The 54,821-nt window shown below is 50.5% G+C and overlaps 3 protein-coding genes across 5 annotated transcripts; 1 reads left to right on the top strand and 2 right to left on the bottom strand.

Annotated features, from left to right (window-relative positions):
• Positions 1-353: 353 nt before the first annotated feature.
• Positions 354-12,506, bottom strand: F2 (coagulation factor II, thrombin). Its single transcript, XM_006261389.3, has 14 exons — positions 12,357-12,506; positions 10,793-10,956; positions 7,695-7,719; positions 7,267-7,317; positions 6,675-6,780; positions 6,411-6,547; positions 4,019-4,324; positions 3,448-3,558; positions 2,849-2,975; positions 2,280-2,447; positions 1,769-1,942; positions 1,379-1,557; positions 1,080-1,150; positions 354-658 (listed from the first exon to the last, which is right to left on the bottom strand). Exons 1-14 carry the CDS (start codon positions 12,433-12,435, stop codon positions 518-520), a joined length of 1,839 nt encoding a protein of 612 aa, XP_006261451.1. The 5' UTR covers positions 12,436-12,506; the 3' UTR covers positions 354-517.
• Positions 12,507-20,164: 7,658 nt separating this feature from the next.
• ZNF408 (zinc finger protein 408) lies at positions 20,165-25,826 on the bottom strand. The gene is made up of 4 exons (XM_059722822.1): positions 25,412-25,826; positions 25,251-25,300; positions 23,327-23,652; positions 20,165-22,227 (listed from the first exon to the last, which is right to left on the bottom strand). Exons 1-4 carry the CDS (start codon positions 25,721-25,723, stop codon positions 20,261-20,263), a joined length of 2,655 nt encoding a protein of 884 aa, XP_059578805.1. The 5' UTR covers positions 25,724-25,826; the 3' UTR covers positions 20,165-20,260.
• A 69-nt stretch (positions 25,827-25,895) lies between these two features.
• On the top strand, positions 25,896-54,569 carry ARHGAP1 (Rho GTPase activating protein 1). Of its 3 annotated transcripts, none has more exons than XM_006261388.4 (13): positions 25,911-26,001; positions 31,599-31,781; positions 32,967-33,059; positions 44,450-44,537; positions 44,831-44,962; positions 45,525-45,611; positions 46,228-46,326; positions 47,063-47,170; positions 48,691-48,767; positions 49,334-49,411; positions 49,948-50,076; positions 50,374-50,477; positions 50,767-54,569. In XM_006261388.4, the coding sequence occupies exons 2-13, from the start codon at positions 31,643-31,645 to the stop codon at positions 50,944-50,946; spliced, it is 1,314 nt and encodes a 437-aa protein (XP_006261450.1). In that variant the 5' UTR covers positions 25,911-26,001; positions 31,599-31,642; the 3' UTR covers positions 50,947-54,569. The 3 variants fall into 3 exon arrangements, with proteins under 3 accessions (XP_059578806.1, XP_006261450.1, XP_014457732.1); XM_014602246.3 differs by lacking the exon at positions 25,911-26,001 and adding an exon at positions 30,246-31,330; XM_059722823.1 differs by lacking the exon at positions 31,599-31,781 and having other exon boundaries at positions 25,896-26,001.
• The last annotated feature ends 252 nt before the right edge of the window (positions 54,570-54,821 follow it).

Raw genomic sequence — 54,821 nt, 5'->3', positions numbered from 1 at the left:
TTCCTCAGGCTAATACAGAAAACATCCTGATCACCGAGAGGAGTTTTATGTTCACAATAGTGTTTTTCTGGATCAGCTGGAGCATAGTCTGGGGTAGGAACAAGAGTCTGTGCTGGACAAACAACATCAGCTGCTTAGTTTGTGACTACAATTCCCACAACCTTATGTTTGTGCATTTTAGAAACTGAATGGGTAAGGAGGTTTGAGGATTGATTTAGTTAGCTTGCTACCTGCATGTAGAGTGCTCCTCATAATGTTGCTAATGCTCAAATCCATACTTGTGGGTGCATGAGTTAACCAGGTAGTTTAAAATTGTGTTCCTTCAGGACTTCCTACCCAGAAAGAAGACAGGATTGTTAATATTAACACTTTATTGGTAAATTTATTTCCAGAGATGATTTTTTTTCCTTTTTGTACATCTCAAGCCATCTTAAGCAAAAAACCTTAACTGTATTTCTAAAGATTGAAGCAGAGAGAAGCTGAGCTGGGAACAGTGGAGAAATGACAAGATCTCCCTCTACCGCCCATGTTTGTCAATGGTTTTTTGTATCCATCTCTTCAGGCGAAATACATGGGTATAAAATCCATATTTACCATCACGGTCACATCCTTCTCCCCATGAAACAATTCCCACCTGATACCAGCGGTCATCAGGATTCTAAAGGAAGAGGAAAACAAATTTTACTATTCTCCACAGAGACAAGATTTCATGGGAGTTTCATAAACCAGGACTTTAAATTTGCTGGGTTTGTGGGTAGTGCTCAGGAGTTAGCCTGCCAGAGGGCTTAGGCAGAGGCTCACTGCAAACAATTTAACTGATTTCACAGGGAGCACATCACTCAGTAATCTCTTTAAGAGCTGGACCTCAATGTGCACTGCTGTCTCTAGGAACTGGGTGGGATTGGCTTAAATGTGTTTTAGGAATAAGATAAGGATTTGCTGTGTTAGGGTAACTGCAGTACCAGCCATCTGGGGCTTTCCATTGTCACTACTGCCATGTAAGAACATAAGGCTTCAGCTGGGAGACCTTGCCACGTGTCTCAGGAGCAGAGCACTGCTTTGGTGCTTGTTGTACATACCTTCATGACAAAAGGGCCTCCACTATCCCCCTCGCAGGCATCCCCTCTCTTGGCATCTTCAGGACTGTAGCCTGTAGGCAAAGAAAAGAAGGTCAAAAGGCATCTGATCAGAGAGGAAAGGACTAGTCTTTCCTCTACCACCTTTTGGGCATCTTCCATTTCTGTCCTTAGCTGCTGCACAGCCATTGAGACTAGCCATGTGGCCTAACCAACAGCTTCCAGCCTACCACTCCTCTCATCTTCTCAAACAGAAGCAAGAGAACAGTCTTCTCCAGGCACACCCATCCACCCACACCTACCTGCGCAGAACATGTTGTCAGTGACTTTGATCTTGGTGGATGCCCTGCAGTTCTGCTGATCAACAAGGGGGAGGTTCACTTGCTGCAAAACTGAAGGCAGGGAAGCAGGAGTAGAGCTCCAGGTCTCGAAGAGGTTTCCCCAGCCAGAAACCCGCCCTTTGTATCCCTCTAACATCAGGCTGCAAAAAAGAAAAAAGGGTATGAGGTTATAGCCACACAGTGACATGATGCATTCCCTCTCTACTGGCTTGATCCTCAATCCTGTGGCAAGGGCACCTTACCAGTTGGCTCTGTTGTACCAAGCCTGCTTCTTATAGCTGCCCCCTTCCACTTCTTTACTATGACCCAAAGATACCCCCCATCCCTGACTTTAGACTGTAGCCTTGTTACCGCTGCACAATCTCTTTGGTAGGCAGGCAGATGGGGTGGATGAAGTTACTGAAGGCAACGGGTTTCTTCAAGTGCATCAGTGCAATATCTCGGTCCAGGTTCTCTTTCCAGTTGTATTTGGGGTGGATGATGATTTTATCCAGCAAGACTATCTTCTCTTGGTTCCGTTCATACCTGCACAGTTCCCAGAGGAAGGAGAAAAGTGACGCTCCTGGGGTTGCTCAAGATGACTTGTGCCCTCCACCAAGAAACCCTCTCTCTCCATACAATGGGAAAAGGATCCCAGGGAGGACTGCAAAGAGGCAGCCTGATCTCCCTTTGATTAGGAGCTTGGGGAACAGCAGAGCAGCAGCAAGCAGCATTGGAGCACACTTGCAAAGGAAAGCACATGACACTAGTCAGATCCTCAGGGGTTTTTCTGGGTACTAGGTGGCATCCTTCCCAGGCCCTAGCCTCATTTTCTCTCTGTCTGGGGAACTCCAATGATGACCCCCACCATCCAAGCTCTTACTTTGCCCTGTAGTGCTTGCCAATGCGCACCAAGAGGTCATCTGTGGTGAAATTCTTGTCCCAGGGTGGGTAAAAAAGACAATGAGCAGCAGTCAGGATCCAGCGGTCACTGATGAGACTGGCCCCACACAGCAGCTCTTGTGGATTCTTCCTGAAGAGCATCACCTGCCTAGGAGGGATAGGGAAGAAGAGAGCTTCTCTCAGGACCACTAGCTCAACTGGCTGAATGTTCCTGTGTGCTTCACAGCAGTGGCAGAGTTTGTGCCAAGCCAGGACCATGTCCAGTCATGAGAACCCAGAACTGAGGAGTATTTTAGTCCCTGTTGTGGCTACCAGTAGAGGCACCTGCCTCCTGGGCTGGAACCAGTGGGGGACACAGTCTGCAGACTACTGTGGACTTCACTCCATAGGGCAGAGAGTCTCTCCCCCAACTGTAGCAGTACTACCAAATCAGCCCCTAGGCAGGCTACAAGCAGAGGTGATGCTGGCTCCATGCCCCATGCCAGCTGACTGTCCTGGCTTGAGCTGAAGAGAGAGTCACAGGAAGCAACATGAAGAAATAGCACTTACCAGGGAGCACTGCCAACTTCTGCTTCCTCCCCCTTCACAACCCGGGCTTCTATGTAGGACTCCAGCAGCTCCTTCTCTGTTTTATCAGCAATCTTCTGCTTCTCAAATAGAGGGCGGATGCCACACTCTGGGGAGACAGGCAGCCTGGCTCTTATTCTGTCCAATTCACAATAGAGGGGACCTGTCTACAGCCAGTATACTAAGCTGGAAAAGCCTGAAACTACAGCATTTAGTAGCTCCCTGCTCAGTTATGGCTCATGCCCCGCTCTCTCCTGTGCTTCTTGCTGGGAGAAACTTGGACTGGACTATCTGGAAGCCCTCCACAGCCAGCATGTTTGCACCATCTATAGTGCTCTGCTGTGAACAAAGCCTAAGTGCAGGGAGCTCCCCTCCAGCAGCTCCTGCAGGGGAAAGCTAGGGCTTTCTGCAGTAATTGGAGGTTCAACTTTGGGTAAGGTATTAGACAAAGCCTAACATAGTTCCTGCTTTCAGCACAGCATTCAACAGGCTTGGTGTTCTGAGGACCACTGCATTGTGGGAAGAAGCTGCCCCTTTCCAGTGTTGGTGCTGTGGCTGGGTCTCCAGGGTCTTCTGCTCACCTGCTTCACCTGAACCAAAAGTCTGAGGATCAAAGAAGGGTTTGTACTCTGGGACGCTCGTCCGTCCTATGGATACAGCCACCTCATCCCCAACATCATCCAGAGGGCTGTCTGAGAGATAGAGAGAGACATGGTAAAAGGCAAGGCTGCAATGGGCTGCACCCTTCCCATGCTCAGTGGGGCTAGTACAAGTTTTTTATTTTAAAGCAAGACCCAATTTGTCACATTCTGTCCACACTTCTGGGCCAGTGCAAGAGCAAACAAGAAGCATCTTGGTGGCTGGCAAAGTGGAAGGCAAGTGGGGGAGGTTGTTCTCCAGTAAAGGGCTCCTGCTAACCTCGTGTAACCCTTCATCAACTTCCGCCCAAGGGTGACATATCCATATGGTTTCCCACAAGCCCTTGGACTACCCAACGCCCTCCTCACCACAAGCTCCTTGAGTTCCCTCCCTCAGACCTAGGCCTTTCATTGTAGTGCCATATTGCACTGGCTAGTGTAGCTTGCCTCTAACCAGCCAGCCCAACATCCTTGCTGTAGTAGCACCACCTCCCACCCTTCCACAGCTCCTCACCACAGTAGTCCAGGTCACAGTAATTGAAGTTATGTGGCTCTTCATGTGTCACACACCAGACACCCTCCTCATCACCATCCGGGTTCCGGCAGTAATTCTCCACTAGTACCACTTCTGGGATGACCGTTTTTCCTTGGAGTATTTCCTTTGCCTTCTCTGAGTTCCATGGCAGACACTTGGTCCCAGACTTAGTCACAGAGAGGTTACCAGTATAATACAGCCCCCTTTTCTCCTCACATGGCTGCTTTGTTCTCGGGCTTGGTGGGTGGGACCGTGGATTAAATGGGACTGTAGTCGCATCCTGCCCTAAAAAAGAAAGCACGGAGCAGCTGTGATCAGACTCTTGGACCTGCAGTGGGAAGGGTGGCTACTGGCATCTGACTACAGCCTGGCTTCCACCTGGCTTCAGAGCCACCTCAGTACATCCCATTTCTCCATAGGACGCTCGTGCTTGACAGCACTTCATCTTGAATCCCATCCAGGCATGGGAGACTCTACAGTGAGCAGCAATGTGAGGTGTTAATGAAGCTGTCCCTCCTCCCACTTTCCTAGTGCTCTGGACTGTCATACAGGTGCCACTGGGGAAGCAGAGGCAGAAATCCAGAGCAGTGGGATGTCTGCACTTGTGCTGCAACCTGGCAGCTCAGAAGCATCTGGTAACAAGCTTTATAGGAAGTTACCCAGGAAACTGTCTCTAATCTACAGCCACCACAGCTGTCTAGTCAGCAAGGAAGGTAGGGTTGCCAACCCCGCAGGATTGCCCTGGAGTCTCCCGGAATTAGATACAAATCTCCAGGAGAGTCACCTGGGAGATAAATGATAGAGCATTCATAAAATAAATATTAAATATTGAATCTGATTTGTACAGTAGGCTGGTGGGTTTTTAAAATGCAATAGTAGTGTGCATTTGCCTCCCTGACATCAAGTCTAAGCACTGTAATCGGTGACAGATGTATGCAAGTTCACATTGTATGTCATGAGCATGTTGGCGTTCCAAAAACCTCCTGGAATAGATTCAAACAGGGTTGGCAACCCTAGAGGAAGGGTAGTTTGTGTTTGAGAGCTTGTCTAACATCTCTCCCAGTTATGCTGTTGGTCTAGTAGCAGACATACTCCAGCTCAGCTCTACTTCTTTGCCACTATGGGAACCCAGTGCTGGGGTGTTGCTGGTAAGGGCTCTATTTCTACCACCAGCCATGGTAGTAGAACTGGTACACTTGTGTCATGGCACCCACTGCTGCAAGCAGCAGCTGGCTCAGTCCCAGTTTCAGAGAGCCTGCCCTTCCCTAGGGGAGCTGATGCCTGGTAGCACAGGCATCCTGCTATGGCTCACTGTGTGTGAAAGGCTTCCAGTCAGCTGGGAAGCCAGCATATGACATGATGGGTAAAAGCTAGTAAAAGTGTCTGTGATGGGTCAAACAAAGCTGACGGAGGAGGAAGCTGATGGAGGAGGGATAGATGGCCATGCCTTGTCAAGGGAAAGGGAAGCAGTGGTGCTTCCTAATTACCTTAACTGTCCGGGGAGGGGGAGATCAAATGATCTTTGTCTCAGCCTAGATACTTCCCTTATTCAAAATAGCTGCTGTGCTGTTTCCTTGCAACCTCTGCATGTGAAAATGCTGCTGCTACCAGTCATATAGCTACAAACTCCCACTGCTTTTAGTGAACCTGAGGTCACTGTGGCAGATGGCTGCCACTTTGCAGGGAGGACCCTGCAGGAAGAGGGGATCTAACAGGAAAGGGCACTAGACTATGGCAGAGAGGAGGGTTGGAGGAGAGTGGTGGGAAATACAGGGACAGCAAAGGTAGAGGCAAAGGTTGAAGAGCATAGAAACTACATGTGAGGCAGCAGCTGTCTCTCATCAGGCAAGGGAGGGGACTGCAGAAGGCTGAAACAGTAGGCGGGGAATGAGCACCTGCATCTGGGTGCACATTTAAAGTGGAATCCTGACTCCCGGAGAGCCTCCCACCCATGGGGAGGTGGGGAGATTTTATGTATAAGATTAAAAAATCCAGGGAGCAAACCAAACAGGAGGAATTGCATGTTCAAAGTCTTGTGATTTGGAAGCCTGTGGCCAGAGATTTTGGGGTCCTTGGAACTGGCAGTACTGCCACAGGTACCATGAAGCTGCTCAGAGTAACTTTATTTAGGTCAGTCAAGAGAAGACAGTTTCAGAGGAGCCTAACCAAGGTGTGTGAAGGGGCAGCTGATCTACATGTCCTTGCCATCAAAGGCAGAGCTTCCACACGCATAGGACTCGCATTCCCCCTCTAGCCTTCCAGAAACCTCTCTGCACACCCCCTTCCCCTTCTAGAAGTCCTTAGCATCAGCATGAATGCAGGCTAGTCCCTCCTGGGAAACCACATCTCAGGGCCCAGGGTTGAGGCTCACCGCATACTGGAATAGAGCATGCCTCGCGTCGTACTGTGGGGTCTTGGGTGTAACACCAGGGCCCTTTTGGGTTGTTGTCTGGGTTTCGGCAGTAGTTGTCAGTGAGGCTGACATTTCCGTAGACGGTGAGATTAAACCTATGGGAAAAGATTGGTGAGGTAGGGACTGGACAGTAACCAGGAGAGCTCTTCCAGTCAGGGCTGCGTTGCCACCTCCATATCCTTGCCAGGACTCAGTATGTAGGGAGACAGGATATGAACTTACTCAGGTCGGTGAGGGTACTTGCTTCTCCAGAGTTGGCACTCGATCCCTGACTTGGTGATGTTAATTTTCCCCACATAGTTCTCTCCTGTTTCTAGGGCACAATCACCTGCCAGAATTGCAACACAGGATAAACTAGAGCCATGGGGCTACAAAGAGCATTTTCATGGATCAGAGGTGCCATCCCACAACTTGGGTTCTCACATACACTCTAGCACCTGGCCCCACATCTCTTGAACTTTCCCTGTAACTCTTCCCCTTCTGGACCTTAACCCCGAGTCCCAGGGCTTTGGCTAGGAGCATGGGGAAGCTGAGAATGTGATGAGGGACTGGATCTTTACTGGAGTAGGGGTTACCAGGATGTGTTGTGTACTAGGGATAACAGATGTTAGTCCAAGGAGAGTGTCAGGTTTTTTGAAGTGTTTAGTGATGGAGAAAAAAAGGTATAGGCTCTTTCTGTGTGGCTCCTTCCTCTGAAATTGCCCACCTGATGACCTCCTCACCATTCTAGATGTTCCTCCCAAACTCTACAGGAAGTAGGTTACTTTGCATTAACTATCTCCAGAGGCTTAGGTGATTTTCATGCATCTCTTACCCTTTAGACAGTCATCCAGAGTTGCCCTGTTTGTCCTCTGGGAATTACATACTGACAAAATAGGAGGAAAAAAACATGGTTAGCTCAAAAGGACCCAGGTGTGCAGCACACCTCAAGTCAGCTTAAGGCAGGGATGGAAATGATTTTGGGCTAAGGGCTGCTTACTGAGTTTTGGCAAGCCATTGAGGGTCAGTCGTGGCTGCATGACAGGCAGCCGGGGCAGATAAATATTAATTTTCTAATTTTTTTAGGGGCCCCGTGGGCTGGATAGAATGGCCTGGTGGGCTGCATGGGCCACATTTTGCCCACCCCTGGCTTAAGGTCTAGGGGAGAGAGTACAGGTGTTCTGCCCCAGCGAGTAGGCCCAACACAGGAGCCAGCTGTCTGGGGCACAGCTGTATGTGCTGAATGAGATTAGAGCAATTTACCTTTGTACTTTCTCCAGAATTCTGTCTGCAAAACAAAGGCAAACACTTAAGAGCAGAGAAACAGTATCAGCCCTGCCTGAGCTGCTGCAAATTCAAACCAAAACCAGGCACCATCTTGGCAAAAGAACAGGCCACACTGGAAAAAGTGAGCAAAGTGTAACTCTGCAGAGCTCATAGATAGGTATTGAGCCACAATTCTCCCTATCAAATGTTGGGGCTGCCTCGCCTGTTACTGACCCGCTCCAGATGGAGGAGGACAATTTGTAGGCAACCTATTTCATTTCTGTCTTATCTATCTCAGCATTGCTGCAATATCCAGGTGCTTGATCATTTCCAGGTAGGACATTGCCCAGAGAATTACCCCACTTAAAATGCTTGTCCCCAGGCAAATGAAGACTGGGCACCTCAAATGAGTAATGCTGGCAGTTTTGGCTTTGCCTGGGCTCAGCTGCTTTCTCCATTCTGGGCTTCAGTCCCCAAAATCTTATGTTTTCAACCCTGCAAGATCAGGCACCAGTGGGAGGTGGTATTGTTATTGCAGTATTGTCCCTTTGATAAATGATACATATTTGTGTTCATGTGGAATTATCTGCAAACACATTTAATTCTGGGAAGGTCATTTTGGTTGCCTTCATCTATTTTGTAACCCCCCTATTAAGCTGAAACCAAAAAGTGGTGTCCGGGTAAGTTCTTGCACCAGCAGAAGACTAATAGTGAAGGGCCATTAATTCTTGATGAACTCCATTCAAATAGAAGCACCTTTAGACAAAAAGCTAGCTACTGCCTAAGGAAACCTGCCTGCCATATCGGTTAGTAGCCAAGTAAGAGTTATCTGACAGGAGTCTTTGATCATCAGATGAGGGCTTGAAATAGACCAGGGAAGTCACTTTGACAAGAAGGGACAGGAAATTCTATGAAGATCAGGTTTACTTAGAGTAGTGCTGGAAGAGAAGCCTGTGCTGGAGGAGTGAGGTCCAGGAGATTGGTCCTGGAGCTTTGAAAGGAGCAAGCAAATCCCAAGAAACCTTCAAGAGTGGTGAGGAAACAGGCAGGTAATTCTTACATCTCTTCTGTAGTCCAACAGTAATGAGTAATTTGGTTTATAAATCCCTTTGCAAAGTTTGTGTCTTACTGGTTTGAACCACATGTCCCTTAAGGTAACATGTAGACCAGGCTATCCATGATGGTCAAACTCTAGAAAGCACGTGCATAAACTACTGGGGAGGAAGGGTTCAGCATGGACCTTAGGGCATGGGACAGGTGGGCCAAAGGTCTCACTTCAAGACATGATACCAGGCAGAGAGGCTATACTTGGGAGAAGAGTGTAGAGGCCAGAGAAGGGAAGAGTGCCTAGACCAGGGGTAGACAACCCCCCCATACACATGCCAGAGCATGCCTTTTGCTTGGCGCACGCACCTCGGGGTGGACAGCAGGGGAGCCACAAGAGGCCCAATTCTTGTGACAGTGCAGCCCCAGACCCTTCCCTGCAGTCCTTCTTGAGGTGTGTGTGCACTCACCGCCTGCAACAAATTGAGCAGGACTTCACAGACCCTGGTTCAGCTGATGGCAGCCTCCCTGCAGCCTGCTGTGTACAGCCTGGGTTCTGTGGTAGGGGCCTGCCCAGAGCCCAAGTTGGCTGTGGCAGGCAGCCGGGAGGCTGCAAGCAGCTGCACCAGGGTCCATGGATTCCTGGCCCAGCTTGTTGTTGGCAGTTGGTATGCATGTGCCTTGGGGCAGACGGTGGGGAAGGGGCTGGGGCTGCAATGCCACAACAAGGATCAGGCCCCTCATGGCTTCCCCACCATCCTCCCCGGTATACCATAAAAGTTGAGGTTGCAGGTGTTTTTGGCACTCTGCCCAAAAATGTTGTCAAGCCCTGGCCCTGTTTAGGCCTAAGGGGGTCCATGGCGAGCAGCGAGGTGAGCATCTTGCAGGCAACTTCCTCCAGTGCAAGGCTTACGGGTAGGGATCATTGCTGGCGAAAGCTCAGTGTTTCCAGGCCCACACTGTTCTGCTGTATACCCACTGTTCATAACACAAGTTTTATCAGTTGTCTTAGACTAAAGGCAAAACTGGGATTAACAACTGAAAGTAGGGACTGAGAGTCATTTCCTAGAATGGTGCTTTCTTTCTTTAAGGGATGGGGGCTGAGTTTCCTCTGAGGCTTCAAGCTGACTGGCTCTGGCTGGTATTTTGGCAACCATGATCCTTGGCTGTATGATGACCTGGATGATGGGATGGAGTGCACCCTCGGCAAGTTTGTAGATAACACCAAGTTGGGGAGAGTAGTAGATACACTAGAGTACTAGACAGATTAGAGAATTGGACCAAAAGAAAGCTCATTTAGTTCAATAAGGACAAGTGCAAAGTCCTGGTTACAGTGAACAAGCTGAATATGAGTCGTGCCCCTGTTGTGAAGAATATTAACAGTATACTGGGCTGTGTTAGTAGGAGTGTTGCCAGCAGATTGAGGGAAGTGATTATTCCTCTCTTTTCAGCACTGGTGAGGCCACATCTAGAGTACTGTATCTAGTTTTGACCCCCCTACTACAGAAAGGATGTGGACAAATTAGAGAGAGTCCAGTGGAGGGTAGCAAAATTGGTTAGAAGGCTGTGGTACATGACTTAAGAGGACAGACTGAGGGAACTGGTCTTATTTAGTCTGGAGAAAAGAAGACTAAGGGGGGATTTAATAGCAGCCTTCAACTACCTGAAGGCGGGGGCAGTTCAAAAGAGGATGCAGCTAAACTGTTCTCAGTTGTGGCAGAGACAGGACAAGGAGCAGTAGTCTCAATTTGCAGCAAGGGAAGTTGAAGTTAGATATGAGGAAAAACTCTCTCATGGGGAGGGTTGTAAAGCACTGGAACAGGTTACCCAGAGAGGTGGTGGAATCTCCATCCTTGGAGGTTTTTAAGACCTAGATAGACAGAGCTTTGGCTGGGTTGATCTAGTTGGGGATGGTCCTGCTTTGAGCAGGGGCTTGGACTAAATAACCTCCTGAGGTCCCTTCCAACCCTAATTTTGTATGATTCTGTGACTATCTATCACTCCCTAAGGGAGCAAGTTGAGGGAACACCTCCTGGCAGCAGCATACTTACTGCGAGAGTGGTGGATTCGAGGGCTTCGTAGGCCTCCTCATAGCTGCAGATCTCCTCTATACACTCTCGCTCCAGGTTGCCTGGGAGCATCTCTTCCAGCAAGTTTTTGTTGGCACGTCGTGAGCGCTTGAGCATCGAGAATGCCTCCTGCTGCTCAAGGAACACTAATGAACCAGAACAGTAAGCAGTCATTGGGGCCTTGCCTGCTTTGCAGGTGTCACATGTCTGATCACAAACACTCAAAGGATGAGCCTGTCTCATTGCCTGTCCTCTTGTGCAACACGCAGAATGGAAGAGGCCCATCAAAACCGTTCAGATCCATCCCTGGGGCCCAGTGCAGGATTGGTCTTCCTGTAAGGACTGTGATGACCCCAATGCACCCTGAGTGATTGGACTGGACTCCCATGTTCCCCTAGCACAGTGGTTCTCTATCTTTTTAAACTTGAGGTACCCCTCAGAAAATGTTAGCTTTTACGTGTTTTCTAACTATGGAAAAAATAATAGAGCAGTTTTTCTATTGCAAAGAACTCAGAAAGACCATGACAGGTCAGAATGTTTTTAACTATGGATTCCTCTTTGAAATCCCTAGGTTTATGTTGCGAATCATCTTTGCATCACCTACCAGGTGCACTCTAGCAAGGCACTCTTGAAAGTATCTCAAGGCACTCTGGGGTGCCACAGCACCCTGGTTGAGAATCACTGCCCTAGCAAGGCAGTTCCTTTGGCTTGCTACTGGGGAGACGTGTTTGTTGAAGCCAAAGTGCTCACTATCCCTTGGGCACTACATGCTAGTGGCTGTGTCTGTGTCACTGAGCAGCCTGAGGTCGCTGGTCATGCCAGGAAACAATTTCCATCTCCCTTTTCAGAGTCCCTGATACCCAATCACACTTCAGTCAGAGTCCCTGTAAATGGCCCTTCCCCCATTTACCCACTTAGCAGTGAAGAAGAGGGGACAGTCAGGGGTGTCACGTATGATGGGACTTCCCCCACACCAGAGAAGCCAGGGTAAGCAGAGGTCCTGACAGGGAGCAGAAAAGAAGCACTAGGCACATGGACTCAGTCAGTGCTCTGGGGAAGAGATAAAGGCTGGCCTGTTCTTTCCAGCCCCTGTATGCCATGTTTAAACAGGAGTGAAGTGAAAAACAACAGCTACCTATGGCCAAACCATGTTTCCAGGGGACAGTCTCTTGCATATCAAAGCCCACATGTGGCCAGCACAAAGCCCAGGACTAAGCAAGAATCTCCAGGGCTGAAGGTCTTTGAAATACAAAGTCAAATTGACCCCACAAAATCCACAGAGCCATCCCATCCAGCCTTTTCACTCAAGACACGGGGTCTGCTGCATCTCCCTACATAGCAACAGGGAAGCCCTGCACTCTCCCTCTCCCTGGTCTTCAGTCTACATTAATTCCTACCTTCTATTTTGACAGACTTTTCTGGATGCTACTCAGCCTTTCACGCAGGCTCCTCCTTCCAGCTGCAGCTTGGAAATGAGGAAATCTAATTTATTTCTGTCAAACCACCCATTGCTCCTCCCTTTCCCCAACACCCAGTCAACCCTTACCGCCATCCTGGCTGAGCACGAGGTGCAGGAGGCAGAGAAGCAGTAAGCTGCCTAGCATGCTGCCTCTGCTGTTTCCCATGTTGTACGCCCCTGGCTGCAAGGGAATGCAGAAAGAACAGGACAAGTATAGTCCGAGTCTGAACCCCACCTGGGTTAATATTGAACCAGCATGAAGAAACAGGACCCGGGAGGTCACAGTGGTCAGGGACACTGGGGATGAGGTTCCCGTTATCCCTCCTCCTGCTGGCTTTTCACTCCCCTCCAGTGACTTTTCACTTTCAATCATTTCATTGGCATGAGCAACACAAAAACAAAATGTCTTTAGGCCCCCCATGAGGCCAGGGTCGCTATACTGTCACAGGTGGGAAAACAGGAACAGAGCAACAAGAAAGGACTTGCTTGAGAAGCCAATCTGATCCAGCTCAGAGCAACACAGCTGGAAGAGCTCCAAAACTCTGTTTCCACTGTTTCTCATTGCTGTTGGCACTACCACCCTGCCACCCTCAGGGGAAGCATCAGATTCATCTCATCCAGGTCTGACCTTCTCAGAAGTCACAACACGTAGACAAGCACCTTGAGAAAATCAAGAATTTCCCAGCTCTACCCCACAGCTTATCCACACGTTCAGCCCCTTGCTATCTGAGCACCATGACAGCCTACCAGGAAATCAGCTCCTCTCCTTTCTCTCCACAGCCAAACAGCATGATTCACTGGTGGGGAAGGGAGCTGTTGCAGCCTGTTGTGAATTCAAACAGCCCTTCAAGTTAAACAGAGCAACTCCCAGTCTGCATTTTCCACCACATGATCCCCCACACCCTGTGCAGTGAAGGGGCAGAGCTGGCATCCCCCTTCATCCTGCACCCATGGGAGAGTGGGCACATACTAACAAAGTTAAAAAGGAAGGAGAATAAGACAGTAAGATTCTGCCCAGAAAACCTAGAGACCAAAAGCCTGGAGATACAGGGAAACTGCCAGGACAGGGAAGCAAAACTAACTTGGAAATGGGAAGTCAAATGACTAAGAACCAGACTCCAGGAGATGGAGAAGATCTTGCAGTGCATGTAGCCCATTAAAGCAGTGATGAAACTTTCACCAGCATGTGTGACCTGTAAAAGTAACATGGAACAGGTCCAGAGTGCAGTAAATGAGGCTGGTGAAGTCAGAGGAACAATGTCTCCTAAAAACAAATCCCTTTGGTTGAACTGCTCTGCACTGGGGAACCATTTTTCAAGCAGTCTGTTGGTGCATTAGCCATGTCTTTAACTAGTGTTTGCTCTCTCCCTGATAGGAGTGCAAATATTAGCATTAGGGCAGCTGGGGGAGAACTCTTTGGCCACTAGTACAAAGACCAGTTCCACAGCCTCCCTCCCCTCCCCTCCTGGGAGGAGAGTAACACTCCCTGAAAGCTTCGGAGAATCCCTTTAGGAAGAGCCAAGATGAGGTCCAGATTGCCTGACAGGTCCAAGAGAAACAGCAGAGTTTGAGAGAACCATCCAGAGGATTACACAAAGTGGGGAAAGCAGAGCCTGGGAAAGGGAGGGAAGTGTGGGCTGTGAGGACACAGTTTGTTGGCATAGTTGGGAAAACAGCACATCAGCCAGAGGCCCTCAAATGTAGGAAGCAGCGTAAACAACCCTGGTCTGCAATGCTTCTGATGGCCCAGCAAGGGGGCAGGTGGCCTTTGCACAGCTAATCAATTATCTGGGGTGGGAGGCAGTGGGTCTCGGGCTGTCCTTGTGCTCTTTTCTCTCTGGTTTGTTTTTTTGGTCCTGAGCTAAGGGATTGTGGCAAGACTGGACACATGAGCTCCCCACTCATCATAATGGACCTCAGAGAAAGAGGCATTTCTCTGCTTTCATGGAGATCATTTACAACTGTTCTCCTTCTTTCCTATCTAGCTTCCCAGAAGAAAGCAGGCGGGGGGGGCAACAGAGGCAGAAAGGCTGGGTGACAGCTGAGGAATGAGGCAAGATTATAGGCTTCTCCCCCACCCCCAAGCCAGCAAAGCTGTGACACAGGATAGAGGCCTAGATCACACACAGATCTCTGCTCCAATGAGGACACTCTACAGGCATGTCAATATTTGACAAAGACAAGAGCTGTGCCTGTCGCCAGAGGAGCAGCAGAAAGGACAGAACTTCCTGTGACTCATTCTAACTTCAAAAACACTCGTCCCCACCGCCACCCCCACACATTTTGGTATCCATACAGAGACCATCTGCTCTGTACTGTGACATCAACTGACTGAGCATAGTGCCTCTGCTGGTAGTAACCAAATATCAGCAAAGCACTGGTGATGGGGGTTTATTCTACTAAATCAGTAGTTCTCGCCCTTTTTTAGACTCCAGGCAGTCCGGCAAAACCTTTAAAAAAATTAGCAGCACCCCATTTAAAACCCCCCCCGATTGAAATATATGATTATAATTTAAATATTATGTTATAAATTAATGTTATTGATTTGATCATTATAGTTACATTCACTCCACTGCAACTACAGCCAGGTGGAGTGCTGTGGTAGGAGTGCCTGCTCATGCTTGCAGCCCTTCCCAGAACTGCCCTGCACACCTCCCTTTTCAGGAGATATATCAGAGTTGAACGGAGAAGCAGCTGCAGTAGAAAGGCACCCCTGCATGCTGTTTCTGCTGCAGCTGTTCCTGATTCTGCTCCAGTATGTCTCCTGAACACAGAGGCATGGGGGGTAGATCCACCTCATGGCAGTGGCAACAGTGGTGACGTCACAGCACCCTGGCAGGTTTTCATGGTACCCCAGTTGAGAACTACTGATACAAATCAACATTAAATCAAACTATCTTGATCATGTCCCAATGCCTGACTTGATTCTAAATATGAGGAATGAGGCACAGAAAAGGTTTCAAGAAGGGAACTATGTTGTGGCAGCCTTTGGGTTTGTTCTGTCTCTTGGGACTGAAGACCTAGTGATGTTCCTAGATACTACTAAATAGGAAGCAGGACGCCTAGGAGGACAAATAATCCCGAGGACTTCAGAGGAGTCAGGCATGAACTGGGGAAATGAAGCAATGGTGTCACATTTGGGGCCCTTTCAAGAGGGGAACACTTCAAAAGGGTACCATCTGCTATGTTCTAATTGAGCTGAGAAAGATTCAAACATAGCAAAACTGCTTCATTTCCAACCCCTGCTGCTGCTACTGTGAAAGAGCTCCAAGCATAGGTGCGCTCACAATCCAGCATAAAGATAAAGGGGGAGCAAGAATGGCCAAGGCTCAGGAGGCAGCAAAGCAAATTTCGCAGTGAGGAAAGTAAAGAGAACAAGTGGGGTGGGCTCTGTACACAGACACATCAGGTCCTGAAGCAAGGAGGGTCCTCTCCCCCACAAACACTATGATAATGTAGTCCCTCGAGTTGGACATTTCCTTCCCTTCAAGGGACTGACAGACTTGAGGAAGTTCAGAAAAAGGGACCAGAAGCTCTGAGGCTGCTAGAGGGACTGACTTTGGAGGAACAGTTGGAGGTATAGGTGTCTCCCTTGTCTAAGCAACACAAAATGAAGAGGGTGAAAGGTATGAACACCAGTCAGGAGAGGAAAGAGGAGCACCATCGGAGTAGTGCTGTGGAAAAGGATAGGTTTGAAAAGGGAAGCTTTGGCCAGAGATATGGAAAAAAAGATTTTGAAGCTGTTGGAATCCTTGTTCCAGGGAAGACCCAGAATGGGGCTGGATGGGAACTCTCCAGTGTATGAAGTGGGCAGTGTGGGATGGTTAGAAAAGTCATTGCTATGCCCCAGGTCACTATAGACAAGGATAAGATCTACTGATGGCCAATACACTTGCAATTCCAACAGCAGCTAATGGAGAAGGTGCCCAGGGAAGCGGTTAGACAGAAGAGCTCCTGGAGCTCAGCCCGTCTCACAGCAAAGAGACGTGGGTGCCACACAATGGACAAGTTCCAGGATGGGTCTCCACTTTCTGCTGAGGCAGTACTGTAACCCCTTCTTGAAGCTGAGTCTCAGAATGTCTGCCACATCAGACTAGAAAAAGCAACTGCTGGAAGCCTGACCCACTGGAGGCAAAAGGAAGATCTGAAACAACCACTAGGAAAGAAAACTAGCAAGAAATGCCAGGGAGCTATAACAGTATTCCTCAAGAATTATGAAATGGCTAAAAATTTCCACCCAGCAATTCAAAATATAAGGTGAGGATACAGGGCTGCTTCCTCTTATGGAGGAGAAACATTTGCAAAAAGAAGGCAATTCTGTAAGCCTCTTAGGCACCACAACGCTGCCTCAGCAGAAAGTGGAGTTCCATCCTGGCCAAGCTTTATCAGTGTTTACTGACTCTACCTGGCTGCGCAGGTGGTGTTGCCAGCAGGGCTTTGACTTCTTTGACCATGGGATGTTGTTCCAAGAAGGATTGCTGGGAACAGATAGGATCCACCTGATGAAGAGAGGGAAGAGCATCTTTGCAGACAGGCTCGCTAACCTAGTGAGGAGGGCTTTTGCTAGGGGATGGAGGCCAAAGCCCTGTGGTAAGTGGGGAAGTAGGTGACCTGGAAGAAGAGCAAGTAGGAGGGGGCAACAGAGGAGGTGTTCTCATACTTCCTGAGAAATCAGGGCAATCGGCTAGTTACCTTAGGTGCTTGTCCATGAACACACGAAGCCTGAGAAACAAGCAGGAAGAATTGGAAGTCCTTGCACAATCATGGCACTATATGATTGGAATAACAGACTTGGTGGGAGTTTGCATGACTGGAGCACTGTCATGGATGGGAACAAACTGTTCAGGAAGGACAGGCAGGGGAAAAGAGGAGGAGTTGCACTTTATGTAAAAGAGCCATATGATTGCTCAGAGCTCCAGGATGAAACTGGACACAGGTCTGTTGAAAGAATCAGGGTTAGAGTCAGAAGGGAGAGCAGCAAGGGTGATGTCATGTTGGGGGTCTGCTATAGACCACCAGACCAGGAGGAAGTGGTGGATGAGGCTTTCTTCAAACAGCTACCACAAGTTTCCCAATCACAAGCCCTGGTTCTCATGGGGCACTTCGATCACCCTGACATCTGCTGGGAGGGCAATACAGCAGTGTACAGGCAATCCAGAAGTTTTTAAAGAGTGCTGGGGACAACTTTCTGGTGCAAGTGCTGGAGTAGCCAACTAAGGGCCAGGCTCTTTTTGAGCTGCTACTCACAAACAGGGAAGAATTAGTGGGGAATGTAATAGTGGACTTGGGCAGCAGTGACCACAAGATGAATGAGTTCAGGATCCTAAGGAAAGGAAGGATGGAGAGCAGCAGAGTAAGTACCCTTGACTTCAGAAAAGCAGACTTCAACTCGCTTCGGGAACTCATAGGCAGGATCCCCTGGGAAGCCAGTCTGAGAGGGAGGAGTCCAGGAGCGCTGGCTGTACTTTAAAGAAGCCCAATTGAGAGTGCACTTGGCAGCACAGTTTGGGGAGAAGGTGAGCAGCCAAGAGTGGCAAAAGAACAGGTTAGGGACTATTTAGAAAAGCTAGACATATGCAAGTCCACAGGGGTGGATGGGATACACCCAAAGGTCCTGAGGCCACTGACCATCATCTTTGAAAACTCAGGTGATGAGAGGTCCTGGATGATTGGAAAAGGGCAAACACATATAGTGCCCATATCTAAGAAAGGGAAAAAAGAGGATCCAGGGAACTACAGACCAGTCAGCCTCACCTCAGTCCCTGGAAAAATCATGGAGTAGATCCTCAAGGAATCCATTTCTAAGCACTTGGAGGTGATTAGGAACAGTCAGCATGGATTCACCAAGGGCAAGTCATGCCTGACCAACCTGATTTCCTTCTATGATATGACTGGCTCTGTGGATGTGGGGAGACCAGTGAAAGTGGTGTACCTTGATTTTAACAAGACTTTTGATACAGTCTCCCACAACATTCTCTCAGGCAAGCTAAGGAAGTACGGGCTGAATGAACAGACTGTAAGGTGGCTAGAAAATGGCTGGAGCATTGGCCTCAGAAGGTAGTAATCAATGACTCAATGTTAGCTGGTGGCTGGTCTCAAGTGGAGTGCCCCTGGAAGATAGCATACAGTGCACCTTCAGCAAGTTTGCAGATGACACCAAGCTGGGGGAAGTAGTACATTTACTGGAGGGTAGGGCTAGGATTCAGACTGACTAGACAAATTGGAGGATATTGGGCCAAAAGAAATCTCATGAGGTTCAACAAAGACAAATGCAAAGTCTTGTACTTAGGACAGAACTATCCCATGCATCAGTACAGGCTGGGGGCTGACTGGCTGGGCAGCAGCTCTGCAGAGGACTTGGGGGTTACAGTGGACAATAAGCTGAATATGAGCCAAGTGTGTCCTTGTTGCCAAAAAGGTTAATGGCATCCTGGGCTGCATTGGTAGGTGTTTGCCAGTAGGTCAAGAGAAGTGATTATTCCCCTCTAGTCAGCACTAGTAAGGCCACATATGGCATACTGCGTTCAGTTTTGGGCCCCCCACTACTGAAAGGATGTGGAAAAATTGGAGAGTTCAATAAAAATGGTGAGGAGGCTGAGACACATGACTTATGAGAGGCTGAGGGAACTGGGCTTATTTAGACTAGAGAAGACTGAGGGGGAGTTTAATAGTAGCCCTTAAGTACCTGAAAGGTGGGGGGGGGTCAAAAGAGGTTGGAGCTAAACTGTTCTCAGTGGTGGCAGATGACAGAACAAGAAGCAATGGTCTCAAGTTGCAGCAAGGGAAGTTTAGGTTAGACATTAGGAACAATTCTTTCACTAGGAGGGTAGTAAAACACTGGAACAGGTTACCCAAAGAGGTTATGGACTCTCTGTCCTTGGAGGTTTTTAAGATCTGGCTAGACAAAGCTTTGGCTCAGATCTAGTTGAGGATGGTCCTGCTTTGAGCAGGGGGTTGGACTAAATGATTTCCTGAAGTCCCTTCCAACCCTAATTTTCTATGATTCTGATTTTAGTAACCAACTCAGCATCTTTCCAGCTGTCCCTAATGCTCTAGTATCACTCCTCTGGAAGTCAGAGATGCTGCTGTTTCAAGTGGAAAACCTAGAAGGAAAGAAGTATTTGAAAAACAGCAGCTCAGCAGTGCTGTGTAGCCAAAGCAAGGAGAGGAAGGGAGATTTAAAACCATTTCAGCAGCTGCTTGCTTTTCCTTGTCCTTTCCTTTTGCCCTTGCCTTTGCTGGAGCATGCCCATAAACAATGGTTCTCAATCTTTTTGTACCAGGACCCATTTGTAAACATTGATAGCCAGTCCCACCCAGTACCCCTCAGCCCTGACCCACTGCCCACCCCTCCGAGCATGAGGGGTGGGCAGTGGGCTGCCCCCCCAGGTCCCAGCCCCCCCCAGTGTGTGGGGCAGGGGAGGGCCGAAGCAGCTCTTTGCAGGCTGGAACTCTGCCAGCCTGCAAGGGAAAAACCAGTTTTCCAAGGTTTTTCTCCGTTAAAGGAGAATCCATTTTTCAAGTTTCTTGATCCATTTTTGTTCCATATATTCTTGCGACCCACTTTTGGGTTGCGACCCATAGGTTGAGAAATGCTGCCATAAAGAACTCTGGTTTCTGTCCACCCTTGGCCGACTAGAATGTGGGCAGCAGTAGCCCTGTTTTTTGTATGGGTAAGGAGTGAAATTTCTCTTCTAAGGAGGTTTTCCTGTTTTCCCCAGGCTCAACCCACTCTATCCTCAGGCCTCCAGCAGAGGAAGGATGGCTGCCCCTGAGACCTGGTTCAGTTGCCAACTTTCTGGCTAGTAGGCACAAGCCAGTATGAACATTCGTAGCCTCTCCTCTTGCTGGGTAGGGCCATGGACTGCTGGCACCACTGAAAAATGCAACGGAGCTGGAAAATAGATTTTTTATATATCTATATACACACACACACGTTCTGTCTGGATGCAGCAAGGCTAAATAGGCGAGGCAAGGGTGGGGAGAGACTATCAGGTCCCAGTCTCCACCTCCACCACCTCAGCCACATGACTGAAGCCCACACTCTCCTGGATGATGACCAAGTCACCTGGGGAGCCTTTGTCTTGCACAATGATACATTTGTCCTCACACTCAGAGATGGTGATCTCAATGATGTCTTTGTTTGTTGGTTCTTGTCCTGCAGAGGCCTCAGAGCCCAGCACCATGGGCTCTGGAGAGCTGCCTGTGGGAGGAAATGTAGCAATGCAATGGCCGTTGGCAGTTATCAGGAGCTCTGCCTCACTTGTGGAAGCCGAGCGCACCACAAGCATTGTAGGCTCCTTTGTATCCCCCACCTGAGGGGCCTTCCTCTTGGGCCTCTTCCTGGCAGCTTTTTGCATGTCCCTGTCCAGCGAGACCACAGCCTCCATCAGCTTGTTGGAGTCCCTGGCTGTCCGATGGGTGATCTTGTGGCGTGTAAGGCTCTGTAGAAGGGTGTAGCCCATACCACAGATGTCACACTTGTAGGGCTTGTCCTCCAGGTGGGACTTCTGGTGCCGGCGCAGCTTGGTGGCCAGCGTGTAGGCCTTGCCGCACTGCTCGCATTTGAATGGGCGATCACCTGTGTGCAGGCGCTCATGGGCCCGCAGTGTGTGGGGGTCCTTCAGTGCCTTGCCGCAGACCGTGCACAGGTGGGCCTCCCCTGTGTGGGAGATGAGGTGCCGCCGCAGCTCTGGGATCTGGGGGAAGGCATCCCCGCAGAAGCGGCACTTGTAGGGTTTCTCACCAGTGTGCAGCCGCAGATGCCCCCGCAGGTTGCCCTGCTGCCGGAAATCCCTGCCACAGTAGGGGCAGACAAAAGGCTTCTCCCCAGTGTGCAGGCGCATGTGATTGCGCAGGGAGCCAGGGTTGGCCAGGCGGCGCTCGCAGATGGCGCATTCACACCCCTTGGGGCTGGCCGGATCAAGCTCCTTGGCAAGGTGGATCTTCCTGTGGATGCGCAGGGAGGGTCGGCGAGCAAATGTCTTACCACACTCCTCACAGGTGAAGGGGCGCTTGCCTGTATGCAGCACCTCATGTTCCCTCAGGTCTCGCTTCGTGCCATAAGCCTTTTCGCACTGCTTGCACTGGAAGGGGCGCACTCCCTGATGGAACAACACGTGGGCCTTGAAGCTCTCCTCAGAGCTGTAGCTCCTGCCACATTCTGTGCACAGGAAGGGCTTGTAGCCGGTGTGGACAAACCTGTGTTTCTTGAGATGACAGAGCTGAAGAAAGGCCTTGCCACAGTCCCCACAGTGGTACTTGCGCTCACTGGCCTCCTCCTCCTGAATTTGGGACTTCTGCTGGGAGACACCCAGCTTACCAGAGGACCCCTCCCCCAGCTCAACAGTGATTTCTACTTTGGGGTACTCATTCTGCTCCTCTGAAGCATCAGGTAGGCCCTTCTTTCTGGGCTTCAAGGACTCCAGTTTGGAACAGCCTTTGGAAACCTTTCCAGCTTTCTTACAGGTCTCCACAGCATCTTCTCCCTCATAAGTGATTGAACTGTTGGCCTCCTGCTCAGACACCCTGGCACTGCATTCTTGCAGGCACTTCCGGAACTGGCCGGTCAACGTGTGAATTTTGCGTGGCTTCCCAGCCAAGCGAGCACTGAGTCGAACTCCATTCAATGGAGGCAGTGGCAGTTGGAACTTTCCCAAATGTGCCTCTCTTCGCTTCCTATCTGCTTTCTCTGCCTCGGTCAGGGGATCCACACCCTCAACCAACCCCCCGTTACATCTGTTATCAGCTTCAGCTGCTGAGGTACTCTCAGGGTGCTGGTTCTCTTTCCTCAGGATCGCAGTCTCCGAGAGCTCATTTGTAGGAGTCATGATCTCCTCCTCCAGGTTATTGCCTTGCAGCCTGTGGGAACACTTGGCTGGCTGCTGCTTGCCTTCATCAGTAGGGACATCCTGGGCTCTGGTTTCTTTGTCCATCACTTTGGAAATATCAGAACAACCTGCATAAATACAGAATTAGGGAGAGAATCAAAAACTGACTGCAAGAGAGTTCCTTGAACACAGAAGGGAGGAATGCAAGCAGACTTTTCACTCTAGAGAGAGGGAAGAATTTCAATTCCATTGTATCAGGAAGCACACGCCACAGAGGAAGTATTTCTGGGAACTGTGTCATGATTGGCAAAGCTGAGCAGTAGGGCATGTCCCTTTGTGTTTTGGTACTTCTAGCAGTGGTGTAAGATAAGGATAAGGTTAGTGGAGCTAATGGTGACTGCAGGTTCAGTATTATCCACAGTTCACTAGCTCATCATGCATCTGTGGGGTTCCTTAGAAGTCAATAATTCAATGCACAAATGCCAGTCTTCAGTATGCATTCTCAGATTGGAAGAACAGCAGCCATGACTGGAACCATGCAGTCACTTCTGCATAGTATGAGCTCATGGCTACTTGATAGTGTCCCACCTTCCACCTGGGTTAGCTTTAAAAAACTGCTCAGTAATGGAGTCAACTCCTGCATCACACCCACATTCTTCCTCTTCCACAGAACTCTAGACCAGTGGGAGCCAACGTTTTTGGCAGACATAACACAAATTAGCCCTGCACACTCACCAAGTGCCAGTCTGGTCCCTTTCCCTTACCCAATCTGCTGCTTTGCTCTCTTCCCTGTGCTTCCTATCTGCCACTCTGCTGCCTGTCCCATACCCATTCTGCCACGTGCCATACACACAGGCTGCCCTTTTCCCTCTTATGGCACCCATGCACAGGTTGACCACCCCTGCTCTAGACAGTAGTCCCAACTCCCCCCACATCCCCAGCCACCTCTCCTGGAGGAGAGGAAGACAGGGAACCATTGCTCACCTGTTCTCATGGAGGGATCAACAACACTGATAGTGGTTGGGAAAGGCTTAAAGTGTTTTCAAACTGGCTCCCCTGAGGGTTTCCACAATCTTGGCAGCCAGCATTACTCTAGGGGGGTGCTAATGCAACCAGTTCTCACAGGGTGTGTTCAGGAGGGCTCGCTTTTTGCTTAACAGCACTGTAGCCACAACCTTTTCAAAAGGAAGTTAGAACAAAACCTTGTGTCCTGTGACAGGAACATACCTGAGAAAGGTTCTGCTGCTTTACCAGCAGGGGAGGCCCCTTCCCTTTGAACCACAGTCTTCACCATTGGAGTTGCTGTCTCTGTCACTGCTGCTGCTGCCAGCTCCCCATTGGGATTCTCCTCTCCCTCAGGAACAGCTATTGTGTCAGAGGCACTTGGCAGCCTTCTTCCCTCCCCCTCGGTAGGGTCATCATGGGCCTCTTTAGGCCAGTACAACAACTCAGCACCTGCAGGGATGGGACGCCACACTCGGATATGGAGCCTTCCGCTGAACCACACCAAAGCTACGTTTGCCTCATCCTCCTTATGGCCTTGCTTCACCAAGCTGCAAGACACAAGGCAAACGTCAACGTGCATGTGAGGGTGAGTGGCTCCTATCTGCTTCATGGGAGTACCAGGCTTTGAAGAGCTGCAGGACTGAACAGCTGGTAGCTATGAGTCCTCCCATGGAATAAGCCCTTGGCTGCAAGAGGCCGTCCCATGCCTTGATCTTGCCTTGAGTAGGGGGTTGCACAAGACCTCATGAGGTCCCTTCCAGACCTACTTTCCTATTATACTATGATTTTTAAGTTTTCAGACTGCAGGTAACTATTAACTAGGTCCAGAACAGACCTGCCTATGGTTCCGAAACAGGAAGGCCAATCAAAGTAATGCCTCCTATTTTTTCATTCAACCAACTATTACAAAAAAAATATTAAACTTGCACAGAAAATGTATACATCATTGCTGAATGACAGCTATTTTTCAACAAAGGCTACCAGCAGCCTTTCCCTACTGGTGAACAAGGGCATGTATCCCAATATTGTGAGTCTTTTTTGCCTTTGTTGCACAGCCACTGTTGCACAGCCTCCATCACTTCACTGTCATCCTCAAAACATTGCCCTCACAGTCCATCCTTCACACCTCCAGGCTGTAGGCAGGATGGGGCAGCACAGTCCATTCAAGCAATGAGATTGCCTTTATGGTGTGCAAGCTGGTGTGTGGGTAAACATTGTTATCCAGAAGTACCACATCTGGTGGGATGGGCTCTTTGCATACAATATTCAGTTTCTTCCTAGTCCTGACACAGGCTTCCCTGAGGCAAGAAGTCAAAAAAATGAGCGCACTCCATGTTTGTGACTTGTGTAAGAGATAAAAATCAGGAGGCATTACATTCCAAGTGACCCTTGTACAATGTCAGGATACATGCCCTTGTTCACCAGTGAAAAAAGCTCACTAAAGAGACTACATTGAAAAATAGCTGTGTTTGGCTATGGTGCACAACTTTTCTGTGAAAGTTTCATGTTCTTGTTTGGCTGAGTGAGAAACAAGAGGCATCACTTTCTGACTGAACCTCACATTTTACCTTCCTAGGGGTTCAGGTGGCCACTGGGAGTCCTGCTGCAGAAATAACCTTGAGAGACAGAGCTGGGGCTCATCCTTTCCCCTTCCCCCTTTTGCTCACAAATAAGGAAGCAGTGGAGTGCCCTGCCATGCAAACAGCCCCTTTCCTCCAACAGGGGCACGGGTGCAAATCTCCCAGTAAGGAGCACTTCCCCCACCCCTGAAATGCAGCCAGCTCCAGAGCAGGAGGCAGAGGATGGCTGCCCCACCCCAGCGGCACCACACTCTCCGGCAGCACAGAGCAGGAAACGGAGAAGCATGGCCTGCAGCGTGACTGGCACCATCCTCAGCCACTCCTAGGAAATCTGCCACGGTTGCTCTGCCTGCCAGGCGTTGGCAGCTGCGTCAGGGTTGGGTTTGCTGAGAGGTGACACAGTGGCGATGGAGAGGACGGTTGGGACAGGGATGCTCCTGAATGTGGGTCCAGCCCTGCTGCTCTATGATGGAGGTGCCATGCAGGCCCGGGGGCTGCTGAGCAGGACTGCGGCCCAAGCCAGGGTGACTGCAGCCCCTGGTCAGAGGGCATGGGCAGGCACGCACCTCCTCCAGCTGGCGCTGCACGGGCAGGGGCAGGTCTCCTCCGCTGGCTCCTGCAAGACACAACAGACTGGGAAAAGGTCCCGCCACCCCCACGAGAACCAGACCCCCCCGCCCGGAACCCGGGTTTAGAACCGGGTCCGGCCCCGCCCCGCCGCACTCACAGTTGCGGGCTCCGGCCCCGCCCCGTCTCCCTCGTCCTCCCGGGCCGGGCCGAGGAGCGCGCCGGGCTGCAGCGCCGCCCCCACGCACCATACACCGAGCCCCCGCGGCTTCGCCCGGGACGGCCCCAGCGCCAGGCCCGGCGGCAGCCCGCGCACGGCCCGGCAGGAGGCGCCCGGGGCCCGTCCCGGCCTCGCGGGGCCGCCGTAGCCGCCTGAGGAGAGGCCCGGCGGCGCGAGGCGAGAGGCGCCGCCGCTGCACTGCTCCGTCCCGCTCCGCCCGCATCGTCTCGCAGCCCGGCGGCTCCGCTCCATCCCCGGCCCGCAGCCGCCGGCCGCGCGCGGGGGGTGGGGAGGGCAGCGGAACCGCGGGCGCGGGCGCGGGCCGAGCCCGGACGGACCAGCGCGCACCCCGAGGGACCGGAAGGCGGAAGTGCAGAGCGGAGGGGGGGCGGGCACAGCGTCTCCGTGGAGACGGGATCCCTCTTCCGGGCGGAGCCGGATGTTTGCGAGCGTGGGGCGGGGGAGCGGCTGCGGCTCAGCCTCGTTGTGGATTCGGGTCCGCTGCGCGCCGGCGGGAAGCTGCGGGGAAGGTAGGGGAGAGCGGGGGGCGCTCTGAGCGAGGCCGCCTCGGGGTCGCCCACGGGGCAGCACGCTGACGCCTCGGGACATGGGGCTGTAGAGGCGAGAGGGCGCGGGCCGGGCCGGGGGTGCGTCCCGGGGCAGGAGAAGCGCGAAAAATCAGCGGGGCACGGGCGGGGGTTGGAATCGCAGAGCCCTGGGAAGCGAGGGTGGACGGGCCCGTCTAGTCCAACCCCTGCTCAGAGCAGTGCCAGCCCCGACTAGATCATCCCAGCCAGAGCTTTATCTACCCGGGTCTTAAACACCTCCAAGGATGGAGCCCACCACTTCCCTGGGTAGCCTGTCCCAGGGTCTTACTCCCCTCCTAGTGAGAGCAGTTTGCTGGTGCTCTCTTACACAAAGACCCTTTTGCCGGGAGACCAGGGAAACTGGTCGCTTCAGCAGGGCCCGTTTGTCTTGTTCAGAGGGCTTTGCAGACTTCCAGGGAGCCCTTGGGAGACAAGATGGATTGAAGGGCTTGGGGTGGGGGCAGCAGGGGACCCTGAAAGGAAAATATTTCCTCTGCATGAAGTGTCCCAGGTTTCACCTCTGCACTATTCCTCATGTCTTGAAGGTCTTGCATTGGAAAGCTTGTCTGATGCTTTCCCATCTACGTGGGCGGGCCAGTAAAAGAGGTCACCCTGAGAAACCCATGCCTCTTGTCTCATTAGTGGGATTTGAAAGAGAAGGTTGTGATGCAGCTGTGGCATTCGATAGGGCATCTCTGTTGAAATGGGTGGCTTTCCGGTGCTTTTCTTAGACCTGAGTTTGGGAGATGAGAGTTGCCACATTGGATCAGACCTGAGATCCATGTAGTCCAGGATCCTGTCTCTGACACTTGGCAGGAGCAGATGCATGAGGCCAGGGGGAGGACAAGGATAACACAGGAGGGAGATGGGGATAATCTCTGTCTTGCTTCACTTGAGGTGTCACCATGACCTCAGCATGAGAGCATGTATTTGTTAATGTTAACTGTTAGAGCTCTGAATAATCTTACTGACTAGAAATATCCAGTCCCTTCTTGAATTCTGAATTTACGTCAGGATCTCCAGGTTCGCCCAGGAGGCTGAGCTAAGAAGGGGCTCTGTGGAGGCAGCCTGGGATGGGGGAACTGGATGGCAGGAAGGTGCAGCACCTCTTCAGGGCTGTTGCATGTTTCAGTTTACTCAAGTTCAGCAGAACCCCTTGTGGGCAGGCAGCCTGGGTAGCCCATGCTGGAGCTTGGGGAGGAGGAAACTGAGCTCTGCTCTCCTGCTTTTGTCCTGGTGCTGTGCTGTTGGGAGTGTTTACTATGGGCGTGGTGTGGGGTTTTCATGAAAACAGTGAAGACCTGACAAAGGAATTGCATTGGACTCAGCAGTTACCATGACATCGGAGAACCAAAAGGTTGCAGCAACCTACAGCATATTCATATTGCGTTACTGGGCTCACTGCTGACCTGGAAGAGGGGGGTTGGCTTATGACTCTCTGAAGCATGTCTTGTTGCAGAGCGATACCTGGGCTGGTGCTGTCAGAGAAGGTGTTTAGAGCCCTCAAGCTTAATGGGGGTGGTTGGTCAGGAGTTGTTCTGGCAGAGTCTGTGAGGACTGGCTTCAATGCACATCACAAGGTGTCTGTCTGGGCCTGGGCTCAGGCTTTGGTGACATTACAGCTGATGTGTTGATTGGAAGGGTGGTGTTGCCACTGAAGCTAATTAAAGCTTTTATATGCATGTTCATAAAAAAAAAATGGTGTCCCTTGAGCCCACAGCAGAAAGGTAGGGACCTTCTTTTATGTGTAAAACAAAATAAATGTGTGTAGGTGAAACATAACTTGGAGGAGTTGTGTACATGTGTGAAGACAAAGAAATAAAGCGAGGACCTCAGAATGGTGACCTGTGTTAGGTCTTTTGATTGCTGGCTAGTAGGAGCATAGTTGGGGAAGGATGGAGAAAGGGCTTCTGTGGTTTTGTTGCTCATCTTCCAGCATCTTTAAATGTGAGTCAAGGGTTCACAGATCTGGATGGGCATTTTATTCTGTGGAGTTTTACTTATAGGTATGCGATACTCATAGGAGGTGAATGAGAAAGGGAAAGCAGGGACAGCTGAGAAACTCGTGGAGAAGTAACAGGGCAGGTGGCTGTTCATGCCAGACAACGACAAAACAGCTCCCTCAAGGGGGAGGCACTGTTCTGAGGGACCCTGTCCTTGGTTCTGGCTGCTTCAGGCTTTAGGCGGGATTGAATCCGTTGCCCTCCAGGGCTCTGCACCTATGGCTTCTCAGTCATGCCAAGCCTAAAGAATCAGGCACAAAAGGGAAACTGCCAGCATGTCAGGAGCAGTGAATGGCTGGGGAGTTCAACCGGCACTTGTACAGGGCATGCTGACCCTCTTCTACTGCGGGTCTGCAAGGGCCCTAGAGCAGGGGTTGGCAACATTTTTTCGGGCACAGTGCCAAAAGCACCCACAACGTTGACTTGTAGGGTGTTGGCATGCCAAGGATGGATGGCAGTGTAGCCCTGGCTCCTTCCCTGCTGTCTGCCCCAAGGTGCGCATGCCAAGCAAAATGCCATTGTGTGCCACAAGGGCAGGCAACCCCCAGCACAGGTGCCCTAGAGCTTTTTGCCCTGGGCTGTAATGGTGCCACTTGTACAGAATCTCCTTGATGCTGGTCACGAACCCAGTGACTTGGGTCTGTGCCCACATGAGGTGTTCCTGGAACCAAGTTCTGGTTCTGTCCATGGTGAGGGCTGAGGGACCCCAGCATGTTTCTGTGCTGTGCTTGGTAGACTTAAAACTTCCTCCCTAAGCTCTTCAGGACCCTTTTTTGTAAGTTACTGGTGAACAGGAAGGCGAGTCAGCCATGGAGGATTCAATTCAAAGGCCTGTTGCTGGGCAGAGGGGATGGCAGCATTTAGGACTAGCTCCGTCCATCCTCAGGAGATGGTGTGAGTTGAGGATCCTCAGCATTTAGAGCTTGCTTGGAACCAGCTGCTGACAGTTGTGTACAGTGTTCCAGGTTTATCAGTCTTCACATCAGAACTCCAAACTATACTGCAGCTGGGGATACTTTAAACAGACTGAGTCACAGCAAATGCTGGCTGAGGTTGCCATAGAAATTGATTCTGTTGTTGCTAGGAGTGTGGAGCTGGTTGTCATTTGGCAGTGGCTGCTGCATGGTTCCAGCGTTAACTCATGAGCCAGAGGAGCACCAGGTCTTGCTCCCTGTCCCCACCGAGACCAGGGGGAGGTCAGGCAACTCCTCCTGTTCTTGGAAGGGGACAGGAAATAGTTTTGCTCTGGTCTCTGACAGGCTGCAGCTCCATCAGACCCTGCATATTTTCTGGTCTGCTGTGAAGATCCTCTGCCCATATATGTCTTGCTTGCTCTGATGGTGGGAATCTGACTTGCCATGCAGTAGCTCCCAGCCATCTGGGAGCCAAAGGAGAGTTGGACTGTCTCAGTCCGCTGAGGAGGAGACGGGGGAGTGTCAGAGCCTTTAACCCTTGATGCTTCAGAGCATGGGGACAAACCCTCAGAGCATCAACTGATGCTTGCCTATCCTCCCTGCCCAGCCCCCACCTTTTTCATCCCCTACTTTTGGTGTGATCATGAGCATGTGGACGAGACCCTGGAATCAGCTGGCTCACCCTGATTGCTGTCAGCCTTGTTACCCATGTCCTAGTCATTGGTTGCTGTTATCTTGAGCCTGCAGGGTTGTTGTTATCTTTGGTCTGTCAGAGAGCCCCATGGCTCCTTCCCCCCCTTGAGGGAATTCCCCCCACAGTGTAGAGTAACCTCAGTTTCCTCTGTTGGTTGTCAGGCAAGCGCATGCACCCTGCTGCTGTTTTGTACCCCCTACAATCCTCTCCTGAGTACTTACAAACAAGAGGCTTCACCTAGATCCTTATCTGTTGCTGGAGGGCTGAATATGAGCTCTTCTCAGCAGCACCTCCTTAAAAAAGGAGAGTTTAAGGAGTGCTGCAGCCTCCCACCTTATTTGTTGACTTGCGTCATTGTTAGCCCTGGCTTCTTAGGGTGTGGACACATGTAACAGTTGAATTATTCCAAAATGTTACCAACTGGAAACAGGTTCACAGTTATGTGAAGTGCTTTGGCTCTGACACTGGGGGAGGCGGAAGTGAACACCCAGTTCAGCATGCTTTGTGGTGGGTGAGTTGGGGGAAGGGGTGCTTGCCACATGGTTTAGAGGTTCCAGGGGGTGGCTGACCTGTGGCTGGGGGCATTTTCACTTTTCTGCTTTGTCTTCTCTCCTAAGCATGAGATCAGTAAACTTCAATAGCCTGCACATGACTGAAGTCTGTAGCATTTGCCTGATGGCAGGGAGGGGCATGTTTGAACCCACACTTCTTGTTTCCCAGGGGACAGGAGAACTTTATGAAGGGCTGTGGCTGAGGTAGGGAGTGAGGATGCAGCTGGCTGTCAGAAAATAACTTTTATTGAAAAAGCAAAGCAAGGAAGCTGACTGGTTTACACTATGAACAAAAGTGGGGGAGGGACAGTAGAGTTCTGGCTATACACCAGAGTAGGTGTGGGGGTGGGTGTGCAATGTGTGTCCATGCCCTTATACTTCTCTTTGGGAAGCAGCCTTTAGCATCTGAGTTCCCATCCCCCTTGTGCTGCTAACATTAGCCCTTCTCAACAGTCCAGATCTGCTCTTTGGCTGCAGCCACTGAGTCCATTGGCCCCATGATAATCATCAGGTGATCAGTGGAGCATTTATGTCTCCCCTAAGCAATGGTGCCTTCCTGGGCTCAGTTTGGGGGGTTGCACCCACATCCTGCCCCAGGTGGGAGCTGCAGCAGCAATGAATTCTCAGACATGCCAGGTGCCGTGCTGTGCTTGGGTCCCTCCCTGCCTGCTGCCCTATTTGTGGTGGGGAGAGAGGTCTTCCTGTGTGTGGTGCTAGACAGAACAGGAGGAGGGAGGAAGATGCCGGTCTGTCTCTACATTTTAGTCCAGCTAGTGAAACCTCACTGGAGAAGCTTTTAGCAGCTCCCATCGGGATTCTGATTTCACAGCCCTGAAGTGCACTTGTGGGTTGCTCTGAGAGCTGTGCCCTGCCCCTCCTCCCTGCCAGAGCAGGGGGCATGATTCTCTGGAAAGCTTCCAGATCTATGCCCTGCTGTGCAAGCAGCCGGGCCTCCTACCAGCTCCACTGGGTGGAGGAAGGTTAATGGCTGGTACAGGGAGTGTCAGGCAGGGGCTGGCATATCCTGTCCCCTTCCCTTGCATCTTGGTATCACTCCACTTCAGTCCAAGTGCTATAGAAGAAGAGTCAAGGCGGGGACTCAGTGAAAAGGTTAGTTGGAGCTCCTGCCCCCTTCCACAAGGAGGTGGAAGGGAAGGGTCTGCAGGGTCAGGCGTCCATGGCTTTAAGGAGGAGGGGTTTCTGGCTGGGCTGTGTGGGAGGGAAGGGAAGATTTCTGGGTAGGGATTAAGGGTGTTGGACTTGGGGGAAGGAAAGGGAGTATCTGGGCAAGTCAAAGGGAAGAGAGGGAAAGATTCTGTATAAGCTGTTGCAGGGAAACCATGTCATCTGTGTGTGTCTGACCTAGGTGTCTTTGCAGTCTTCTCTTAGGCAGTTCAAGCAAGCAGCTGAAGGTTGGGGGCCATGGCCACAGACCCACTCTCAGAGCTGCAGGAGGACCAGACGCTGGAGGACACCAACCAGTCCCTCAGTCAGCTCAAGCTGGCCTCCATAGACGATAGGACCTGGCCAGCTGATGAAGTGCCTGTTTTTCCCAGGTCAGGTGGGTGTCTTGCTTGTGCCAGTAGATACTTGAGTATGGAGATGGGTTGGAGACCAAGAGGTATCCCATGTCTGTACCAAGTCACTGGCACATCTTGTATTGTAGCCCACAGCAACAGAGAACAGGCCATAATTTGGCCCACTGGGAAGTAGAGAAGTGGGAGTCCTATGCTATTTTTGCAGTGCCTGGCTGAGTCAGCCTAAAGGTAAAGGCAGGCACCTGGGGTATGTGCAGAGGCTGCTTTGCTATGTTCTTTTGTGCAATGAGCAACTGTGATGGTGCCTTGGCTCCTTCTCTTTTATAAGTGTTGGGTGAATTTTTGTGCTTCTGAGAGTCCTGAGTAGAAGCAGATGTCAGGCTGTGGCCTTGAACCTGGGGTCTTGGCCTGTCTCGAATGGTCACTCATCCTCCTCTGTCACCTCCCCAGTAGCAGACTGGGGCAGATTCAGATGGCCAGAACCCTCCATCTGGGCCTAGCCACACACCCACTTCTTGCCACTAGAGTGGCCAGCTAGGGCCAACTGCCCCTTTGCCCCTTCTGATATAAACTCTTCGCCCAGAAGAGGAAGTGTCCAGGTAATAAGGCTCAACCTTGTACCTAGGCTGCCACATCCTTTGGCTTGTGCTGCTACTGGCTCTTTGATAGATTCTCTGAATACCTGACATGGCTTGCCCATGGACCCCAAGTTTGGCCTGACCTTTGGCTTCCTGGCCTGACCGTGGTTTGATTTGCTGGAAACCTGACCTAGCCCCATAACCTCATGCTCTGCCAAATCCTCTGGGTCTCTGACTTGGTTCCCCGAACAGATCTCCTAGCTTTTGGTTTCCCTGAACTCGGACTCTGCACACTCCCCTCAGATCTTGGCTGCTTCTCCTGGCCCTGGATGACCCCCAGACCTGGCTGCCCATGGCTTGGCGTGACGGCGAGTAGATGACTAGACGCCATTATATGCTCTGAGGTTTGGGATGCGCAGAGCTATTGTTCAAAGCCCAGATTGGCCAATGCTCACTTGTCCTGTAGCTGGATCTGCATTTCTGAAGCAGGGATCCAGGGAGGCCAGGCTAGTGCGGTATCCTCTGTTGTGTCACTATGCTACCTTCCTCTTTTCCTGCCCTTACCCCACAACTTGCTTCAGGTCCCTTTCTGAGTTCATGCTAATTGCCAGTTTCCTGTGTTTTGTGCAGAGGACTCCGGAGGTTCGCCTGAGTCCATCACTCACCTGAAGTGGGATGATCCATACTATGACATTGCGAGGCACCACATTGTGGAAGTAGCAGGTAATGTTACGGCCTTCTTTTCTCCCAGCTCCCTATAGGGTTGCTTCTGCTGTGGGATCACAGGGCCTTGTTACTTGGAATGGAATGAGGTTTGCCATATGCTGATGCCAGTGTAGGTGGCAGGGACTACTGGCAGCACAAGAACTGGTGGCTGAGTGAATTTGCAGTCAAAGCTTGTGGCTGCCTCCTTATGCAAGAGCAGGGAAAGGGTTAACAGTTGATGCCTGACATAATTGGACAGCAAAGTTCCTTCTTTTAGCATGTTCACAAACACCCTTTTAACAGCATTGAATTCCTGGTTACTGTAGCTGGGACCACTGTGATAAACGCTTTGTGGGAATGCCTGGGGTGCTATGCTGAGGTTAGGAAATGAAGTGCAAGGGTTTCAGTTTGGAACTAGTTCTACCTTACTTGCTTCTGGGAGCTCTTTTGGCTGCCCGCAATTTAATTTGCCCACTTCTCAGCTTATGTTATCAATGATAGCCCCCTTTTCCTCATGCCTCCACCCTTTATAGACTCTAGACTGTGCTTCACCTGTGGGGTCAAGATGGAAGAGAGCTGTAAGGTGGGTAGAGCTCTCTTGGCTGGAGAAAGAATGGGAACTAGTCTTTAATGGATCTGATGAGATGGGAGTTGCCTGGGTATTATCCACTACACTGAGTTGCTTTGGCCTTTTTCTCCTCTCTGGCTCTGTCACTTAGTTCTTTTGAGATCTGTGCTATTGCCAGAGCTCTAACCATCTACAGGCTGTTCTGTGGCCCAGGAGCTGTGACTGCTCAGTCTCTCAATCTTTTCGATGGTGTTTTGATTTGTCAGCGACTTGTGAGCTTGTTTCCAGGAGGGTTGAGTGCTGTCAGTCCTAGAACTGGGGCTGATCCAGATCTCTACCCTGTTCCTTCTAATGCTAAGGTTGGGGACAAGGGCATACTTGTGCTTTTTAATGCTTTAGTGTCAGTACCTGGGATATTTGCTAATGCAAATGAACGGGCTGGCCAGTGTTTCTGCATACCAGGACTGGAAAGGCTGAATGATACTGTCATCTGCTTCAGAGCCCCACAGGGCTTAGCAGAGTGCTTAGCTCAGTGATTGAGAAGAATGGAATAAAGAGTTTGAACCAACAGTGATCTCCAGTGTTTCCATGGGACTTTTATGCAAAGGAACCCTGTGTTTTTCTACCCAGCATGTGAATAGGTACCAGTGTGTGAATGCAACCAGCTCTGGTCCAGCTGTACATAACTGTTCAGACTAGAAGGTGAAGAATTCAAACTGAAGGGGCAGGTGCAATTAAGAGGTCCCTATGGTGGCATGGCAACTGACTGGTAGGTGTGCCTGGGCTTGGGGTGGGCAGGGACTGGTGTGGACAGTTTATTTTCTGCCACCTGGACTAAACTTGTTTGGAGGCTGTAGATAACCAGGCATGTGGATCTGTAACCTTTCATCAACAAATAGCATGTTTAGGAATTGTTGACAGCCCCCCACGCAGTGAAGTGCCTGCCGTAGGCAGGGGGGAGGTGGCAGCGCAGCTGCAGTTTAGATGCTTGCTGACGTCTGTATCTTCTGGCACTGGGCCCTGTCAAGCCGATCAGATGGGTGGTTGGAGATGCACTCCAGGCTCCATGATGGGGCTGTTTATTCAACCTCCTAAGTGGGTATTATTAATAAAGTAACCTAAAACAACTTCAAAAAAATCAAACAAGCTGGAGCGCAAAGTCGCAGGGTCACATTCCCATGGTCACTGTGGATTATGAGCTGTCTAGCGGCGCCTGAGTTCCATGACAGGGCCCACATGATGTGGTGGCAGCTTAGCACATCCTGGTCACCACTGCGTCTCCAAAATGCAGCAGAGACTACTATTTCACTAATTTCCTCTGGCTCTGCTCAGCCAGTCATACCCCTGCCTGCACATCAGGGCATAGGGCAAGCAGCTAATTCTATTCCTGTTTTCCCTGAAGCAGCATCTCGGGCCACTGATACTAATCTAAGACATTTTCAGCAGAAGCAGGAAGCTGAAGCCAGTTCCCGTTTTCAGGCTGAGCTTGCTGCAATCCCTGCAGTCTCCTGTGAGATCAAAGCAGCATTGAGTTCTTGAAGCAGGGTTGCACAGCATTCTTACGGTACAGCTGGGTGTTCAAAAAGGAATTGTGTTTATAAAGTTTGGGAGCAAACATTATCAAGCTGGTCTTAAATTGTGATCTGCCCTAGCAAGGCTTGTTGCATTTGCTTTGGGGCCCATTCTGGGTTCTGGGCATCACAGCAGTCTTGATTCTGAACATGTCAACATTGCCCTCTCTGCTGCCCCAAGGGGCACTGCTTGGAAGCAAAGCCGTACCACTTGCTCCCACTCTGCATGTCCGAATCCTGGAAATGATGCGTGATATTTGCCTTAGTGACACTGAGTGCATGCCAGTAAGTACTACTGAGGCAGGATGCTTCAGAGCAGGCCTGGGAGGAAGGATGGGAACTCTAATAGCTGATTAGAAAACAATTGGGTTTGCCTTGTTTTGGAGCATGTGGTGTCCCCTGCCTTCCTTCCCCCCCCACCCTCTCCCCCGAAAAATATGACTTCTTGGGGAAACTGAAATACGGTGATTCAAAACTGCTATGGGGCCTCGTGGGCATTGTATGTCAGGTAACTAATTGTCCTTCTTCTCTGTAGGCCAGAGTGCATTTCCCACGATGCACCTCTGTCTGTATTTAGCCTAGAAAAGAGAAGACTGAGCGGGGATTTAATAACAGTCTTCAAATACCTAAAGGGTGATTTATGGAGAGGATGGAGATGGGCTTTTTTCTTTGTTGGTAGGGGACAGGACTAGGAGCAATGACAGATGAAATTTAGGAGGAACCTTCTGATTATTGGAACAGGCTACCTAGAGAAGTTTTGGAGTCTCCATCCCTGGAAACTTTTAAAAGCAGGTTAGACAAACACTTGGCTGGGATGGCTTAGTATTGCGATGGTCTTGCCTTGAGCAGGTGGGGCTGGACTAGATGACCTCATGAAGTCCCTTCCAGCCCTATGATCTCTCTCTAGTAAAGGGATGTCCTGCATCGGGCAGAGAGCCTCTCAGAGAACTGGCCTGAGGAAGGAAATAGGAGCATCAGGCATCTGAAATACAATTCCTAGATACCCAGTGGTAATATTTGCAATGGAACATTTTGGTTTGGTTAACTCTGATGCCTTCAGTGTTCTCAATGCACTGGTGAGAGTTTCCACAGAAAATGGAGAATTTTTGCCTACATAAAATGTAGAAGCAGTTGGACTACTGTGGACCAGCCCAAGGGCAGAATTACTTGGAGTCTCTCTATCTGGCTGTCTTCTTTCTGGGTTCTTCCTGGGGGCCTGAGGATTCCTGCTTTGTACTAATTACATTCAGCTGCATGTGAAGATATGAGACACCAGAGGCTGTTCTCCTCTGCAGCACTAACCATGTCTGCATCATATGTGCTACTGGAAACCAACCACCCCATAAAGCATTTGGAAAAGAGCCCAAACTCATAAGAATTGCCCCAAACTCAGTGCTCCTGCTGGTTCTCTGGCCACCTCAGCAACTATTCAAAGGCCAGCCTGCCATTTCTAACGCCTTGGTGGCAAAGACAGACCTCAGGGTACTGTAATCCTGGCCCCATTGTCCTACTGAGAGTGAATTGTCAGCCATGTTTGGTGCCATTAGCAGCCACTAAGGAGCTGCTAATGTGCAATAGGTGCCAGGGAACTTTGGAATTCCTGGTCGGAGGGCACAAAGAGTTCTTGGAGCTGCTCCTAAGTGGTGTTTATTGTCCTCGTACTTCCAGGACTGCCTTCCTGAGTCCTGGTAATGGTGAAGAAGAAAACGGAGCAGCCTTTATCTCTTTATCACTCATTTAACAAACTGACAGTCATGAGATGCAGTATCATTCCTGCTGCTCCCACCTCCCCAGCTGGCATGGGAAACATTAGACCCTAGCATGTGACCTCCTGTGGATAATATGCTGGGAATGGTGGAAGATGGTGTGGTAAAGGCCTGGGGAACAGGCAGCTGCTGTCTTCCTTCCTGTCATCAGTGTAACCATTACCTGAAGGTCGAATCCCAGCCCCTGGCTCACAAGGCTTGTTTTTGGTGAGAAACAGTAGATTTTAAACACTAACTGGCCATACATATGGCATGAAGCACAACTTGTGACACAGTGAGGAAGTCCAGTTATTTGTCCACATGCCTCTGTAGGCAGGTGGAGGGCTCAGTTTGGGTACTGCTGGAAGTTATTTTTGTTGCACTCCACTGGCTGATGTGAGGATGAAGCTGAATCCCTCCAACTGCTCAATCCATCTCAGAGCATCTGTAGCTGCTATTTAGAGGTGGGGGAACTAACACAAGCACTGAGCAGAGGTAGGAAGTCTCTTGGCAGAACTTGTATTGGACCTGGATGTTATAGGGTGTTGTGCTGACTGCTGTGCTCAGCCAAGCCCCTGAACTGCCTTCCCCACATAAGAGTGGCATTGTATTTTCATTGCTGTTGTTTGTGTGGGAAGTCCCTGCTTCCCCTTTGCACTTGGGCGTGTTTGCTCGAGTGTGTCTGAGTATTGCACTTGTGCCATAGTGGTGCTCCTTAGGGATATAAACACTACAAAGTGAGGATCTGCTGCTGCCAAATTGGCTTTTGAGACCTGTCAAAGTAGGCCCAGCCCCCTGCTGCAAGCTTGACATGACTTTAGCATGTGAAGTGGAGGAGGTAGAGGGCTTCTAGAAATAGTTCTGCTCTGGCCAGTGCCCTGAAGCTGTTTAGTATCCATGTTAAAGCTGTGAGTGAATATGTACAAGAGAAATGTGAATGGAGCCTAGGGGTTCCTTTGTTTTGCTGACAGGTGGTAATGTTAAGAGGTTGCAAAAAGTTATGGAAGTACCTGACAAATTATCCCAAACTTCTGCTTTATTGGTGAAAATCTGACTTTCTGTAAGGCTGCCTGACTCGCTTGTTGTGGTATTCACGCTGCGAGGCACAGTCCTGTGTCCACCTCTGACACTATTTCATTAGGACAAGCTTCACTTTGCTGCTGCCTTAAGTTTTATATATGGGCAAGCTGGGACACAGAGGGGAAGTAACATGACGGAGTTTATAAACTAAGCCCAGAAAGAGCCAGGAGCTGTGACTCCCAATTCATCTCCTTTAACCACTAGACAACATTTCTTCTGCTAGGAGTGTGGTAGAAGAGTGAGCGTGGTGGAAGGGTGAGTTCTAGAGGCCCAATCTCCTCAGCAGAGCAGCTAAACTTTGCGTGTGCACACGTGCGTGATTCTATCCAAATTCCGGAATTCAGTCCTTGCGATTTGTAAAGGGGCTTGAGATGTGGCTTGTTATAACTTTCTTTCTGTTCCTCCAGGACAGGGTGCACTTGATGAGGCCCAGCCAGGTAGGTAGAGTGACTGGTTCACATGGCACTGACACTTAATGCTCTGGGTCATGGTATTCCTTTAGCTTGACTGTGGCCTGGAGCTGGGTTATCTCAGGGGAGCCCAAACTTTGCCCAGCCTAGGGCTGCACTTGTAGTTTTCCAGGTGTCTGAAGGCCATACATAATGTGTATTAAAGCAAATAGATTGCAGCTTCCTCTTTAATGTGGAGTAGCACTCAGCAGGACTGTCTTCTTTGTAAGGTGCACCACTGTGCTAGATATGGCAGAGCTATCTGGGCCAAGTTTGGCCTGCCATCTTCCCTTTGGGCACTCTGGCCTCTCAGGCTTTGGTGTAACTAGTTTTCTTTCTCTTGGGTAGCAGTCCTTTCTTTGGGTTCACTAACTTGAACCCAGCTTGATTTGTTGCAGTGTGTGCTGAATGCATCTGCATCAAGACTACTTCCATCCACTGCTGACCCAGGCAGGAAATTTACCTGCTATGCAGCTACTATACTGATTATCCCCTACTGTGAAATCATCTGGGCGCAATGCCTTCTGCAATTGGCTGCTGATTGCTTGTTCCCCCTGTGAGCCTGAAGCTTGTTAGATGCTCTGTGTGCTTGCTGGGCAATGCAATCCTTTTCATTAATACTCTTGGGAGTCCAACACTGACCCTCAAGAGTTTGCCTGTTAGTGCCATTTATCAGCATAGATGTAGTGCTCTTCTGGTGTTGGGAACTCTTTCCACCAATCTGGGAACTCTCCACAAGCTGAGCTACTTTGCTCAGGTTCTGCAGCTGCTGACAAATACTGTAGTTTCTTATGGCTACCCTTGCTCCTTTCTTTCTTGACAAGGATTTCTCACTGCCTTCTCCCCCCTCTGGAGCCTGTCTCATTCTTGGCATATTCCTCTCATCTCCCAGTCTCTTCTCTGTCCCCCATATAACATTTTGCATCCATTTATAAATGCAATTACTGATTAATTAAATAATTGCAATGGTGCCTTCCATTCTAGAATAATTTAGGTGGAATTGGCAGGTTCCTAATGTAACCTTCCACTGCATCTTGCCAACTCTTAATCTACCAAGGCACCTCCTCATGATGATCACTCATGCCCTGGGAAAAAGCAGGCACTGAACTCTTGATATGCTTTTGGCTGTCATTCTAGTACTGTTCAATATCTTGGAACATCTGTGTGGAGGGACAGTGGGTGTGGATGGACCTTGTAACCTTGCTGTCGAACTGGTGGACTTGCTTTCTACGATGGCCTGAAATGTCAAACCCATATCACCATCAAAATGATGCAAATGCAGCAGTGGCATCTTACTCCTGCCCAGCTGTATTGACAGCCTTCTGGGAGCCTGGAATTGCATTAGATAGAGCATGTTGCAACAGTCTTCAGCTGCAGTAAAGCTCCCAGTATGCAGAGCTCCAAATCGATCAGACAGTCTTGCATTCTGGGACCCGAACTCTGTGAATTTTTTTTAGCGTCCAATGGCACATCTTTGACTCTGCCTGTCCTTGAATCCTGCAACTCTGCTGTATCTTATAGTATTGTGGCTGTGGTGGCAGATCTTGTCTAAGCACGTTTTACTGGTGTCTGTGGTGTTTCCACTTCAGATTTGCGTGGAAACTAGACACCTTGCTGATTGTGAGATTGGGAATGATCAGTGTCCCTGGACGGTGTTCTGGTCAACAGGCTAAACTGTACAGTAAATTTAAGTCATGGCCCAAAGCCTGGGTGGTGTTATCAGAAAGGCACATCTGGAATGCTTAAGAAGCTTTGAAGATAGTTAAATTAATGTTTTCCTTAATTGCTTTATAGGCCCATTTAGTACAAAATGGCCTTTAGCAGGATGATATTATAGATCTGATATACTTTGTGTTCTTTAATGGCCATGTCATGCCATCTGCCTGGTCAATACTCTAATGGCAAACTGAGAGGAAAAAGCCAGGGATGTGGTGGTGGTTTGGCACTGCCTTGGCCTGTTAGAAAGTGCAGTGCTAATTAAATTATTGCCTTTTGAGTGAGGGAAAGTAACCTGAGTTCCTGACCTTGCAGGCTTTGAATAGTGTCACTTTCTCAGAAGAGTCAGTATGTTAACTGTAGGTGCAGTTCGAAAACTTGAACTAGCTGCATTCTGTCTCCTTCAATTGATGCTGCAGTTTCAGTCGCTTATCTTTTTTATGCTACACAGTATTGGTGTTTTATGTTAGAGCTGGTAGAGGTAGGTGCACTCTGGTGTTGGATCAGGTGATCCATTGTGTGCATCTGCCCATTGACACGTGTGCAGTTTGAGCTCTAGGATATCAGGTGCTGTGTAATGACTTATTGTTAGTTTGAACTGTTTTTGAATGTTCCTTGTTTGGGGGAAGTAAGAGCTGAGTCATTAGTTCAAGGTCCATGGTTGTTGGTGGCAGCAGTACTAACTACTTCAACTGCAGATAAGTGGCTCAACTGTGAAGACTGAGACATGAGATTAATATTGCAATTGGGAAGGCAAACAGTATGAGACATAGGCTATCTGGCAGAGCTCAGACATCAGGGTCTGTTCTTTCCAAGGCACAGAAATCACCTGGAACCAGTCTCTTCAGATAGCTAAGAGCTTGTAGAATCTGCTGTAGTTACTTGTTGGAACCGCTGACTGTCGAAGCCTTTCCTGAATACTTGGGAGCCAGGTTTGCGTGTGCTGAGAGGTCCAGTCTGATCTGAGATGGCAAATGGCAGGGGAGCTGGAAATGCTTTGTTTTGAATGGTTTTATGTTAACTCACTGAGTTCACAGTGTGAAGTTAGAGAGGCTGGGCATTGGCAGACAGGTTTCCAGCATAGCTTTCAAAGTGAGAAGGATCACTTTTCCTTGGATTACTTGCTTTCTAATTTGGAAGGCAAACCTAGCCATCCCTCTCTGTGGGACTCAAGATCCTTTTCTGTTTGCCTATCTGAAAAATATCTAAGAGGAGATGCTGTCCTCTCTGAGGCTGACATAGTGTCCGTACGTTGGTCCTGGATTGTCTGCAGTCCAGGCCACTCACTAGAGCCCTGTACCATTTGAGGGTTCAGTTGGTGCCTTCTTGCTCTAGCCACTGATTCTGATGTTGCTCCAGTGACACCTATCAGGCATACGGATCTGGGCTTGAAGGACCATGTGCTTTGTTTGGTTCAGGAATTGTGATTTACCAGGTTTGGAAATCAATTTAAGGACCTTTGGGGGAGAGCTTGTGCATTCTTACAGCAAAGGCCCACTTTGCCATGCTTGAGTTTGGCTCTGTCACACAGGCTGAGTTTGGTGAAACACAGCTGCTGGTCTGTATGGGGATGGTGCCCAACTGTCCCCTTTGCATATGAGTATGTGGTCTCACAGAGTACATCTCTAACTAGTACGCTGTGCCTGTGACATTATTTGCTGGCACCTCCAGTCTTTCTGTTGTTGTTCTTATGTTTCCCCCATCATCACAATATGGGAGTGCATCACGCATGTCCATGGATTTCTCTTCTCAACTCTTGGCATGGAGTGAATAAATTACCTAAGGCCACATAAGAAAGCTCTGATAGTGAGTGCCTTATCCACAGGACCATGACTTTTCAGGATATACCTCCACTTTAAAGACAAGGGCAGCTGTAAACAACTCTATTGCTATAGCTCTTGAGCTCATGGCCAGCTGCCTGGAAACTTCTTGGCTGGGCAGAGTCTGGGCTACCATGGGATAAGCTGTTTGATGTTGGTCTTGTGGCCTGGCTGTGTACAGTTGTTCAGATGGTCATTTCATCACCCTGTCCTGGTCTTGTGCATCTTTCGGGTACCTTATCCTCCCCAAATGCCCTCTTCCTCCGCATGTCTGTGTCATGTGACAGTCAATCACTCCTTTATGGCCTGTACCCAGTGCTGCCCCTGCTGCCTCGGTTGTGTCCCTAACATTTTGCATAGGGACCAGCTTCTGTATATTGGTGGATTCCATCTCTTGTGTTGTCTGAGTTGCAATAAAATATCAATGGAAAGGGAAAATAAGAGAGTGCCAGCTGTCACAGCTGGGACTGTGGGTGGGTTGGTGACTCTGGGCTGTAAGAGTTGTTGGTTGTAGCCATCTTGGTAAGTGCATAGGCAGACGAAATTCTTTGGGTAGATGTGATATCTTTTATTAGACCAACTAAATAGTTGGAAAAATTGTTCTTCGTAAGCTTTTGGGCACAAACACTCTTCTTCAGGCAATAAAGCGTCTGTGCCCGAAAGCTTGCAAAGAACAATTATTTCCAACTATTTTAGTTGGTCTAATAAAAGATATTGCATCTACCCTAAGAACTTTGTCTAGGCTGTAAGATTGCCTAGATGTTGTGGCTGCAGCTCTCACACATGGGGGCCCAGTGGGTGTCCCAGCACAAGTGGCTTTCATTTCTACAGACTCCAGATATTAATAGCTTGTTTGCTTTGTTTTAATTCAAGCTTTAATTGCTGGGCTTCAGTTTGTAATACAGGAAGAACTGGGGCTCAGGAGCCCTGCTAGGGTATGGGAGGTAACAACATGCCTGGCAATGTCTTGGTTGAGAGCCTAAGCAGTGTGGGGCCCGTATCATACATGGCGCTTCTGGGCTGGAGCTCTGCAGGCTGGCGATGGAAGATGTAGCAACTGCTGCTTGGTGTTTTTGATGTCATGTGGAAGCATGCTGGCTATGTTTTAAATGCACTGTGGCTTGCCCCCTCTCTTGCTGGGCAGGGCCAACCTGCATCTCGGTGGGAAAATGTAGCTCTCAATGTATGTTTTGTTCTCTTCTGCTGCTGGCAGGTCACAGCTCCTAAGGAAACTGTTCCTGCCCTACCTTGGAGTTTGAAAACATACCATCTAGATGGCACTGGATGTATGTGGCCTGCCTGCCTGTCTGTCTGTGCATATGGGGACTGTGCCCTCTCTAAAGCTCTTTGCATCTCCTGGCTTAATGAACTGGCACAAAGGAGAAAGAACTTTGTTTTTTTCACCTCCTCACTTGGACTTTCCCACCTCTCCCTGCTAGGGCTTCACACACAGGGCCAAATCATCTGTTAGTAGAAGTCCACTGGTATTATAGGAAATGCACTGGGGAGACCTTGCCTTGTTGTCAGTGAGACTCCAGGAAAGGTCAGGGACCCTCTCTGTGGGGTGAAGTCACTTGGCTCTTGCATGGTGGATGTTCTTCGTGGGGCTTCAGGCTAGCTAAGGTTGGCTGCTCCCAAATTCCGTGGGTTTTTTGTTAGGTGATCTCGGGGGAGTACTTCAAGGTGGCAAAGCATTGTCATGGTGGGTGGGGAGGGCAGGAAGTAAACAATCTTGCTCTGTAGAGCAAAGGAGGAGCTGCAGCTCTAATTCCTATTTCTCTACAGTAAACTCTGAGAGAGAACGGGGCAGGGCTGTGTGGTGGAGCTTGTCTGTCACCTCTGAGTCTGTGCTGCTCCATCACATCCAGGGCCAACCTGTTCTTGTGCATTTGTTGGTTTCCAGGGTGCGATTTCTCTGTGTGCAGGAGCAAACTCCAGGGGAAGCCAGAATAAATATTCCAGAGAGAAGCACATAGCCTGGGTCCATACTCTGGAAAAGACAGGGCCAACTCTTGTGCCTGTGTGGGGGGAGATTTCCCCTGTGCCTGGGATGCGTTCTTGGGAGTAGCATCAAAAGTTATTCGCCCGCAGCCTCATTGCTGCATGTGTCTAGCTCTGTATAATCTGTTTCAATTTTGTTCCCTTACGGGAAAGTTGTTGCATGTCCTGGGACATCCTGGCTGGACACCCTGTCCTTCCTTGGTGGGCTGTGATGTGCACTCTGTTCACTGCCCATGCTACTTGCCATTCAGGCCCTGGGTGCAGTGTGATCCAGGCTTCCCCTGTTCAGGAGCTCTGCTGGGGCTCTGCTAACATAGGGATCAACCTAGCTCTGGCTACTGAGATATCCCAAGCTTCTGTCATGTTGTGGAGAGGCTCCTTGCTCCATTACACACATGCTTCTGGGTCCATGGTTTTGCCCCACAGTCTCCCTGTGACATCTGGCATTTCATCTTCAGGTGATGACAATTTTGGAAGGAAGGTCATTGTGGTCAGTGCCTGCCGGATGCCTCCCAGCCATCAGCTTGATCACACCAAACTGCTGGGGTGAGTACTGTCTTGGGAATACAGTGCTTCAGCTGTGCCCCAAGTCCAAGGTAGTTCCTGAGTGCTGGTCTGTAGAAGCCATATCTACAAGCATCTGTTGTTTCAGCTAGGCATGTGTGCTTTCTTATAATCTCCATCCTGGCACAGGTGAAGTTACCCCTGCACACTGCTTGTCTCCAGTTTTGCTGCCCAGTAAACTGTCTCTTATGCTAAATAACAGACAGAGGCCTTAGGGAGCAAGGGTATTTGTATGCCAGTGTGCTGGGAGCTAAGAAGTTCCTGTCTACCTCCAGGTACCTGAAATTCACACTGGACCAGTATGTGGAGAGCGATTACACGCTGGTGTATCTGCATCATGGGCTGACTAGTGAGAACAAGCCATCCCTGAGCTGGCTGCGGGATGCCTACCGGGAATTTGACCGCAAGTGAGTAGGTGTGACCAATGGGCTGAAACACCTGAGTTCTCTTCTACTATCTGGTTTCCTGTGTGTGCCTGGTGAGTCCTTTCCCCTTCTGTAGCATGGGGATCGTGATCTCCCCAGCCACCCTATTCCTGCTTCCTGAGAGGCAGTGGAAATGACTTGACATTTGGCGAAGGCTTCGACACTAGAGTTTTAGAACAGGAGAACTGGGTGTGAAGGATCCTCTCGCAATTTGTTCTTCAAGCCCAGTCTTTTGGGTTCCTGTTTTTCCTGTATTTCCTATTACCTGACCACCAGCACCTCTACCCCCTCTTCTGAGCCACGCCAGGACTTCGCTGGGGAGGTGCCCTGAGAGGGAGTGAGCTACTGTGTGATCTGGACAGTTGTACCAACTCCTGCATGTGGCTGGGCCAGTATTTGGAAATGTGGGGAGAGTGGGGGCCCAGAACCTTGGGGGGCAGGGTTAATTTGGAAGGGGCACAATACATAAGGGTATGGAGAGAGGGACTTGGCTACCATGGTCTTGCCAGATGCCAGCTGCTTCTCACTTGGCTTCCCTTGACAGATACAAGAAGAACATCAAAGCGCTATACATTGTGCACCCAACTATGTTCATCAAGACGCTGCTGATTCTCTTCAAGCCCTTGATCAGGTAGGAAGCAGGGGAGCAGACTCCCAGCTCCACAGTGGTAAAGTGTACTGTTCCTTAGCAGATCATGATAGCTCCTAGCTATCTCCTGCTGCATTCACCCCCCAGGGGACATGCCACCTCTTGTTTCTGAGCTAGGCAAGATCTCAGTCTGGCGAGATCTCAGCCCAGCAAGAACTACTCTGCATACCTAGAAAGCTCTGGACCTGGACCCTTATAACAACCACACATTCCAGGCTGTGGCTTTGAGACAGGAGGGGAAGGAATGGAGCTCCCTTCCCCTTTCATTGATGGAAATCCCCACCCTCTCCGTGTAGCATCTGAAAAAAGGGGCTGCCTTCAGTCTGCTCCAGAGCCTCAGGAGGGAAAGTCCAGTGCTATACTCAGCCCAGCTCTGCTAGGTTTTGTGCCAGACCGTGAGAGGTCATGAAATCACGTACATGTGGTTGAGTAGAGAGTGAGGACTGCAGGATGTGGTATTCCTATTGCTGAACCCATCCAGTCCAGCACTAGTGATACATGTGTCCTCTGCCCTGCAGACCTCCTGTGGTTTCCCCATCCAATTCTGAGTTCTGGCCTTGGTGATCCTTCATGTACTTTCTTTCCTTCTGTTTTGCAGCTTTAAGTTTGGGCGGAAAATTTTCTATGTGAACTTCCTGAGTGAGCTGGAGGAGTATGTGAAAGTGGAGCAGCTGGGAATCCCAAGCCAGGTGCTAAAGTGAGAGCACTGCCTGCCTGTTCGCCTCTGGCTCTGTGAGAGGAGTCCCCTTCACAGAGGCAGAAGAGAAGAGCTAAGGAGGAAAGCAAAGCCAAGGGGGACTGAACTCATGGGGAGGAGGGGGCTTGTTTTGTAACTAGAGGGGGAAGGGTCTAAAGTAGCAGCACCATGGTGCCTTGGACACAATGGTCTTTCAGATCCCTTTCCTTGTTTGCGGCCCTGTTGTCTGGTTGCAGAGTCAGACACCCTCCAACTGTTCTCCCTTGCTGTCCCTACCCTTGTCTCATTTCAGGCTGGTAGCCTTGGCCCTGAGTTCTTTCTCCAGTACTGCATTTCTCTTTCTTCCTTCTCCCCCCTCTAATCTCTCTGCTGCTTATCTGCTTAGCTGCTCAATCAGGTTTTCTTGCTTCACTTTTCCCCTGTGACCTCTCAAAGTCCCTTTTACCCTGATGCATTCAAGCACCATCCAAAAGTGCTGCATAGTTGCTTGCCTGGTCTGTGTTCCCTATCTACCCTCTTTGCTGGCAACTGTGTGTGTTCACTTGCTGCCTCAGCACTCTGGAGCTGTTTGCCTTTGTCTCTTTGTAGGGGATCAGCAGGTGTTATAGCTGGGGCTATCTAAAACAGCTTGTAGTGGGTCAGCAGGATGTGAGGGTAGATGTTGGGCAGCAGGCTCTGGGCGGTTGTACTCCCTGCAAGCTGGGCTGGCTCCCTACCCATCTTTGTTCTGTTGCAGGTATGACGAATACCTGAAATCGCAACAGAAACCTTCTCAAGTGCCCCAGAAACCAACTCCTCCACGCCCACCCCTGCCAAACCAGCAGTTTGGAGTCTCCCTCCAGCAGTGAGTATCTCGGAGTTGTGTTGCTTTGGCTGTTGGGCTGGCTTATGCCAGGGCCTGTATAGAACAAAGTTGGACAGCTGGAAAATGCCTCTGTCTCTGAACTTGTTGCTGAACCTCACCTGTTTTCAGAGATGCTCCTTTCTTGAGCCTGGATCCTGGGTGGTGTCTGAGCCCTGGCGCAGACTAGAACAGGGATTTTTTCTGCAAGTCACCAAGGGTATGTCTATTCAGTGCAAGGCTCCATGTCATGAGCAGTCTAGTTATGTCAGTGCTATACTATGCATAGCTAAGCTGCTTCTGGTCTGGAAGCTACCATGCCTAGAACCAACACAGGGCTACCCTGCACCATATCGGTTCATTTCAAAATGCAGTGTTGCCTTTTTGCTTGCAGGGGACCAAGACCCATGATGGTAGCTCCACGAGATTTCCTGTAAGCAGGAAGAACTGCCAAGAGGCCATTTAAAGTGGTATTTAGACAGTTTTGCTGGAGCAAACCAAGGATCTGGCCCTTTTTCTCTCCCTTCCTCTTCCTAACTAAGAAGCTATTTTAAAAAGAGCTGCCCTCCTATTCACCCTTGCCCTGCTTCTGCTTCCCCACCCTTTGTAGGTCACAAGCTACAGTGGCTGCTGCAGAGCAAAGGCAGTACCAGTAAACTATCAAATGTATTTTTAACTTTTAATGTGAGCTGGCAGTTGCAAACTAGAAGGCAGCAGTCCCACATGGCCAGCTGCTCCCTGGGGAAGGGGCTGGGAACAGATTCTCTAGCTGCAACCAAAACCTGAATGTAGTCCTGGTGCAAGCCATGCAGTACCATCTGCTTGTGCTCACATTCTGAACTGCTCCATTCTTTGCAGAGGGGCATCAACCCTGAGGTATGCTCAATGGTAGCATACACAAAGCTTAGCTGCAGGGGAGGCCCGGTCCTTCCCTCCAGTGCGACGATGCAAATTACCCTGTCCACCTCCCCTTCCTTTCACCTTCCACTGGCCTCGCCACCACAGCAGCTTGCTTCCTAGCAGCTGCTTCTGCACCCTGGCACTGCTGTCCACAGGGAGTGGGGCTTGAAGTGGATCTCGACCAGCCTGGGGCCCACGAGTTTGTTTGCCTAGGGCCCACTAAAGGCTTCATCTGGCCCTCAGCATACACGTTGGGTTTATTAGAGACTGTCTTAGCTGTGCCATTTGGCATTTATTGGTTGTCACAGGAGGGCAGCCAGTCAATAGATTCCTCTTTGCCTTTCTGCATCCCAGAGGCTTCTTCAATTGCTTCCTGGCTAGCAACCCTCATGCCTTAGCAGCCAAGCCCTCCACCTTTGCCTGGATGCAGTCCTCAATCCACACATCAGTGGCAGAGTATCAAAGCTACAAGGCAGGCTACACTGACTGCACTGGCTACCTTGGAGGGCAGGGGCAAGCAGAAGTCAGGGGAAGGAGGAACTTGTTGTATAAATCCACAGTACTTCCTGCAATACAGAACTGAATTACATGCAAGAGTTGACAAACCCCTCCTCTCCCCCCAGCCTGCGGGAGAAGAGCCCTGATCAGGACCCTGTCCCACGGGTGGTCAGGGAGACCATTGGCCATCTTCAGGAGCATGGTGAGTGCCTAGTGGAAAATGTCAGCCCCTCCCAGTCATGGGCAGGTGTCCTCTGCTTCCTTCATAGGTGATGCTGGGGGAGGGGTGGGGGGTGGCATGTGCCCCCCCCCCCCCCCCCCGAGATTGGCCACTGCCAGCTTCTGCTGGGGGCTGCTGCTCGCCATGGTGCCCCCCCTTCCAGTCTTGGGAGGCACCAGTCGTTCATGGCTTCCTTGGAGCTTAGTGGAACAGGGGAAATGACAGCAGTACAGCATAGAGTCCAGATGTGGCTGGGGAGGCCCTGCAGAGAGATTCTGCCTTACCTCCCTGGCTGTGGTTCCTGGGGTTAGGCAGTGTTGTGTGCACAGATGTGACACACCTGGGAGAAGTAGTCACTCTTTGCCACCCCTGCCTAGTACTGGGGCTGCATGGGAAGAATTGCAGACCTCTGGTGAGGTGCCCTGCCTAGCCTGGGGCACCTCACCAGAGGCTGGGTGGTGGCTGTTTAATGTCCTACAATCCTCAGTCTTCCCATCTTGACAGTTCTTAGTATGAGCTCTCCCTTTTCCTCTGCGCTCACTCCCTAGCTTTGGTCACAGAAGGGGTTTTCCGGAGATCAGCAAATACGCAGGTTGTCAGAGAGGTCCAACAAAAATACAACATGGGTAAGTGCCCAGCCCCTTCTGTTCCTATGACTCCCACCTGTGAGCCTGAGTCTTGGCTGCTTTCTAGCGCTCTCATCAAGCTTCATTCTCTGTCTCCAGTACTGCTGGAGGGGTTGTGCTCGAGCAATACAAAGCACACACTCTCCCAGCCCTGCTCCTGGAGATGAATGTTTCCTTTTACCTATCTGGTCCCTCCGGAGCCATGTCTTTCCTTGGCCTGCAGGGCTGTGCCAGAGAACATGCCTGGGGCCAGGAACAGGTCCTGTTTTGTCATGATGTGCTTTGGGGGATGTGGTGCTGGGTAGAGTTGTTCCTTCTGCCCTGTGGATTAGCAATGCTGACACTGGGGTAGGTCCTGCTCCCAACAATCTCTCTTCCCCACACTCCTCCCAAAGTTTCTTCTGCTCCAGCTCTGAGCTTCAACCTTCTGCCCTGCTCTCTGAATGGAGTTGTGCATCTTACCCTGTCCCTGGCAGAGGGTGCTCCTGTTCTGGCCTGGGGCTCTGAGCTGGCCCCTGCACTTCCTCTGTCCCCAGGGATGCCAGTACATTTCGAACAGTATGAGGCTGTTCACCTCCCTGCTGTGATCCTCAAGACCTTCCTGCGGGAGCTGCCAGAGCCTCTCCTCACCTTCAACCTCTACAGCCACGTTGTCAACTTCCAGAGTGAGTGGAGTGGGAGGGGGGATGGGAGGTGGAGCACAGTCAAGTGGATCCTGATCTCTCTGGGGAAGGATGTCATCCATACCATGCCATGCACACAGCTGTTTCCTGATGCCATCCTGGGTAGTGATACCATTCTGAAGAATCCAGGCCACCTAGATGAGGTTCATGCTGGGCGAGCCTCCTGGAAGAGCAGGGTATCCTATGTGGGATTGGCCCTGGGAACTGGGCCTCCCAGTGGAGTGCATGGTGTGAGACTGAATCTTTCTCATTCCTATGTCCCTTCTGTTTCCCTTTCAGATGTGGAAGAGATAAACCGTGTAGACACTGTTCGCAAAATCCTTCAGACACTGCCTGATGAAAACTACCAAGTACTCCATTTGCTGACAGCCTTCCTGGTGCAGGTGAGCTACTCCATCTAGCTCCAAAGGGAAAGTCCTAACATCCTCCCCTCCCCTTATCTCAGTGTGTTGACCCAGCTGCCAACTCCCTCCTCATGCTCATGTGCTGCCCAGCTGAGAGGAGGTGAAGGCTGGACCAGGAATCTGCCCTCCTTTCTCCCATGTCTTCCTTACCTAGGCATTGGAAATGTCCCTTCTACTGGGGCTTGAAGGATAGGACAGCAGCTGCGATGGTGCTGCCATTGTTGTTTTGTGGAGGTCACTGGGGTCTCCTTTTTTCCTTTCCACACAGGTGTCTGATAACAGTGATGTGAACAAGATGACAAACACCAACCTGGCAGTGGTTTTTGGCCCAAATCTCCTGTGGGACAAGGATGTGGCCATCACCCTCAAGGCCATCAATCCCATCAACACCTTCACCAAGTTTCTGCTGGACCACCAAAGGGAGCTCTTCCCGGACGTGGAGGCCTGAGCCTGGGCCAGCCCCCACTAGCACACTGTGCCCACCTTCCCACCTCCTTTCCTACCTTGTTGCGGAGCTGTGACCAAGAGTCTTCAGTACAGAGGGGCCATTGAAGCTCCAGGTGATGAGTGGGGCGAGAGCTGTGGAGATGGTGGAGTGAGTGTGTGAGTGAGCAAGCAAATGACTGGCTGCCCAAGGTGGAGTTGGGGAGCCGGTCTCCCTGTTCCTGTGTGTTGGAGTCCTGTCCTACAACCCAATCCTGCATAGCTCCTCCAGGGCTCATCACTGGCCATGCTGCCCTGTAAGATGCCTTTCTTTCCTTTCTTCTTCTTGTGTGTTGTTCTGCTCTCCTGGGTCTCCCAGCAGATCCTCTTCTGTGCAACCCACCAAAATCCTGGTTCATTCTTCCTCCTTACATCAGGGCCAGGCTGGGTTTTCCTGGAGTTTCCTCTGGCAGGTCTCTTGCTGTCAGCCCTTCCTCTCAGGATTGGAGTTTGTGTTGTCTTTCCTCATCTGTGCCTGCAGCAGGTAATTGGGAACAGGCAGCCCTTGTGCTGTAGGTGTGGTGAGAACACCCTGTGGCAAGGGGTGCTAAGTGCCACCTTATGCTCTGGGTGCGCAGCAGGCCAGTGAAGGAGATCTGACTCTTGGGGTATCTGGACTGTGGGTAATTCTTTCTGATCAGGTGAGCATTGGAATCATGTGGGGACAAGTGCCCTGGTGGCGTTAGCTCCCCAAACTGCCAAATCCACAGTGGACACTGCCTTTTCCCTATAGCTGCAGCACAGGGATGCTTATTCCTACTGACCCACCCACACTTACACACCTGCACGTTAGTTGTGGACTGGCCAGCAAGGGACCTAGGCCTTTAGCTGTGGCTGTGTTTTCTCTTCAGTATGAGGGAGCTTCCTTCAGCACGCATGTAATTAAGAGCGTGGCCTGGAGGGAAGGGCCTGGGCACTGATGCCAAACCTTATCCCAGCATGTGAGAAGCCTGGATTTACAGAAACCTTCCCAGATGCTGAGCTCTCCCATGTGTCATAACTGTGAGAGGAACCCTGTGCCATGCAGGGGGCCTAGCCCCCTCTCCTCAGTGGCCTGGACTCTTGGTTTTCTGCATTCCCTATACCCTTGGCACTGATGGAGGGACTGGGTTCTGCTGGATAGGTTCAGGAGCAGAGTAGGCCAGATTCCCTCCTGAGGCAGCTACACTGCAGTCATTGCCCCCAGTGCTGGCCTCTTGTATGCTAACCTAAGAGGGAGCTAAAGCTCCCTCTCCTTGGCCTGCAGGAGATGGGCTGCCACCTTGATGGAATGAAGCTCACCAGCTTCCAGCCTCCATCTCTGGGCTAATGCCCCACTCCTTCTGTGCCAGCACTAGTCCCAATCGCACTAGGCCACTGGGCAAATACTTGGACCACATAAGAGCTCTTTTTATAAGCATGTTTTGGATACTAAATGGAAGCTTTTTAACAGGATTTGAATCTGCCCTTGAAACCATCCCAGGCTGGTTTCAAAAAAGGTGAGACACTGCTGATGAGCATCAACAGCAGACACGGGGGGGCTTCTCTGCTAGGCCCTAAGGGCAGGGAACCAGCCAAGGCAGGAGCACCACCCAGACCCTCTGAGCTAGCTCTGACTGTCCTGTCTTATGGGTGGCATGTGGGGTAACCCCAAAAAGGGTGGGATCAGTGAGCTGAGAATTCTTGTGCAACACCAGAGAATAGGCCCTGCATCCGTTGGTTTAGTCCTATCCCTGTGCAGGGCACTGACGAGTGTCCTAGGGGACTACAGGACCCATGCTAAGGTGGGGCCCAGGCCTGGAGATGGACCTGGCTCTTATAAGGATTGTATTCCTCCTCTTTGGCTGGGCCCTTAGTGCCTTTTACTGTGAATAACTGCCTGGAGTTGAAAAATGAGCTTTGGTGAGTCACTGGGAGCTCCTAGTAGACCCGTCTTCCACCAAATCCAAGGTGGAAGGTAGTCTTACCATATAGTGAGCTCTTGGGAGTGCTGGAGGGACACTCTTCACTGCCACTGAGGTCAGGGTAGGCACGTGGGAGAGGTACAGCTCTACACTTATCTGATCAGCAGCCTGGAATCCAGTTAGGTCTGGCTTGGTGGAAATCTTGGGAGAAGGGGAGTGCCTGTGAAACCCAGGGTGCAGCTGCTCTTTTCCTTTTCTCATGGGAGATTCCATGAGACTGCATCCATTTCAGAATGAAGCAAGGCTGGGTTCTGGCATCCTCCAAGCCAGCTAAATTGAATGTCTGAGCCAGCTAGTCTTGGGAACAAACAAATGTTAAGTCCAGTAGCTTGGAACAGGAAGTGTCTGTATGCTGGGGCACAAGGCCATGGCTGCAGGCTGTGCCCCTGCTCCCTGGGGAGGGCAGTGACTTCTAGCCTCTGGGCAGAACTGGTCACACTGACCCTTGGCTTTCAATGCTAGGAAGCATAGGCTGTATTTGGGCCAGGTGTTTTGTTGGCCTCATAGAAACTTACTTTTAAAACTGATTTCATGGGGTTTTCTGGAGAATCATGGAACCTATCCCTGCCCCCGCTTGGGAATAAAGCCTAACTTGGGGTCAGAGCCCTGTATGGGGAAGGGAGCAGCTTGGAGGAAGTTCAGGTGACTGGTACTGCTCATGGTGGGAAAGTGCTTGCGAAGCCCTGGAAGAGTCTCAATGTAAATATCCTCCTTCCTTTGCCCCACCCCTTGCTGGAGCTGCCAAGAGGCCTGGAGCAGGCCTGGCAGTGATGGCTGCTTTTGCTTCTGTGATATATTTGCCTGGATGCCTTTCATAACAGCATTACTTTTGTGGCTTGTGTGTGGAGCTGTGACTGGGACCTGACCATAGCCTTCAGCACCCTGTAGTGGGTGGAAGGAGGATAACTGAGTCTGTCTGCCAACCAGCTCTATCCTGTGATTCTCCTCATAGTCGTTACAGCCTCCTGACGTGGATGCTCTATGCCGGGCTGGAGCAGGAAGCCGGGCAGTAGTACAGGCAGCTAGAATGGTCAGAGGACCAGCGTTGTTTGAATTTTGTTTGAAGGGGTTGGTTGCTGGTGGGGGCTGGAATTACTGTTAGTCTCCTTCACTGTGTCAGCCTAGTGGGTACAGCTGCCCAGCTCCCTTCCCTAGCTTGGCTTTCAAATTAGCTGTTAGCCATAGTGCCCTTGTGGGGGTGGAACATTTTGACTCCCCTCTGCACCCTGCTGTGGGCACTTAAACCGTACCCCTGCCTGTCCATTTTAGTGGCATCTAAGTGGCTCCTGAGCACCTGTTTCTTCATGGGCACCCATCTGTCCTGGAACTGGAGCCTTTGGATGATGCAGGTGTTGGTACAGCCTGGTGGAAGCCTCGTGGCAATGTCTTATTTGACTCCTCAGAGTCCTCTGAGGGCCAGATTGGCCTGTTTGCTTTTTCAGGGGTAGGGGCCCCCGTGCATAACTTGGAGCTTTGCTTTTCCTCGCTGGTGTTCTCTGCCTTCTCTCTGTTGATGTTCATCAGGTGCAGGGGCTGAGGTTTTTACTGTGACTAATTCACATCCATGTTTATTTTCTTCTTGTTGGCACCAATCTTGTATTTCACAGTTTGCACTTTTTGTATTTCAATAAAAATCAAAACCTGACCCCAGATCCTGGTGTATCTGTCCATGCTGCAGCATCTGGGACTGATCTGAGAGATGGGTGGAAAGCTTGTCATTCAGCCAGGTGCAGGTAGGTGCAGAAACCAGACCTGGGGATGGATGGACTTAGCACAGCAGCACCTCTTGGAGTCAACAGCAAGCGCCACCTGCTAAGGAACTTTGTGTGCAAGAACAGGAAGGCAGGAGCCAAGCTAAAGCAGGGATGGAACAAGTCAAGCTCCTCTGGTAATGCAG

Source organism: Alligator mississippiensis, chromosome 2 (assembly GCF_030867095.1).
Source record: "Alligator mississippiensis isolate rAllMis1 chromosome 2, rAllMis1, whole genome shotgun sequence".
Lineage (NCBI taxonomy): Eukaryota > Metazoa > Chordata > Crocodylia > Alligatoridae > Alligator > Alligator mississippiensis.
The sequence above is the reverse complement of the archived record's forward strand: the minus strand, read 5'-3'. Positions and strand labels throughout refer to the sequence as shown.

Coding starts and splice junctions, on each gene's coding strand:
- ZNF408 (XM_059722822.1), bottom strand. CDS start 25,723: ATGGAGCGGAGCCGCCGGGCTGCGAGACGATGCGGGCGGAGCGGGACG. Junction 25,301..25,411: donor CGGGGCCGGAGCCCGCAACT/GTGAGTGCGGCG, acceptor TGTGTCTTGCAG/GAGCCAGCGGAGGAGACCTG. Junction 22,228..23,326: donor AGCAGCAGAACCTTTCTCAG/GTATGTTCCTGT, acceptor GTATTTATGCAG/GTTGTTCTGATATTTCCAAA.
- F2 (XM_006261389.3), bottom strand. CDS start 12,435: ATGGGAAACAGCAGAGGCAGCATGCTAGGCAGCTTACTGCTTCTCTGC. Junction 6,781..7,266: donor TCTGGATGACTGTCTAAAGG/GTAAGAGATGCA, acceptor CAATTCTGGCAG/GTGATTGTGCCCTAGAAACA. Junction 2,448..2,848: donor GAAGTTGGCAGTGCTCCCTG/GTAAGTGCTATT, acceptor TATCCCTCCTAG/GCAGGTGATGCTCTTCAGGA.
- ARHGAP1 (XM_006261388.4), top strand. CDS start 31,643: ATGGCCACAGACCCACTCTCAGAGCTGCAGGAGGACCAGACGCTGGAG. Junction 50,077..50,373: donor CCACGTTGTCAACTTCCAGA/GTGAGTGGAGTG, acceptor TTTCCCTTTCAG/ATGTGGAAGAGATAAACCGT. Junction 50,478..50,766: donor TGACAGCCTTCCTGGTGCAG/GTGAGCTACTCC, acceptor CTTTCCACACAG/GTGTCTGATAACAGTGATGT.